General features: G+C 43.0%; 1 protein-coding gene and 6 non-coding genes across 8 annotated transcripts; 2 read left to right on the forward strand and 5 right to left on the reverse strand.

The window, feature by feature from the left end:
* The first annotated feature begins 19,415 nt into the window (after positions 1–19,415).
* trnas-aga (transfer RNA serine (anticodon AGA)) lies at positions 19,416–19,497 on the forward strand. The gene has a single exon. It is a non-coding gene; the product is annotated as a tRNA-Ser (tRNA).
* A 1,069-nt stretch (positions 19,498–20,566) lies between these two features.
* On the reverse strand, positions 20,567–20,648 carry trnas-cga (transfer RNA serine (anticodon CGA)). Its single transcript has one exon. It is a non-coding gene; the product is annotated as a tRNA-Ser (tRNA).
* Positions 20,649–22,066: 1,418 nt separating this feature from the next.
* trnas-aga (transfer RNA serine (anticodon AGA)) lies at positions 22,067–22,148 on the reverse strand. The gene has a single exon. It is a non-coding gene; the product is annotated as a tRNA-Ser (tRNA).
* Positions 22,149–22,402: 254 nt separating this feature from the next.
* trnas-aga (transfer RNA serine (anticodon AGA)) lies at positions 22,403–22,484 on the reverse strand. The gene has a single exon. It is a non-coding gene; the product is annotated as a tRNA-Ser (tRNA).
* Positions 22,485–25,355: 2,871 nt separating this feature from the next.
* Positions 25,356–25,427, forward strand: trnag-ucc (transfer RNA glycine (anticodon UCC)). Its single transcript has one exon. It is a non-coding gene; the product is annotated as a tRNA-Gly (tRNA).
* A 535-nt stretch (positions 25,428–25,962) lies between these two features.
* On the reverse strand, positions 25,963–26,034 carry trnag-ucc (transfer RNA glycine (anticodon UCC)). Its single transcript has one exon. It is a non-coding gene; the product is annotated as a tRNA-Gly (tRNA).
* A 5,091-nt stretch (positions 26,035–31,125) lies between these two features.
* Positions 31,126–57,843, reverse strand: jcada (junctional cadherin 5 associated a). 2 transcript variants are annotated; one of them, XM_069667422.1, is made up of 5 exons: positions 57,766–57,843; positions 42,619–43,166; positions 38,583–39,536; positions 34,148–37,845; positions 31,126–33,384 (listed from the first exon to the last, which is right to left on the reverse strand). In XM_069667422.1, the coding sequence occupies exons 2-5, from the start codon at positions 42,993–42,995 to the stop codon at positions 33,350–33,352; spliced, it is 5,064 nt and encodes a 1,687-aa protein (XP_069523523.1). In that variant the 5' UTR covers positions 42,996–43,166; positions 57,766–57,843; the 3' UTR covers positions 31,126–33,349. The 2 variants fall into 2 exon arrangements, with proteins under 2 accessions (XP_069523523.1, XP_069523524.1); XM_069667423.1 differs by lacking the exon at positions 57,766–57,843 and adding an exon at positions 57,469–57,579.
* Positions 57,844–72,089: the final 14,246 nt, after the last annotated feature.

Below are 72,089 nucleotides of genomic sequence, written 5' to 3' on the forward strand. Positions count from 1 at the left end.
AACAGTCTCTGCAGCCTATACTGTAATAAGCTCTTTGTCTCTTCCGGGTCTGAAGGTCAAATCTGAGTCACTTAAAAATACTTGTGTTTTTCTAAAGTAACAAGCCCACCTCTGTGCAAACTCTATTTAGCTCCGTCCTATACTTACCCTGTCCTTTACGGCGTCAGTTCTTGAGCAATAGCCTAACCTCAGCGCTTTAAAATATCTTTGCCTCCACCTTGCTGAATCAGCAGTCAACAGAAATGTGTCCATGATGTCTTTCAAACAAAGAGACTTTATCTTCAAATAGCAGCCCACTCTTTGGGGTTAAACCATGTTTCCCCAGAGCCTATGAAAGTTGTTTCCTCTTAGCTTAAATACAATCTATTACCAAGCCAAACATCCTCCTCAGATCACCCGTTCAGGCCTCTGGTGCCCCTTGGTTGAAAGCAAACAGGAAGCGAGGGGACTTGGGGATGGGATGGTCCCCTTGTCTCTGGCGTGATGTTTTGCTTGGACTCCTGTTCAGTCCTGGATTTCTTTAAGCTAAAAAAAAAGGTGCATTCACGACCCTCAGAACACCAACTGAAGATCAGCGGAACTGAGGCATCCAAAAATACACATATCCTCTGCTCTGTATTCACGACACAATGGTGTGGTCTTCAGGATGTTAGTCAGCTGAGCTCCTTGTTCCGTGTTTTCAGTCCCTCTTCCCCCTCCTCTCTGTTTCCTCACAAGGGGCAGCTTGACTTGTTTCTGTGTATCCCCAGGACTCATTAATCCAGCCCCTCTTTCTGTCTGCTTCCTCTGTGAGATGCATAAACCAGCCTTTATGAAACAAACCTCTGCTGTGTTATTGGAATTGACAGTGCTTGAATAATGTTATACCCAAAGCAGTGGTTTCCGCCTGTAGCCATGCAGATCAAACACAACATTAATTCTGTATTCCCCCAAATGTTCCGGCATTCTTGGCCGATTTCTTTTTTATCTGAATGAGGACCACTGTGTCGGCCACTGACCCGCACCAACACGACTGTCATGATTGGCTGTGTTGGAGTTGTGCAGGCACGATAGACGTTGTAACGGTTCCTTTGCCCAGGATGTGTCAGACAGGCATACCGACGACCAAAGCAAACCCCTCGAGATGTTGAGCTCGAGGCTTGTTAACACATGGGCCAGTGATGGTCTACGGTGCATAAAAAACAGGGCATCTGATGCAAATCATTTTTCCATTATGCAGTCACAAAAAGTTGGAGAAACTAGTAGGAATTACACGGGAACTTAACAACTAACTGACAGATGTGTTTTTTTTAAGCATGGTAGCAGCACCGTCCAACACTTTGATCCAGACTGAAGATCCCAACTACTGCATGTATTGCCATTAAATCTGGTACTGATGTTCAAAGGTTTCTTATCTGATTTCCAGATAAAATTGAATAGCCAAATTGGAAACCCAACTGGGGGCCAGCTACTTTTATATTGGCTTAGTTTCCATGGAGCCCATACATTGATTAGCCCCGATGGATTGAAGGGCCCACTGGTGGGCTCCATACAGGACCCATATGGGTAGAATGTTCCCCACTTTGGACCCATTCAGTACCCATGTTTGTAATAATAAGCCCATTTCTAACCATATATATCCATCCGAGTCGGCCATGTTGTCCCCATCCCCAACACTCTTAAAAGCCCACTCTTAGTGCTTATTAGTCATACTGTTATACCAGTTAGAGACATGGACACGTTAATATTCAATTATCCTTCCCTCTTTATATATTTGAACCACAAATTTTAAGTCAGCAATTTTTGCACTGCCCGCTGTGTGTTTATTTTTACTATAACCTATGAATTAAAGTTGTTTTAAAATCAGTTATTGTTGGTGTACCTGTGTCAGACATTTGAAAGTTAAATCATGTTTGATTGGTTGATGATTGTATGTTATTTAATATTGTTTTATGTTTTAAGGTCTATGATATAAATATAGCTCTGAAAGTGTGCAGGCTAATTTAAGCATCCCAAACTAGAATCAATCACTAACACAGAAATATTTTTGGATTTGGTGGAGACAGAATGAATGACAGGAAGAGGAGCTCTCTGGTTTTGCTTAGGAAAGCACACACCATAAATCTATGCACAGGCATCGTGCACAGCCTCACATACAGACTCCAGTTGTTTGCGTGTATAAATGAGACAAGCAGCTCTGTGTGTTCACACATGTGTGCATGTAAGTCTCCAAAGAGTGTGAATGGAAGACAGTCTTCTCTGTTAGAGCATCATGACCCCCCTCGCGCCTAAAGAAAAGGCAGAGTGCAGCATTGTCAGCCGAGGTCAGAACCCGCCCGGCACAAAAAGACAGAGTGGTGAATGTGCCATAGTGTTAGCTGAAGCGCTGCAAAGACTGTGTATGAGAGAGCCTGAAGGAGGAGGGACACGCTGGTGAGGCGAGAGGGAAGAGGAGCTGGAAGTCAGGGGGAATATCTGTGGTTTCACTGAGCTGCAAGCCAAACCTTACTCCGGATACCAACCCGCCCAGGATGCCGTGTTCCCTCTCTCTCTCTCTTTTTCAGGACAAACAGACCTATGGAAAAACCGGAGTGTATTAATTAAAAACGTCCGCATGCAGGTGGGCGGGAGGTCAGCCAAAGTTCCTTCAAATTTGAAAAACATGGATTAGAGGCTTCCTTGCTAATGAACTTCATGTTGTGTGGTTCGGACTACAAGTATTATGAATAATAAAGGAAGTGGGTTCAAAGAAGCGAGGAGGAACTTCATAAATCTGTAACAATAATGATTTCACTCCATCCCACTGCCGTCACTGAGCTCCAACATTTCTTCTAATGTTTGCCCGGCTGCTAACAGAAAATGACAACACAGATCCAGCATCATAAACATGAAAGAAGAGACTCTGAATTAGCTCATAAATTTTAATTGCTTCATATGTTTATAATTTCCTCTCAGTAAGTTAATATTCAGCAGCACCAACAAAAGGCAAAATAACACACTTTTTTCTCCTCACAGTTTTTAGAGGAGGAGGGATGAGGCCATTTTCAGTTTTGATTATTGAAAAGCCCGAGCGCTCTCCATGCTGTGCAGCTCAGACGTGTAATTAAAGAGATCAGAGGAGTTGTGGTTTCCCAGAGGCCGGGCCACGGGACAGGGACAGCCCTGCACGGGACGGGACGAGCAGGAGGACAGAGATGCAGGCAAAACTTGGACTTCACTTTAGAGACTTGAATAAGTCTTCTCCTTACACCTGGACACAGGCTTTTGCCAAAATATGCGAATGTGAGCCGGAGATATTTAAAGGTTATGGTTCTTACTTAGTTGAACTCGTTGTGGCTCTTAAATCAAAGCAGCTGAAAATGGATGGAATTAAAATTCTTCTTGGGTCTTTTTATGAGCTGATTATCCAAGCTTTGATCTGATGATGCTGACTGGAAATCCACTTAAAGGATTGATCAGCCTCCTGCGGCAGAGTCTACAGTCACATTTTTACTATCAATATTTTTAGTTTGTATCGAGTACCAGTTGTGGGTTAATTACCTTAAAGCTATCATATCGGAAAATGACTTTGGTAGAACTGGAAGTCAGTTATTGTAATATTACTTTAGTCTTAAAGTGTCTGATATTTACTCAACTTTAGTATCAAACGTCTCTGCCTTCGTCATGCATCCGACTTCATCGGTGAGTGGTATACTATCATGAAGTCGCTACATCTGACATGCCTGGACTTAAAGACCTACAAGACATATCAGGGACAACAGAAGCAGTCATCTCCATGGCTGGGCCTGCCTGCTTTTAAACTGCAGTGTGCCAATCCCGTTAAGGGACGGGGTGATGGTATGCATATCATTATGTGTAACCTATGGCAACCACTTCGCCGATGCGCGAGCCAGCTGTAGCTGTCATCTTAAATTTTTGCAAACTCACTTCTGACTACTAACGTTAATGTTACTACTACTAATTACTACATTTCAAGCTAGCTAAGTTTCAACAAGTTGCCACTAAACGATGTCAGAGACGTGTTTTGTTTTGGCGACGGAGGCGGCGGTTGGAAACAATCACCATTGTGTTACCTCATTTGGCGACAGATAGTGACTTTACAGACATTTATTTGTGTGTCCATAAGTTTGAATGTTAGCTGTTAAATATAAAATGATAAAATTAAATTTTGTCAAGTTTCTGTCTAACTATCAAGTATGAATGCAGCACAAATGAATCTTGATTGGATGACTCAAAAAGCTCCCCGGTATGTGATTGTCATGATTGGAAAACTCCTCGCCATGGCAACACGCAACATCAAAGCCCCCAAAGAGAAGCCTCGTCAGTCGTACTCGTTACTACTCAATACGGTCTCAGAGCAGACCATCATCATGGCTGCGTCTGTGCCAAGATAACACAGATATAATTCACTGTCATACTTTTTGAACAGGTTATATAAATTGGCCAATAATATCATTATTAGACGAGCTGCTAACACCTTGTGTTTTCTCTTTATAAAGACCGGATACTACAGGTAAGAGTGCTGGATCTTGGGTGGGAAAAAAGTGACTTGACTTGGGACTTGCCTTGCCTTAACTAAGGACTCGACTTGACTTGAGTTGCCCAAGAAAAAATGACTCGAGACTTGCTTGGGACTTAAGCAAAGATAACTTGGTCACAACACTGGAGATTATTACTTTAAGTTCAAAGTAGAGCGCTTGGAAGCTCAATGTACATTATAATGAGGAAATAACATGATAACAAAAGAAAGGTATACTGTTTTATCTATGGTCATTAACAGTTTTTAAAAAAGTTATGAAAGCTTCATGAGAAGTTATAATTGCTGACAATTCACTCTATATATAGTTATTAACATATAAAGTGAAGGGTTACCTGGTGGGGATGTTACAAAAACGAGGCACCTTCTCCCCCAGGTTGTATACTTTTCAGCAAGTATAAAAGCATAGAATCAAGAATTTGCTGTTATTGAATTATGTGAACTACTAATCTTTTATATTGCACTAACCAGTGGCAGTAGACCTCCCCTGACGCTGGTAGCAGCTCTTAATGGGGTGTTGAGTTGTGTGAAGTGAGAATAGAGCCAGCAGAGGTAGCACCTCGGATCAGAGCCCTCCTACTGTTCGCTCCAGCTCTTTGGGGATGAATTAGAACATATTTTTACTGCACAGAGTTCAGAAAATCACACATTTCCAGCGTGCTTATAGTAAGCCCCTCGGCCCCGACAGGCAGTATTAATTTATAACAGCAGGGTGGTGGAAAAGCATCAGCCGTGTTTATACGTTTCAGCTAAAGGAATAACATAAATCCTTAAGTAAACCTGATAGTAAACAGTCTGTCACAGTAATGGCCCCGGGAACAAATGAGGACCTCATGGTGGGGCCTCAAGCAAAAGCCCCCACACACCGACCCCCCACCCATCTTCTATCCTACGTCTTTCCATTTAAAAGCAAACCCCAGTGTCCCAGAGAGGAAAAAGCTGCTAGGAACTTCCTGTCTGAGCTCTAAACTCTCAGGGAGTGGAATATGAAATTGGGGGGCACTACAGACCCTCCCCAACCCCCACCCGGCCTGTCTCCACAGTGGGGGTGAGCGAGCAGAGGCCTGACACCGAGGCAGGCAAGGCAAGGATCTGTGCGCGAGATAAGACAGGCAACAGGAAGGAGACAACCCAGAACCCCGCACTCCTCGACGTGACAGAGCCACTATTCATTTTTCAGAGCGGAAGAAAGAAAAACAACATCAACAATATCAGATGCAGCATAGGAAAGAGGATGGGGGGGGGGTAAGAGTTGGCTGGTGGGCCACTTGACTTCATTAAGAAACGATGGCTGTCTCTTCCCATGGAATTCCTGGTGTGCTGAATGTTGTTTTTGAGGAGAAAGAGACAGAAAATAACTAATCTGACTTTAAAATCAAGCTTTTTTTTTATTTCCCTAGCTTTGAAGTTGACCTTTAATAATCGCACAAAAAGTCACAGCATACACAGCGTTCATTGACTTGTATTTCAGCATTTTGTGCAAGTTTCCACAAACAAACAAGAGCCAGTGCCTCCGGGCCGCAGCCGATTCCACTGGATAAAGAAGCGCATTGGCGCCACTGCAGCCCAAGCACTTGTTGTTGTCACTACGCACATAAATCACTCCATTCTCTTCATCTCCACACAGAAGCTGCGAACAATAGCAGGTAAACAGAGATGACGGTGGAAGAAGAGTCTGTTAGCTCAGCACTGTCCTCTCCCACACACATTCCTAACAGCTTGTGTGTCGAGTTAAGGTGCAGATAAATGGCCGCTGCACCATATGTCAGCGCAAAGCAAACAACAGACAGAGCAACGATTAGGATCACACACATGCAAATGTAAACAGTCGCTACGTATGTGCGTACGAGCACACACAAAGCCATATGGACACAGGCTGCAAGAAAAGCCAGGAGAGGCACGGAGGACTGACATAAATCCACCTGCTTTTTACTAACATGATCTTGTACTCTTTACACTTGTCATAGTGTCTTTTACAAGCTAGTCAACATGTTTGTTCTCCCTACAAAGCCGATAAAAGAGTCCCTTTGCCAGGCAAACAGACACTAGCAAAGGAGAATCTGAGTTGGCCGGCAGGACAACGCAAAGGTTACAACAGAGAGTTGTGAGAGACAACACGTCCACAGTATGCCCCCCCGCTTCGATGTTAGTTGTACTCAGCTTGGAAACACAGCAGCAACAATCAAGCGTCGACTCAAGTCATCGGGAAATGCGTAGAAAATGTCTGCAGCGCTTCCTGAGAGGTAATTATTTCAGGTCGATGTGATAATCAAAATTCAATTTCCAATATTCACTCTCCTTTTAGCTCCACCAACTCCTGAGGCAAGACAAGCTCATTAGCTTAATGCTCCACTGTAGCTGCCCCCAATTCAGGGTCTGCATCCAAGGACGTATCTGAAGGCCGATTGCATCCCAGGCTCATCGAAGGCTCTCCCAATTCAAAGGCTCCTTCAGATGCGGCCGACAAATGCATCCTCCTTTTCCTGGGCCACGAAGGATCCATCAGGTGCATCCTTCGTAGCCTAACTTATGCTGAGATTCATTGTGCGCTAATTAAAACAAGATGGCGGACTCTAAAACGGCCGGGTAATACTTTAAATGTAAACGTTTTTGGTTTGAACTCAATCAAAGCAAATCAAATGTTAAAAATAACAAAAGGGGCCTTGAAACAAATTATCTTTAAAATAATCAGTTAAATTATGTAATGTTAGTTAGCCTGCTAGCTACCTGTTGCTAGGCGTCAGGAGCCACATTTGGTGATGCAAGGGTAAGGGCGGAAACAGCTGGTGATGCAAACAGGAAATCCTCCGTAGACCAGACCATCTGATTTAAGTTCAGCCTTAGTGTCTCCACAGGCTAACAACGGCTCATCCTTCGCAGGCCGCTTCATTCAAAGGACGTGGCCCCCAAATTGAGATACAGCTCATAATTTCACAAGCTAGTCTAGCTAACTGCCTGTTAGCTGTATGGTGCTGGTTAGGGAGCATTCAGTATATTTAAGAAAACCTTCTCTCTGAGAACAGCAGACTGGTGATGAGAGCAAAGACCAAAACAGTCAATGTGAGAAAACCAGAGCAGAGCTAAAAGTGAAGGTGGGACCCAGGTCACATGACTTGACTCAGGTCAGATTTGGAACCTAAATTTAAGTACTTGTGAATTGTTTGATTTACACTGATATAGATTGGTATTCATGACTTGAAATTTAACAGCGGACTTGAAAGAACTTGACATTTTAAAAATAGACCATTTGCATGTTGCTAAGTACATAAGTTATATGTTGTTTTGGAAACATGATTGAGTCATTTCTGGTGCAGTGCGTGCAAACCTGGCAACCCATTCGTAACTCACAGAGCAGTGGAGGTAAACACATGAGGGCACGAGCCAACAAATGATACAATTTCAATTCAAGGATTTTGATGATGGTTGAATAAGAGGCAGAGCAGCATTATACAATGTTTGTAGTTCAAAAATCAACCACCTAACATCCAACTTTTTGGCTGACCGCCGGGGCAGCCCTACACATGGGTCTGTAAGTGACTGACTGGCTGAGTGAGTGACTGTACTTTCAGAGGCCATAGAGAGAGAGAGTTGCAACATCCCAATGGCAGGTCAGGCAGCATATTGAACCTCCACTGACGCGACTCTCTGTCTATACGTCTCTGGATATTTTGTTCGGGGAGTAGGCGGGCTGCTCCTCCGCTGCTCGTCCTCTGTCCTCACCAACGTCTGCAGCGCGCACTTGCTTTCAAACACGTTGTCATCGGCCTCATAAGGACAGTCCTTGTAACACATTGACCATAAAAATGCACATTGACCTGATGCGGTCAGCCACTAGGTTTTGACCTAGCCTTGTTTGCATGAGACTTGAAGGTTAAGACATAGTGTGTGAACCAACTGCAGAGTTAGTCTGTAGTTCTCTGTCATGTGCATATAAAAATATGCACACGAGTGTCCTTATACTTTAGCTGCCAACCAAAGTTTGAGTTGGCTAAACAACTTTCTCGACTTCCTTCCACATTACATCACGATAGCTGCAGCTAGTAAGCTGTACAGCTGGATTACAGTAAATCTGCTTTGAAAATGGGAAATGAAATTAAAAAGACAGATAGAAAGCAGGCTTAAAAGCACACCCAGTGAAATGCCCACAAGCTACAACCTTTGAAGTCGCACTTGGCCTGCGTGGATCGTCAGGGTGGTGGCCTTTGGCTCAGAGAAGCAGCAGTTTGTCCGGCCCTCACAGAGCGAACAGAGGAGAGCAGGAGGGAGGATAAAGAGACAGATAGACATGGTTAGGAAGAGGAGAAGGAGGAGGAGGAGGTGGATTGGATTGACAGCAGCGGGTTGCCCTGAGAACAATGTAGACTCCATAAGTGTTTGGTTCCCTGCTTCATGTGAGCGCTTGATGTCTGAAAAGAATACAAAGGCACCGCCGTGCTGTGAGGTCAAAGGTCAGGGATGGTCTGAATGTCCATTTATCTCAGACAAGAAGAAGGTGAGGGTGAAAAACTCACAGCTTATGGTCAAGACATGTTTCATGTCAGAGATCAGATGCTAGGCACACCAGCTGTTGCAAACTTAAAAGCAGTTCACTTACTGGTGAAAAAATATGCATTACTAACATGCATAACTAATTACTAAGAGAGATTCGAACATTTAAAATAATTTCCAGAACTGTTGTGCCGCTGGTTTAGCTCAGTTGGTAAAGCACCCCATACACAGAGGCCATAGACCTTGACGCACTGATCACAGGTTCGACTCCCGGTCTGCTGATCATTTGGTGCATGTCTTCCCACCCTCTCTCCAACCCACATTTCCTGTCTCTCCTCAGCTGTCCTATCTAATAAAGGCAAAATCCAAAAAGGCCTTGAATACTGTGTTATGTTTAACTTTTATGTTGCAAATGGAGGTGCCATGATGCAAGAAACATTTCAGACTTGGTCTGACAATAAAGTATTGCCTGTCTGTCTGCGTGTCTGCCTACCTACCTGCCTATCATGACAAACAACTTTCTCAACCATCAAACAGGAAGCAGCAAACCAGCCAGCTATATTATATTAACTATATTGATGCTTTTGGTAATTTGTTGTGCTCCTTGGTATTTATATCAAGGCATTACATTTGCTGTTCCAATCTTCCCTGCATGTTGGGGCAGATGTAACATTTGACTTCTAGTGTTTCAATCAATACTGTGACTCTAACATTGTTTGTAAAAAACATTCGATCACTGAGATACAAGTTACTTTAATATAAACTGCAGACACTCCAAGAGGTTTGAAAGCGATGACCTCCGAACCAAAAGTGTTACAATGGCCCCTGGTCTCCCCTACTTATGAGTTTAAGATTAGCTGTTGCAACTAAATCCAGGTATTGAAATAATCATCTTGCTAAGTCAATAAGTCCAGTTCAGCTGTTTACTTACCAACAGTTATGCAAGTGACCAAGTTTAACTTTGTATTTTGCACAGCCGGTTTGGGTTGGCGTCATATTTCCTCATTTCAAATTCTGTTTGAGAGACGTGAGGGATTATTTTCAGCAGATTTTGAATGAAAACATTTTCACCTCCAGAGTCATACAGGTACACATGTTTGCTTGTTTTCCTTATTGCAGGTGTAGGATGTTACCAGCACCAGTGCAAGCTGATAAATCAGAGAAAAAGCAGCCCAGGTGTGTGAGGCTAGGAGCTGTTTAATGAGCTGTAACGTGTACAGTGTGTTTAGACTCCATATTCAATCCTCCCTAATACTCCTTCTCTATTTCCCAGAGTCTGTCTGCCACGGAGGATAAATCTCTCTGGAGCCACAGAATACGCTTCCTTGTTGTTAATTGAGATTTAGTGCTTGTATTAACATCCACTTGGCAGTGTTTGAAAGCTTAGATGTGTGCCAAGTCCTCTGGAATAAAGATTAAAGTTAAGGAGACAGTAAAATAACTACGGCATGTCCCGTTAAACCGAACATATATCCCTCCTCCTTCACGCAGTTCTCTCGTTTCACCTGTATTTACACAGACAAAGCTTGCACTCCGCTTCATATAGAGGAGAATAAATAGTGCGGAGGCTGGCTGGCTGGCTCTGTAGATTTTCATGGGAGTGGAAAATCAGTGGGGGGGTTGGGAATTGTGAGGTTTGAATTTCAGACAGGGACACAGAGGAAGTCATAAAGCTAAGTATCTTTAATATGAGACAGAGGATGATTAAAGCTAAATAAACATTGTTAGCCGACGCAGGGAAGCTAAAGTATGACTGGATGTTTGGCCAAGTAATCACATCCGTTGGTTTTCCCACATATACAGTGGATGGTAAATCTGTTGTCATCAGTAGTGTGGCTTTGCTTTTGGGGATTACTCGTGGTTGCGTTTACAACAAAACAATCTTACATTCAAAGTTTTGTTTAGGCAGTTTTATCTTTTACTTTTTTAGGGGGCCACATGAGGGCATGAGAACGAGCTGATAACGCAACACTGACATATTATCACCTCATAGAGCTGTTTCTGTTGGCCACTTTTGCAAACTAATATTAGATAAGCTGAAATCTTAAACAGGTCAAATAGATAAAAGAAAAAAGCAGCAATGTTTGTGCATAAACAAATGCTTTATGTTTTATATTTATATTTTAGTATGCAAAAACTACAGAGCCCCAAGTCCAAAAAAGTGATAATTTTCTTATTAGCTTGTGCGCACAAGATAATTATCTTTGTGTAGCAGTTGTGTCTCTCTCTTGCGTTGGCATAAACATTCACTTTTGGCTCCATGTTTATTCTGAGAACAACAGAAACATATTAGGTCTCTCACAGCCACCTTTGTAGTCGTATTAAGCTCCAAAAACACGAACGTATTTAGCTTACTGTGGGTGTGAGCACCACAGAGATTAACAATGAAGCTACAATTTAGCTAGCAAAGCATAATATAGAGACAAAATTACTCTACAGCAAATCAATATCATCACAAAAGTGTTTGATATTGAATTCAGAGATTCTCTCAAATATAAAACGTGGATAAATAGCAGTTTAACACAGAAAACAAACTTATTTTACAGTATTTTAGCAGAGCTCTTTACATATCAACACGTCATGGGGCGCATCCCTCATGTCTGCAGGGGCCCCAACAGAGGGCGCTCCTCTTCCAGTCCCAGTGCAACGCTAATAAGAACATATTATAAACAGAATTCACGCAATTAAATTAGCAACTTACTGTCAGATGATGGCACTGTAGATGTGGAATCATTAACATGAGAGTGTGCGCACAAGATTAGAACGGTCACCTTTTGGGACTTCAGGGGCTCCGTAAAAAACAGATTCAGGATCTTTTTTGTCATGTGCACAAATTTCATAGAAGCAGTCATTAAAGATAAAAAATAAAACTAAATATACATATATAAAGATTCACGAAAGTAAAAGGAGAACTTAAGACATAAGTCGCTGAGAGAAAATTTATATATAATAGAATACAGATATAATACAGATAGAAATGGCCTAATGCAAAGGCAGATCTGCAGAAATTGGATACATTTCATGAGCTGTAATGTGGACGGGTTATGTTGTTTGCACAATGCTAAAAGTTAACAACAGGAAGTACTCCTTAAAGAGAACATACTATTCTTACAAAAACACGTGTTAATTGTCGTGAAAATCTGGTGCATTCATGTCAATGTCACCAGGTTAGGTGGGAGCAATCTCGGATCCCATCGGCTGTAGTCTGAGACGATATAGCCTCTGGGGACACCGGAGAACGTGCCGGGCGGTAAGCGATTATCGTCTTCCCGTCAAGACTTCCTTTTCCGCGTTTTGCATTGCTACAGAAAGAGAAACCATTCTCTTGTGTTTTACTTGTTATTAACGGGTCTTACCTTTGCTGGAATTTCAACATCATGATGGAGATTTGTAAGAAGTAAAAATTCAAGCTTTGTCAGGTCTGTCCTCAAATGGAGAGGAAAGTTTGAAAATGTTTGTTTGTTGAATGGAGGTCGGATCGATCTGATGCATTCGAGGAAGTCGGGAAATCTGAACGCTGAACGGCTTTCTTGACGCAGCGTCAAGGGAATTAATCTGAAGTTAAATTTTAGATCGAGAACAGATTGTTAGCTGTTAGCATGCAGACGTCTGTTTATAGAGATGAATAACAAGCTAAATCATCGCCATATGACGCTGATGGGAGTCATTGAGGTGCATTATGATCAAACCTGCTTTTGCTCTCCACACGGACTGTTTTTCCTGCATACGCCTCAGCCTGCTGATACGTGATTGGTCAGTATTACTCGGACTAACATAAAAACCACAGTAGAGATGGGGGGGAAAGACAGGAGAGAGGTAATAGGAACAGAGGAAAAACAAACAAACAAACTAAAAAAAGAAATACAAAAGTCTGGGAGGTAGCTTTTTTCATTAGAGTGCTACAGTGTGTTTTATATTCTACCACTAGAGGGAGCCAAAGTTAGACTGATTCTACGTATGTATGCTTTAAGTTAAAAAAAATAACATTGATTTCCCTACTGAAGATACTTTGTCCAGCAGTTTTGTATGTTCTTTGGTTGTTACACTGATCCACCAGTCTTAAGCAACCAATCATTTATTGCAATGAATCTCTTCCAGCTGTTTTATAGCTGCTGCTCTTTTAGGTGATCTGACAGAAGACTTATTTTTTGTGTAAGACTCTGTGACAACACCAGTGAGCTTTTTCCAGAGACAGGATGTTGAAAGAACCTCTAAACTCCGCCAGCTATGAGCCTCGTGTCAGGAATCGAGCCACAGGGCCCCAACAGTAGCCAGCCATGATAGCGATCCTGCTTCGTCTTATGTTGTGATATCCATCTCAGAAGGGGTTCCTATTGGGGAAGAGTTTACTGTATTCCTAGATCCACCTTCATCACAGAGCAGTGACCAGGTCATAATGTGAGACAGATGGAATCCTGGAGGCTCGATGAGAGGCAAGAACCTGCGAGCCAAGACCACAATATAATCGCTCCAGCATCGCTTACTGTCAGCCGGCTGCACATGGGGTCTGTGTGGTGAATGTGGGGAAAGGTATACCTGCCATCAACGTGCAAACTCAAACCTATGCTAAATGTACCTGACATTGTGTTTATGAAAGGTTTTTAGGTAGTCCTGATAAAATGACACATAAGATTAAATGTGATTTCTTTGGTTAGGATGATTTTCAAAGCACAAGTTAAAAATTGTTGTGAATCAAAGACCTCCAGGGTGATGCATTCTCCTGTTCGGTGCTGCAACCCACAAAGAATTCATTTTCTGATGTTTATTGGCTTTAAAAGGATCCAGATTATTGGCTTGCCAGGATGACAGTCACCCTGTTGTCCCGGCTCTCAGTAAAGAGTCTGTACACCGCGGTTATTGCCAATGACAACATACAATCTTCTACATGGTGGCATGTCGAATGGAAAGTCAGGAAAAACCACAAACTGATTCTTCAAAGAGGTTTTGTGTCAGCGCTGTTCATTTGTCTCCGAGTGTGACGCGGAAAAATCCTCCAGTGACAGAAGTTTCTCCGGTTTGTTTTCTTTTATTCAGATGTTTGTTTCGATGTTTCTGAGAGCGACATGGCGCTGAAATGGTGTTTGAAAGGCTGCTTTCTCCTGGGTGTAAAGTTCTGAACACAGAGGCCATTCCAGGGCAGCACCAGGGTTGCTTCGTGTGAAATCAAGCAGCATTTCTGTGGTAACACCATGAAATCTAGGTTGTTTCACTTCCCCTCTTGTATTCCTTCGCATCATTCAGAGTGCAGACTTGGCAAGAACATCGGCTTATGCTCCCGGGCTGTAATCTGGAATTGGATTTCATTTTCTGCAGATGTATAACACAGAGCAAGTCTTTCTGTGTGTGATTGAGGCTGGAACACACATGCTTTATTAGGAGCAACTTTGGTTCCGCTTAGTTGAAATTAACCAGTCCAACAGTTCTCATGGGATGGAGCCGCATGCAGCGCCTCGACCTCCCCACCGGGCATCGATCGCTGCCGGCACAGGCCCCAGAGAGCTCCAAGAAGTGAAACTCACCTCAGAGAATGTGTGTCAAGTCCTTCTTAGCCTTTCCTGCTGTGCTGCAGGTCCAAGTCCCTGCCCAGTGGAGTGTCGCACAAACACGCAAACAGCAGGAGGCGATGTTGGCCAAGTCAAACAACGTGGATGCAAAGATGCAAAAACACCAGGATGCTACACATGCTTCATGCCAGATGCAGACGATGGGTCATGTTGCTGCTTAAGGCGTCATTTAAAGACAATCGTGTGGAAATGACTCGTGTTTATATGCATCCTTCACTTTGTTTAGTTGCTGCAGCACATTCTCACATCCAATCGCCAAATCTGGCAGCTTGGTCAGTGTCATTTCTGGATGCTGTCCATTAGCCTAACTTTAATTTATTTACTATTTAACGACAGTTTTTGGCCTTTGTCTTTATTGATGGACTGAATTGAAAATAAGGGAAGAGAGAGCGGGGAAGACTTGCAGCAAAGGGCAGAGAATCGGAGTCGAACGGGGGGCCGCTGCCTTGAGTACATTGTCTTTGTACATGGGCTGGGTATTTAATAGTTTGAAACTAACTCGTTCACTGACTCACCCCTCCAACCCGCTACCAGCCACTGCAAACTGTGAGTTTGAGGCGAGACCACCGTATAAGCCTCGCCCTGTGAGGAAAACAACCACTTTGCCGTTTGTTTCAACTCAGTACTCGCTCCTACAGTCCGCCGCCCGCAGCTAGCTCCCTTCGCTTAGCTGAAGAACTGACTCAAGTTACACGAATCACTCACTGAAACACTCACTTAGTACTCGCTCTCCCAACACAGCAGGGCGCAAAAAGCACTTTTTTCGCACACAATCATGGGAAACGAGCATCACAAACCGCAGGAAATGACTCGCTTTAATATCAGAAATTGATCATTTAGTTCCAAAAACAGGTCCAGAAGAGCTGCACGATTAAATTTAATCTCCATTAATGTTAGCAGAGTGCTAAACCGGAAGTTAGCACGATCGGGTGACGGAAGTCTCTCCTGCGCATGCTCTATGGGCGCCTGGGCCGGTCGGGGATTCAAGCTGACTCAAGTGAATCGAAAACCCAACTCTATTAAGAGACGGACTCATACAAACTCGAGTTAGTAAAAAGAGTCTAACCTCCCATCTCTAACGTTTAACCACTGAGCACCACATCTAATTCTCTTGATGTACTGTGGAAGTCAGGCGACATAGTATGAAGAGCAAAAGGTCTGCTTTGATGGCAGTCAGGGATGATTTTTGAGTCAACCAGGAGACAGGGGTTCAATTCTGAGTGGAACAAAAACTTTAGTGACATAACATAAAGCTAGTTTGTTAGTAGTTACTAATTCAAACCCAAAACATCTCTCTTCCTGAAACCTAACCAGCTAGTTTTAGAGCCTAAACCAAACTGAGATGTTCTTTAAACGTTGCACGCATGTCGATATTGTTGAATTTTCAGCCTCATTAAACATGAAATGATTGTCAGCTAACTTTATTTTGAAAGTCTAATCAAACATTTATTTTTATTAGCGCTCACTTGACAGCTTGACCTGCAGAAACAAAGCTGATGCCTGACGTCTTCTCACATTTTGGGCTTCGGTCCACTGACCAAGCTGTCATATGTGACGGGTTGTGAGTGAGAACCTGTTGTACTTGCATAAGCTTTCATGCCCACACACTCTTCTCTAATGAAGTGCATACAAACACTTCATAGTCAAAGAGCCAACCAACTTTAGTGCAAGAAAATAAACAGAGTGAAGTAAGCAAATAAACACTGATAATGTCAACACAGGCGTCTATTAAATTAAGCAATACGCAGGGACACGACCCATTTACACCGAATCCTCATCTGCAGCAGGATCAGTGCAGCGGCTCGTTTCATGGAAGGAAAATGGTGTCTTCGTGGCAGAGCGTCGTGTAAACGGCTGCTGAAATGTCAGAGGCTGAATGTGCTGCTCTCATCCGCCCCGGAGCTTCTTGCCGCTGCGCCCCAACGGGCCCGCTGCAGCGAGGCACAGATGCAGCTTTGTGGGCTTGGCAGAGGAGAGCGGGCCCTGCTCCGAATCCATATTTGTATGTGATGATGGAGCAACTCAGGCTGCAGCCAGAGCAGCCTCTTATGGCCTTCAGACTTTTAGGTTGTGTATCTTCTTAATAATTTGGATTTTAATGCAGTTTGGTAATCTTTAACTTTAAACAAGGAAGAGAGACCACATCAACTGCACGCGCGTTTGTTTAAAAATCATCAATAATCTTGGTTGGCACGTGCGTCATCACTCAAACACGTGCGCTACAGGTCATCCACATTGTGCACTGACATAAACACACACACACACACACACACACACACGCACACACAGATAAGACAGCACACTGCACTTACTCGGCATCGTCACATGGTCCCTCTGAGGTTTGAAGCAGAGTTTTCACCTGCTGGCTCTACAACCATCACAAAGAGCTCATTGTGACCGCTCGGATTCCACTGTTAGTCCGGGGTGAGATTATGAGGCTTTGCAACACACACACACACACACACACACACACACACACACACACACACATATGCATTATGTGTGTGGTTTTCCTCTTGCAAGCTTCACACCAACATTCACACAGATGAGCATACAGCGATAAATACGGAGGGACTCACACATGTATCATCGTCAGCTCAGTCAGACTGCCACATGAGCAGGTTGTGCCAATCTGTCTTTACATTAGCCAAAATACACACAAACATTCACACTCAGAAACACACACACAGCACCAGAGAGAGGATGTGATATCTGGTGTCTTTGTTGAGGGCGTTCTGATTACACACTGTTTTGTAAGGTGCTTTAAATGTGTCAAAATGCTTCAGTGTGCAGGAAATTAATAACACACCGAAACTTTTTTTACCAGGAGCACCGTACTCTGATAGTGTCATACAGTCCGTGTGTATCACAGGCCTATAGCACCATCTGCTGGAGAAAGGAAGGTGACTTATGAGAGGCATTGGTGCTTCACACTGTGGTTTTGTAATTGTTTGGACAAAACGTTTCAGAATAAAGGACTAATTATGATATTTTTAACACATGGCCCTATTTTCATGTATTTTTTGTTTTTAATATTTTGGGGTCTTAAAGTTATCTTGGTACGGTAAGCAGGATCCCTGCACAGTGAGACCTTTACAGTCAGACCAATTTTTAAATCAGATGCAGCCTTTACATCACTCACTTTAAAGCCGCCAAACTCTGTTGACAAAACTAGTCATTTTTAGCTTTGTTACTTTGTGACTTTGGTGTCTTAAATAGTTTTTGTGTAACACAAAAGCACCAATCTTTGCAGCGATAGACCTGCTCCTCCTGTTGTGTTCTAGGAGGTAAAATGACTGTTTTTGTTAATGGAGTCTGGTGCTTTCGATGTAACGGCTGTTTCTGGTTGCAAAACAGCATCTTAGTCTTTAGCAAAGGGGAATATCTCTGCAGGAATCTTTTTCTCAATCTTCTGGAGAGTCACTGTCTGTGGCAAGAAGGAGCTATATGAGGTTATTTTAAAGTATTTCAGCATGAGCATCAAATTAACCACAGCTGTTTGTTATAACTGAACTTTCTTGGATCCCTTAGGTGTCTTTTGGTTGTAATCCAGCCTTTGTTGCAGTGTTATTTCATTTAGCAGACGCTGTTGTCCAAAGCGACGTACATCTGAGAGTTAATACAACATGAGCAACAATCAAGACAGGAGGGAACGAAATCAGTAAGAGTCAACTTACAGCTTCTAGTGCCAACAGGCAGCGCACAGGGCGTATTTGTTTTTGTTAATCATCATCAGCAACATCAGCAAGGTCAATACAGTTCATCATCATCATCATGAATATCCTAATCAACATCAACAACATCCTTGATGTCATCATCATCAATAGCATCAACATCATTAAGGTCAGAGGTGTTCATAAAGAGCTGGGTCTTTAGCTTCTTCTTAAAGGTGAAAGGGACTCTGAGGACCGAATGGAGTTTGGTAGCTCGTTCCACCACCGGGGGACGACTGAGGAGAAGAGTCTAGTTAGAGACTTAGGGCCCTGTTGTGATGGGAGTACCAGGCGCCTTTCATTGGCAGAGCGTAGTGGGCGGGGGGGAGTGTAGACCTGGATGAGGGCGTTTGGGTTGATTGAAGACCAGTCGCACTGCTGTGTCCTGGATCATGTGCAGAGGTTTGAATGTGAATGCAGGACAAACTTTTCTCGCTTTTAAGCTCCTGTGAGGAGTTTTTCTCTGGTTATGAAACAGACTGAAATTAATTCCGATTACTCTATATGACCTACAAGAGCAAACCAGACCACCAGCGACAAGATTATTTCTAAGTTATTTTTAATGCCTGAAGCATCTTTTGGGCGAAGGTGTCAGACAAAATGATAAACTGCACGCTGCCTTTGTTTACATTTTCCAGGGCAAACATATAAGTGAGTGATGCAAGTAACGGCAGGATGAGTTTTTCGTGTTAGAAACCACCTCTTAAGCATGTACAGGACAAAATCAGCAAAGAGATAAGAGGTACGGCTTTGTCCACAGGGGGCGCCAAAATCAACACAAACCAAAAGCTCCTCACAGCAACTTTAAACATTTTATTCACAAAAATGTTTTATTTAACACTGAAGGGTTTAAGCAGAGAAGTTTGTCACACACACAAAAAAAATACAGTAGCCAGGTGTATAACATGTTAACTGTTTGCAGGTGAGCCAGTACGCGTGTTTTAATAACCATACTCAGAAGACTGTGGGATTTCTGGGAAGCCTCCTGTGTTTCTCTTACATCATATAGGACCGAACTCTGACCTGTTGCAGGTGTGTGGTGTTCACACAGCTCTGTTTACATGTGGCACTTGTGTCAGGCTGTCACACGCTCCTGGTGACAGGTTGTCTGACAGTTACACACTCTCACATGTGGTTGTCGTGGCCGAGTGGTTAAGGCGATGGACTAGAAATCCATTGGGGTCTCCCCGCGCAGGTTCGAATCCTGCCGACAACGCACTAGTGTTTTCACTGCTGACACTGTGTGTGAATCATTAAGTGTAACTGAGTGTGTGAGAAGGAAGTCGAGGACACTGCGGGGAATGTGTTTGAGGTTTCCCTGGTTAGTGACACAGTAGGGGAGGCTGACAATCTGTGAGTTCCACTTTGCTCCTGGGACAGAGACTGAATCTGATCTCTCATTTTCAATGAAACCTTTTGAACCAATTTCTACTTGTATTATATTCCCAAAGATTAAAAAAGCAACACATTGTCATTTAGATGGCTATCATGCTTATTATTATTGTTTTTTTTTTTGTAACCATCCATCCATTTTTAGCTTAGCTTATCCTGTTTAGGGTCACGGGGGGCTGGAGCCTCTTCCAGCTGTCATTGGGCGAGAAGCGGGGTACACCTTGGACTGATCGACAGTCAGTCACAGGGCTGAAAAGTCATGTTACTCATAATGACGTTTTGCTGTTGTATGGAGTTTCCCTGCATACAATCAGTACCTTCAGAAACGCTAGCGGTCAGTACTACTCAGACTGAAAAAGGAAACCAGAACATTTCAGACTCAGGAAAAAATCACAAGCGGCGCCCAGTTAGTGACGCGTTTTCCATCACCCAGCAGTGGTTGGTCTGCCAGAGAGGGTAGGTGGAGCTAAGCGGCTGCTTTTCCGCTCTCCGCCAGTGTTGCGAGTAAACAGTAATCTACTATGGCTGAACAAACAAAGGAAAGATGGATGATTACAGGTACAGCTTCGAAAATTCAAAGAAAAAGAAACATACTCGACCCTCAGATGAAGCAAACAGTCTAAAAAGGAAAGCGACCGTCAGTGAGGAAAATCAAGAGTTACAACCGGAGCCGACCGAGGACGTCACACATGCAACACTGTTTTGAGTGTGCTCCCACAATTATCGATTATTGCCACAGGTTCCAGAGAGAACGAATGTGCAATCTTCGAAACAACCACTTTAAGGAGACAAAGGCACTAAACTCGCTGATCTATCTTTTACAAAGAGGAGTTGAGATTTATCAATCATGAGATTCACTGCTCCTGCAAAGCACATGGCTTAAATCAGCCTGACGTTGCTGGCAGGATTCGAACCTGCGCGGGGAGACCCCAATGGATTTCGAGTCCATCGCCTTAACCACTCGGCCACAACAACTCTATGTATCTAAATGTTACACATTAAGTCGTAAAGCTATCAGTCACTTCCAGGATCACTGTACAGTAAGTACAACACAGTATCTTCATGAATGAAGAACATGGCTCAATGTTGAACATATTATGTAAATACAATCCAACCTCAAAATATTCAATAAGAAAACTCCTGAGTGAAAGTTGCAGCTCTTAACCTGCAGCTGAAAAACAAAGCACCAGGACGTGAGGCCTCCCTGCTGAGGGATGCAAACTTATTGGACACTCCCAATGGCAACTGTCCCAGTCACTGCAACTCATGCAGTTAAACTTTATACTGGTATTTAGGCACTGGTGACAGCTACTGGAAATATAAGTACCAAAATACAGTCTTGGTATGGCAGTTGACAACTGACTGTACAGTAATCAATACACTCTCCTGACAGGCATGGAGATGACAGAGATTGAACTCAGGGCCTCAAACATGTGAAGCACCCGCCCTACCACTGAGCCACATCCCTGCAGACAAATGCACAATGGACACATGCAATGAATGATGATAACTATACGAATAATTGCACATAGTATCAACAGTAATAGGTCGTATCTTCATTGAGTGCAACTGACCAGCATTTTTAGTGCGTATTCTGTGATGTTTCAGGAAGACATACCTCCCAATCCCATAAGTGCCCTGTTTGGATTTAACGCTGAAACTCGGATCCCTGAGGGCAAAGCTTATGTCATCGTAGCATTTACCTCTGTGATAGCCTCATTCTTATCTCCTGGAGGGAACAAGCACCTCCTAGCTTTACGAGACGGATTAGAGGCTCTTTGCAAAACTTTAGAGTACTATGAGAGCTTACAAATCACACTTAATAAGGAAGACTGGAGTTGCAGTGTCAGCGTGAAGCAGCGGAGCCCCCCTCCCCTTTTATTCTTTATATGTATATAGATATATGTTTTGTTTTAAGTTAACCTCAGTTGTACTGTGTTTGTTCAAGTTTTCATTATCAATGTGCGCTGCAAACAAATGTACTTTGAGCATAATTGAAAATCAATAAACCATTCAGCATATTGATCAGAGAGAAGGTGGTACTGTGGTAAGTCTAGTCTAAGGTCTATCCATCCTAAATGATCCAATCACAAGGCCAGTGAATTGTGTTTTAGAGGGCAGAATGGTTACATAGTCTATGTGAGCTTAATCACTATGTGTTGCTTTGTAATCTTTGGGAATATAATACAAGCAGGAGTAAATGCAGAAAATGGATCAAAACGATTCATTGAATTCTCCACAGAACTACTTGTAAACAGATACCACCTTTCTCCCAGGAACTCACAGATTGTCATCATCTCCTACTTAGTCACTAACCAGGGAAAGTTCAAACACATTCCCCACAGTGTCCACAACTTACTTCACACACACTGTCAGCAGTGAAAATACTAGTGCGTTGTCGGCAGGATTCGAACCTGCGCGGGGAGACCCCAATGGATTTCTAGTCCATCGCCTTAACCACTCGGCCACGACAACTACAAATGTGAGTTGGTAACTGTCAGACAAGTGTGTCACAGCCTGAGACAAACAAAGGTTTCATTGAAAATGAGAGATCAGATTCAGTCTCTGTCCCAGGAGCAAAGTGGAACTCACAGACTGTCAGCCTGCCCTACTGTGTCACTGACCAGGGAAACCTCAAACACATTCCCCGCAGTGTCCACGACTTCCTTCTCACACACTCAGTTACACTTAATGATTCACACACAGTGTCAGCAGTGAAAACACTAGTGCGTTGTCGGCAGGATTTGAACCTGCGCGGGGAAACCCCAATGGATTTCTAGTCCATCGCCTTAACCACTCGGCCACGACAACCACATGTGAGAGTGTGTAACTGTCAGACAACCTGTCACCAGGAGCGTGTGATAGCCTGAGATAAACTGCCACATGTAAACAGAGCTGTGTGAACACCACACACCTGCAACAGGTCAAAGTTCAGTCCTATATGATGTAAGAGAAACACAGGAGGCTTCCCAGAAATCCCACAGTTTTATTAGTATGGTTTATTTTTTCTGTTAATTAAATACAAGGCTTAATAAGAGGGTGAACCTGTGAATGATTTGTCCAGAAATGTCTCACTTTGAGAGGCAAACATGGGTAGACTTTTATATTTTGTGCTGAAGTAAGTAATCATTACATGTATGTAATAATGTCTTATATTGTTATGTGGCTATGCCAAACATTAGTATGTTGAATAACTTAGGTGGTATATGAATACACATGCTAATTATAGCTCAAACATGGCTACATTTGACTGAATTATAAAATCTGTTAGTTGTCCCCAAGAGACGTTTGCTGAGCTGAACAGGGACTCCATCACTACTGCCAAGAATCTTCTCACTATTGTTCATTAAAAATACTTCAGAATACAACACAGAATAAATATTAGCTCACTCCCAAACAGGATTTGACTTTTCAAACCTAAAATAATCTGTTCAGGAGGGTTTATTCATTCGTGTTACATATCTATATATAGATGGACGATGGTCTCCATCTGCTCTCATTGTACGAAATTGAAGCCAAAATAGCCCCCGTGACCAGCGCTGCCATCTTGTAATGGTGACGTCATTTGGAGCCAGAGATGCGCAGTAGAGATTGGCTGGTGGAGCTACCGTAGCCACTTCCGCTAACCAAAACACACACTTAACTTACTGAAAATAACAGCAAAGATCCCGCACGCCGGCATGTTTAACAGCAGAAACATCATGATGCAGATTAGTAAGAAGTAAAAATTCAAGCGTTGTCAGGTCTGTCCTCATGAGGAGAAGAAAACTTTTAAAATGCTCGTTTGTTGAACGGAGGTCCGATCGATCTGATGCATTCGAGGAAGTCAGGAAGTCAGGAAATCTGAAGGCTGAACGGCTTTCGTGACACAGCGTCAAGTGAATTCATCTCGTTTTAAATTTTAGATCTAGAGCAGATTGTTAGCTGGCCTTGCTGCAGATGTCTGTTTACAGAGATTAATAAGAAGCTAAAGCATCATCAGATCACACTGATGGGAGCCAGGTTGGCATTACAGCAGTTTACGTTCTGCCTGCTTTTGCTCTCCTCACAGACTGTTTTTCTTGCATACACCGCAGCCTGCTGATACGTGATTGGTCAATATTACTCGGACAACAAGTGGAGTACAAACGGAAACTGGAACACTCACTATCCCGGAAATCCATAGTTCATACTCAAATCATATAGTTCATCCATACTTCATAGTAAGTATGGTCTGTGTTTTCACACCGTGATTATCCTTCATACTTGTGTTTAAGCTGCTGTTTGTCTTTAATAAAACTCATGTAATCACTGTGTGTGTTTGTATGATGCTCTGCACGTAAAGAAAACTGATGACATCCTACACATTTGAACCACAGCCTTTTTGTTCTGTTCTGTCAAACCAACAATAATGAGGAGCACAGACTACAAGTATAAAAGGTAAATTAAACAACTCAGTGTCACACGTGACGTTACATAATAGAGGTCAGGTTAAGTAGAGGATGGTTTCTATCAGGGCTTCAGTGTTTAATTAATAATACTCTCTTCTTGACAGATTCATTAAACCTTAAATAAACAAAGAGCTTAAGAAATATAAATGACCGTGTATTATTACATCATTCAGTTTGATGTGCTCATCAAAGTGTGATTCACTTCTCTAAACCAAATACAGAGTTAAAGAAGTGAACATTTGAACCTTTCTGCTAAATCATTATATAGTTTCGACTTCTGATCCTACAACTACAGAAAATAAGACATCAGACGTCACAAAGAAAGGTCCAGGAGTTATGAAATATGATGTATTTAGGAGGAAATGCAACTGTGATCTCACAGAAATACTCACAGGATTCAAATGTTATCAGGTGCTTGACTTTTATCTCACGTTTTAGAAAGACTGAGTGACACAAAGAGCGAGAGAAAGGCCAAGTACCTGACCATGTGTATTGGGAAGGTGTCAGATTAGCGATCCTACTGATAGGATGCTCAGCTCAGCATTTCTGCTGTGTTTTAATGCTGAGTCTAAGTCTGTCCTTGTGCATGCAGCGAGCATTTCACTGCCTCTTAGATCACACACCTTCGTGAGGCAGGATTCTACTTCATGTCATCGACAAAAGCTACTTTTTTTTAATAGAAAATATGTCTATAAATAGGCATGCATATTTTAATTGGCCTTATTAGGCATTAGAGGTAGTAGTAGATAACGCCTGAAGTTTTTCTCGATTGCTTTGTCACAAAGTTCTTAACAGTAAATGCATGTCCCAATGCGGCAAAACTACATAGTTAACCGTCAAAAAGCTGACACACACAATCCCTTTAATTTGTGTGTCAAAAGTCTCACTATACTGCTAGTGTGACTGTGAAAACAAACTTTTCTGATCACAAAAACATACAATAAACAATTGTTCGAATGATAGAAAATGTGCTTAAACATCTGCAAAAAGTAGCAACGAATTAAAAAGGCTCTAAATATTGTTTTGACACATCCAAAAATGGAGGCACAGCAGCTGCCAAAGAAAAACCGTAATGAACTCTCCCAGTCTTCTTCCAGACACGCTTTTCAGGACGGATGTTGTCTCTACCTCTTTTCTCCTGCTGATGTACCTCCCCTCCTCCTCCTCTGCTCCTCCTTCCCTCTCCTCTTTCTCCCGCAGAATTCCTGACAGTAGACATGACTTTATATATGGATACAGAAGCACCTATCGGGCGATGGTGGTATAGTGGTGAGCATAGCTGCCTTCCAAGCAGTTGACCCGGGTTCGATTCCCGGCCATCGCAAACCTTTTCCCCCCTCAGCAGTACACAGATTAAATGTAGTTTGCGTGGTGTCTTCGGAGCTACGCCGAAAAAGCCTGAAATCATCCAGTACAAATCCTCCCATTACCGGAGACATTTTATTTATCAACCTGTGAAATGTGATGAGTTTAGGTTGTGTGCCATCTCTCTCTGAACAGCAGCAGGGAAGACAGACGCAAAATGTGACTTTTCTCCAGCTTGTTCAAGTTTAATAGAGGTATTGAGCGTGTAGAGTACATTTTTAACTCAAAAGTGTTGCGCTGTTCTGAAAGGGTCAAACTCATTACTCCTGCAGTGTTTCAGATTTGAGAGCTTTGCCTAAAAAGTGTACGTGCACAAGGACATCAGTGTATGTATATCAAAGAGGAGGAGGGGCGGCAGTCCGCGATGATGTGACGAGTATTACTGAAGCCACGTACACATCAGTGTCTGCAGATTGTTCCGCCATGACTAAGCCGGTGGCTCTGAACACTGCCACGTGTATGTACTTATATGTACATTTATAAAGTTAAAGCTTTGCGATGGCCGGGAATCGAACCCGGGTCAACTGCTTGGAAGGCAGCTATGCTCACCACTATACCACCATCGCATCTCTGTTGCCGCGCAAGCCGTATCCAAACAGGATTTTACTATACAATAAACTGAATCTGTTATATAAGGGAAATACGAGTTAAAACATCCCCATATGTCAGATATGTTATTGTTTTCTTGTCAGTTCTCAAAATACACGGTGCTCTTTCATCTATTATATTGTTTTACACTTTTAACAGAAATCCACTCTTTCCTGCAGAGGACGCTCTTACTCCTCTTCTAACAGAGAGAGTGTTTCTGTGAGCTGTGAAGACTTCCTGCAGTGTGTTCAGATCTGAAACCAGACTCAACGAAACCCACCAACAGTCACACACGTGATGCCTTCACTTAGGGACAGTTTAGGCTTGAGCAGGTTAACACTTCAGGTTTCACTCTTGTTATGACTGAGCCACAGTGAAGAAGACACAAAGAAGTGTCTGTAGCTGCAGTATGCAGTGTGTGTGTCTGATATGCTGGGTTCTATGGACTCTGTATCTGAATATTTCTATAGATAATAGCAAATGATAAAAATCTAAGTCATCATATTGCAGATACTGTAACAAGGAAAGTTTTTCTAAGGGTATTAAAATAAGTTGATTTATCTATCTATCAAATTAAAACAAATTAAATATATGTTGTTGTTTATTTCGTGTTCAGTCACCTTAAAGGACATATTAACCACACAGAGCAGGTTATCATACTGAGGCTCTGGAACCTTCTTTGCACCCTTCAGTGTCCCATAGGACAGACTTGCCCTCTTAGTAAACACAGCTGTGAAGACTCTGCCGCTGGTTCTCATGTTACATGAGTGAAAGTACCTGCTTTATTATTTTAAAAGCAATTTTCCTTCTCCACTCCTGTGTTCTAAATGTTGTCAAATTATACATCAATAATACGCAAGTCATCACCTGTATTTATATATTCCTTTTGACTTTTAAATTATTTTTCCACAATTACTATACTGATGATTTGGCTCATTTTTAAAGACTGAGTGTGCATCAGCAAACATTATACAAATTCATAATCTCTCATTGCTATTTATCCCTTGCATTTTAATCCATTAAGATAAAGTTGTCTTAAAGCTATAGAGTGACACAAAACATTTATTTTCTACTAAATCATTTCCCCCCAGTTTTAATGAACAGGTTATTTCAGTACTTTTGCTTCTCTCTTTAGAATGGACAGGCCTGGTGTTGGTGCTTCTGCAGGCTTCTCTGCGACAATATGTCTTTTAGCCAAAAGAGGGCAGCATGCTCATTTTATATATCTGCTTCTAGGCAAGTTGAGTATCATTGCCATTATTCCAATGTTGAGACAAATTAGTGAATTAAGAATAAAACTCCTGAAGCTTAGTTTAATAACCATTTATAATACAGCCTGATTACAGCTCAATACATTAAGATTATACTATTATTAGTTACTTTTTATATTTATACAACAGTTAGTTCCGACCAAGTAATCTGATTGGACAAGAACCATTCCATGAGTGGCGATATAGAGAACAACATCACTGGAACTTTTCACTGTGTATCACTTAGCCTCAGCCAGGTGTTCTGAATACTGTTCATTAACGTCACAGCAGACCGTGTGTGTCTACATTGATCAAGCTGGTACCTCTGAATCACACAGCAGACTCTTATTTCACTGGTTGGTGATAAATCAAAACAGATAAAATGTACGTGATAAAAAGAGCTGATCTGTGGAAACCTGTGGATACGGAGAGCAGGAGAATGTTTGGGTTGCTTGGCAACAAAAGTTACTAGTTCAGTTGGTGGAACAAAAAATAATCTGTTGTTGATTGTTACTGTTGACTACTATTTGCCGCTTGTATAACTGTTATATAAAAGCAATATCTGCGGCCTCGTACCTACAACCGAATGACAGCCATGATGATATTCAGTACAACATCACTCCCTCTCATGTGATATTGCTTAAATTTATGTTACAGAAGAAATGTATACGAATCACAAATCAATCTAATTACTATGAACCAGCCAATGATTTATTTAATTTACAGGCTCTAAAATGTTATGATTCAGTTGAATTAAAAACTGCACAGATAATTTACAAAGCACAAAATAACCTGCACCTCTGTAAAAAAAAAAGAAAAAAAACTTTTTAACAAGCTAACATGCTAACAAACTCCAAAATTGATTTTTCAGGCTCCAATTAATGAAAATGAGGTAGAATCATGCTGCCACACAACAGTTTTTTAAAGGGGTATATTTAAAACAACAACAACAACAACAACAACAACAACAACAACAGGGGCATTTTCAAGTATAAAGGCATCCCAAGAGGGCACACTGTTTTACATGTAGGAGTGTGTGGAAGCCAACTAATTTTCCAACATATATCATTTATCAACTGGAAGGGCAGGGCACTTCATCACATTCAGGGCATTTTTGTATCTACTACAGGGGCATACATGAGGCCACTTTCACTTCGTTTTTCAAACATGGGGGCACCAGAAAGGGCGATTGCCCCCCTCTTGACTACGCCAGTGTTGAGACACATAAGTAATAATGATAAAAACAACACATTTTACTTATAGCACCATTACTGGCACTCAAGGTCGCCTTACATCATATAAGATCAAAAAATACAATTAAGAATTGAGCACTAGTTATAAAGCATTAGTGCACTCAATAATTAAATATGCAATAAACAAGAAAGCATAGCTCAGCAATGAGCTAAGATCGATATTTGGATGTAGTGAGGTGCATTTGAGGCTGTTAAAGTGACTAAGCGTATTTGCAAACACATTCATGTTGACTTCTCTGTAAAATATATCTGCAGAACTAAATCGTGCCTCAATGCAACCTGAGAGCTAAATCAAAGGTCGAGCGTCAGCATCAAGGCCTTCAAAGCCATGATTCATATTCTGATGCAGTCTATGTGCTGGACTGCAGCCAGGAGCTACACAAAATCCTGTCATCCGCCTTTTCAAGGTCCAATGACCGGAATCCTAATTTCCTTTAAAACCCCGTTATATGGATTAATTTATGCCACGATTTGATGTAGGCCATGATACTATTGCAATTCTTTTTACTCATGTAGGTCATGTTGGGTAGAGTGGATTTTGTAACTTAATGATATTAAAATGCTGCACGGACAGGAAGCAGTGCTTGTTTCTTTCTGCGGATACCAATAGAAGTGTATGGTTTTATGCTCTGCTCAGGGTGTGTGTTGACTGATGGGATACTGAGGCAGAGTGTACATAGCATTAGTTTGGGCTGTAGGGCTGAATTTTGGATATTTATTTTGGTATGATATTATGTCCAAGTACTGAAAACTGTAACCAAAAATCCTGTTCAGTCTCATCCTGTTTTTTTTACTTCTTTGAACACGTCTGCAGATTTAAGTCACACCCCTTCGGTGTGTCCGAAACCGCGTACTATCATACTAATCATACTAATTGTGACGTAAAATTGAGTATGTCATGCATTCCCATCTCATAGCATGCAATTTTGTGTATGCGAGAAATGCCCGGATGTATACTAGATCGGCCCGGATATTTGAGTATGAGACGGGAGCGCACTGGTTGTACTCAACGGCCCCAAAATGCATTGCGGCTATTCAGCTTCTACTATGGCGGAGATGGACCAGAGATCAGACCGGACAAACGATTAAGTCACGTGATACGGAGAAGACGGCTCTGAGTATGATGCCAGCGGCATCCTAATAGTCAGGTTAGTATGCAGTACATACTGTTGAAGTATGTAGTAGGCAGTACGTTAGTATGCGGTTCGGATACGGTACCTGTCTCAGGTGATGTTCTACTTCCTGCCTTTATGTGTTCCCCTGCTTGTTTGATCATGTGCCCCGCCCTTACTGCTTTCACCTGCCCCTTGATTGTCTCACCTGTGTCTGATTAGTCCTTGTCTTCCCATGTCTCTGTGCCAGAGAAACGTTAGTCAATCCTTTCAAGTCACTTGTGGACTTGGTGCGGATTTCTCCTCGTGGCTGCTTGTGTTTTCTCCCTTTTGTTGGATTGACGTGAACTTTATACAGTAAGCTTTTGTTTTTGCCTTGTTTTGTTATGAATAAGTGTCCTTAGTCAGAGTCTGGGTCCTTTCTCTTTTGGTTAAAACTCTGAACATGCCAGCTGCAGTGATGTACAGGTTGGCTCCACGTTGCAGTGACTTCATCGTTGGTTGTGGTTACAAGTGCCACAACGTCATTGACCATAGGAAGAGGAGGGAATAGCTTCTACGTTTCAAAAGTGAAGACAATGTACCTTATTTGATTGTTTTGAAAGTTTACCAAAAAATGACTCCAGCTCTCATGTGATTAATTACTTTACCAAACAAGTTAATGGTGTCAATACAAGATGATGTTCATTACTTTACGGCAGAGCTTCCTTGTAACAGATAAGCCACGACCACAGCGACCTATAAACCAGGATAGAGGCACAGCAATGAGTATCCGCTGTCTCGGTCAAACATGATCACTACTGGCTTAAAAAAAACAAGATGTCAAAGGGCAAAATGTCAAGGTCAATGGTCGTCAAAGCCACATGAAAAGGTTGAATGTCCTAATGAAGCAGGACAAGGTGTTGTGGAGAATGGAATAAGACCACAGAGGGAGGGAGCGATGCCTGCGAGCTTTTCAGGCAGGCAACTCGAGCTGCACTGATTTCACACCTGACATGCGTCATTTTCCACAACCCCCTGAAAAACACTTCCTCCTAATCTGGTGGTCTATTTAAGCTACAAGATTTCTGGTCTCTATCTCTGCTCTGTCATTGTCACCACTGTCCTGCACCAGAACGGCACTCATACTTTCAGCCCCACCACCACCCCAGCATCCACCTGCAGGCTCCCGCTAAGAGGTTAAGGTATCACCTCATCCCTCCTCAAATTTCTGCACGTACAATAAATCTGCGTGGAGTGACGAGGTCGGAGCCGAGACACCAAACACAGGCTCGATCAAACGTGAGCTGTCTGACTGAAATGTTGACATTAAAATGATAATCTACAAACAAGTGGGCGATATCAAGGTGGCTGTATTTACTTCTGATATAGAGTCAATTAACAAAGTTCACTATGAATGAATGCAACAAAATCAGAGGCAAAATGTTTCATGCAAAGACTTTATTTATGAACACTCTGCAGCACTGTACATTAGCACAAATTTGTCTCCATTTCTGATCATTCTTAATGATCAAATATAGACAAATATTGTGCCTTCACAAACAGTTCCCTTTTCACAATAATCTAAAAATACCTTTTTAAATATGTAGCATAACTTTTTGAAAATAAAATATACATTATATGAAATATAACAGTTGTTTATTGGATAGACTATATAGTACCAAATGCAATTATATGCAAATACACCTTCTCTCAGTGACTTCTTACGCATTTCATGCACAAAAGAAAGAAGAAAAAAAGATGCCGCGCATACAAAAGAAGCTGTACATACTTCTGTATGAAAATAGAAAATATCAAAGCAAGATGTGCACCAATAGTCTATATTATGTTACAAAGAACTTGCAGTACAAAAAGACCTACGAGAATGACCAGATAACACCATAATTACCTGGAACACAGAGGTACGGGTACTGGGCTGGTAACAGGACAAAGACACAAACCTTGCACTGATGAACTCCAGTCAGAGACACTTCCATGCAGGTCTACCACCAGATCCAACAGGTTCAACATCTAATACAGCTGGATCAGAGAGTGACAGGGTCCAACAAGCAAAACAGAAGTTGCAGTTTTAGCTTTGAATTTTGGTGTTAAACCCAGTAAATGTAAATGTCCAATGCATAGCGTAAAGTTTGGTTTGGTATGTTTTTTTTTAACTTGTATTGCTACCCTATAAGTGACGTGAGTGTAAACCAATTGCCAGTTATGCCCACAACTTATAAAGCACTGATATGTCAACATTTAACTACCGAACATGTTTGGATACTGTGATTGGTATCCGCACAGAAATGTTCTTTACAGTATCAACACTAAGCTTTATTATTATTGCCAGAAAACCGCTAAATGTTTCTGTTTTCATAAAGTAGGATGAAATACTGATGTCCAGTTTAAACTAGTATTCGTAAACCTAAACCGACAATACTGGATGTGTTCGACACAAATGCAGTTCTCCACAGAAACAGTGTGTACAAGGCACACTGCGATCAATATAGCTACATCTATCACTTCCTGCAAAAAAGCACTTCAGAAATCACACATAAACTAAGATGTGACCAAAGAAAAAAAACTCCACGGTTAAATATAGACTTCTGTTAATGCCACAAAATATAGATTTTCTTCTTCAACAGTATGAGGATTAACAAAAATAACACTTACATCAGACGTTTCTGATACATGTTGTGATTGCTGATGCTGAGACTGACGGCACCGGAGAACAGGGAGGGTGCGAACATGAATCCTCCGAGTGTAATCTCTGAGTATTTGAAGAGATTATTAGGGTGCTCACTGGTAACATAAAGCCAGTAATCTCAGCAGTGCAAATCCAACGCTTGTACCAAAAGGTAGAGCTTTAAAGCAGACGTTTAAATGCGATGAGCTCCGTGAAATGGAGACTTACTACTCAAATCATGTCACAAACATCCCACATACGACGACTATATTGCTCTTGAGTGAAACTACGGACCACAGTGTTTCTCATTGCAATCCAGGCTCTCTGAGTACATTCTCTATCACACAAGTATAAGAATAAAGAGCACAGGGTTTCATTATTAGTAATACACCCAAAGACTAAACTTCCAAAAATCTAGTCTTTTCTTAACAGATAAGAAAATATACATTTCTTCAGCAATTAAATGTCTTAAATTGATTTTTTATATTCTTAATAAAATCTTATAACTCTTTCTTATTTACATTTGGTGTAGGTTAATACTGATTGTAATGCAATACTGTTGCCTTCATGTATATTTTGTGTGTTACATTACTTTTGTTTGTGAAGCAGAAGCACTTTTACATTCATATTTCAACACCCAAGCTCAAGAAGGAGCCAAAGTGCAGACGGGAATAATGACATGCATTTTTCCAAAAGCAAAATAGAACGACTTTGAAAGGAGGAAGTCAGCTTGCTTGAGCAAATAAACTTTCCGAGAGGTGGAGAGAAAATGGAAAGACAAGAATGTCAAGGTTGAAAAGGCCTGGAGAATTGGCACCGACGGGTGCCTTTATTTGGCTATAACAATGCTCTCGCAGCACCAGGACAGTCAGTTCTGTGTGAAATAATGTGTAACAATATTGGAGAGGTCACAGCTGACTAAGCCATGAGGTGAGATGAATGCCTTTGTTGTTGGGAAAAGCTGTTAGCTTGAGAAAGACAGATTTCCACAGTGGTGAAGGCGGTGGCAGAGGTCACACTCGCTCCACTCGACTGGGGTCGTAGGAGTCTGATGAGAAAAGAGAGAAAAAAGATGAGCAACCAGAAACAAGTCGGCACTACATTATTTGTCCTTGAAAAGATGAAAACTTAAAGCACTATGTTGTAAGTTGTTGACAACTATAAAGGGCAATGTTTGATGAGAATTTGCATTGTGCATCTGCACAAGAATGGTCCCAGGAAATTAATTTAAAGATCTGATTGATGATAATTATTTAAGTGTCGTTTTTACAATCTGTTCATGCACAGGCAGGCAACCCCCCGAACACTCTCAGCACTGAATGCACATAAGACTGATATCAATTTGAGCCACACTAAGAAATAATGTTTCAAAAAGTGGTCAACAATCTAGGGCTGCTGTCTTCAGGTTGTATGCAGAGCAATGCAGAAGTAACAGCATGGAAGGCTGTGAACTTTACAAAACAAGTCTCAGAAACGATGGTGACCTGACTAGAAAAACGTAGTAAAGTATTTGGCTGGATGTGTTTTGCAAAAACTGAAAAGGGTTTGTATCATAGGTAAGACATGAGACCCATGAAGGCTGATATAGAATTGGTTATGCCGCTGAATTGTCCAAAAAAGGACAAGAGACCAAGCTTCAAATAAAGCAACTGACAAAATTCTGATATGGGTACAACCCTACAGCTTTCCCTTTAACAATATGATAATAAACAGTACAGCCTTTAATATTAATACCAATGTATTAAACTCTGATGCTGCTTCAAAGACAAACAAGCATTTAAATGTTCATTTCTTAATTCCTTTAAACGCACCTGAGACAGAGAGCATCTCCTCCTCCTCCAAATTCGAGGGGCCACAGGTCCCAGTGCTGAAGCTGAGTGGCAGCGTTATTTCTCTCTTGGGAACACTGCGAGGTTTAGGAAGCAGAGGAGGCTTCTGGAGCCTGGTACGTTGCTTTGGTTTGGGCAACTTTTTTCCCTCAGCACCTTGGGTTGCCTTAGCTTTACTGACCTCTGCTGCATTCTGTCCATCTTTCACCTGCTCCACAGGCTTTCCTTGGTCATCCTCCACAATTTTTAGCTCCACCTCTTCTTCTGGCTCTTCTGTTTTTAGTTCAACATCTACTTCTTTACTCTCTTCAATTTCAGTTTTTAGTTCAACATCAACTTCTTTACTCTCTTCAATTTCTGATTTTAATTCAACGTCAACTTCTTTACTCTTTTCAGTTTCTGTTTTTAATTCACCATCCACTTCTTCTGTTTTTAGTGCAATCTCATTATTTAGCTCTTCAGTCTCTCCTTCCTGTTTTTGCTCTTCCTCACATATTCCTTCATTGGCTTCTTCTTTAGTTATACAATCTTCCTCAGGTCTACCAGACTCACGTGTTCCATGTGCATTTTCACTTTCACTAGGGTTTTCCTCTACCTTATCTCGTTCTTCCTCCTGTTCCTTATCCTCTTCCTCATTTCGTTGCTGCACAACTTCCTCCTGTGTCTCTTTCTGAACTTCACTCTCCTCTTTGTCAGCATCCCTCTCCTCAGAATCTGAACCTTTGAGGCTGAGGCGTCTTATTCGAGACACTGAGTCAAGCTCTTTTAGACGGGCTGTTCTTTCAGGGGTTGACCTTCCCAGGGACGTACTAGATGACGCGGCAGAAGAGTTGAGCTTATCTTGCAGGGATTCGATTAGTTTGCATGTTCCGCCTCGCCCCTTCTTCTCAACAATGCACATGCTAAGTGCTAGCTTCTCATCAGGGGAAACTGGCAGGGACAGGGGAAGCTTATTGGGTGGGAACTCAGGCAGGTCCAGTACTATCAGGGACTGACTTTCAGTATCCTCATTGACTGGTACATCACTGTGGTTTCTGCTGTGCTTTTGTCTGTCTCCTTCTACGTAGTCCAGATCTGATTCGCTCTCTTTGACCTCCTCTGTCTCTGCTCCCTGGGCAATCCAGGACTCCTCACTGACTTGCTCAAACTCTTCTATCACCTGCTGTGTCTCTTCTCCTTCACTTTGTAGTCTTACTGCTCCACTGGTATCCTCATTGTCCATGTCTTCCTCTGACTGTTTGTCAGCCACACCCAGGGCCTCCACTGGAACACATATACCCAGGATTCTGGCAGCCCTCTGCTCAATGGACTCATTTTCAGGGATACCTTTTGCACATTTGACTTCATACAGGTTGCTGAGGTCCTCGGCAGGTAAAGAATTGGCTTTCTCCTGAATCAGTAAGGTCTCCAGATGCTTGTCTGCTATGGTTGACTCGTTCTTATAGGTCAGAGGCTCTGAGATGGCGTATCTCTCATCACAATCATGGTTCTCAAACACAAAAGAAACTTCTCTCATCAGTCTGCTGATATGTGGAGAACGCTCTTTCTTAGGTGATCTGCTGTTTTCACTCCTACTTCTGCAGATTCTTAAATTCACCTCACCCCTGAATGGAGAAACATTGTCTGATTTGGCCTTGCCCTCAGTTTCTACCTCACCTTGAAGCTCCTTATTTGAATTGTGCTCAGGGCTACCACTATATTTAACAAATGCTGTCCTGCTCTCCCACGAGAGATGCGCTGACTGACTTAACTCATTGTGATCCAGTGGAGAAGGGACTGAGAGAGAACGCTTTATTGGCTCCCCTGGGCCACCAGGAGTCTCTGTGTAAACAGTTAACCCCACATCCCTCAGCAAGGACTCTTGAGGAACAGGGATGTCCTGTCTATAGAGATGATTGGACTCATTTTGTGGCTTTAGTGTAGGTTGGAAGCAACTTTCTTGGAGCCCTGGATTGGGGATTTTGGACAGCTCATTTGTTGGTGGTATGTTGTTTGCCTGTGGCCTGGAGAAAGCATTCTTCATGTCCATGGAGTCTAAATCTGTGGTGGAAGCCAAGGACTTTGATCTGACTTTTATACTGTGTGGTTTTTCTGTGTGCATTGGTGGAAGACTGATTGCTTCCCTGCCTGGTTCTGGACCAACAGTGAAAAGTGCTCCAGATTTACAACGGTCTAATCTCTTATTCACCCCATCTAGATCATCAATGCAATGCCCCCCATTGGGTCTCTTGCTGATCGTGTCTTCCATCTCCTTATTAATGGTTTCCAGTTCACCGATGGCATCACAGGGTCGACGGTTCACTGGCTTTAAGAGAAACTGACCAAAAGTCACTTGCTCTGCACTGTCTGGACTTGAGTTGCTCTTCCTGGGAGATGATGTCTGCTGATCCCCCTGATCCTGGGCCTTTGATGGGGAAGAGGGTTCTTGTGGTGAGGGTTGATGTGATGGCGGTTGTGTTGGGCTGAGACGAGAGAAGGCGCTGTTGCTAGAGAGATGAAGGTTTTTCTGGCCTGCCATTGGGTATCCATAAGACGAGCTACTTTCTGTCCCCATACTACTGTCCATGGTTGTGTCTGAGATGGACCTAACAGGCTCTTGTACGCCAGGAGGACTCTGGGGTTCTGGACTTTTCACCACTGACAAAGGTGAGCCAGTCTGGGTTTCCTGATTACGGTACTGGTTTCCAGGCCAGGACCCAGAGTAGCACAACTCTTTGTCTTCCCTGGCTTGAAGTGCCCAGGCATCTATTATCTCCTTCCTTAAAGGAGCCCTTTTGTAGTTCCTCATTGAGGCTGTGCTGCTGGTGTGAAAGTGAGAGTAGTGGGGTTTGATGGGCATCTCATTCACCGACTTGCTCCTAACATTCGGACTCTCTCTGAGGCCTACAGCAAAAGTGTTTGTGTTGGTGACAGTCAGGTTTGGTATCGTCTCATTGTTGTTCTGATCTGCTGCTGAGTCTTTGTGAAGAATAGTCGGTGTGTGAACAGGGACAGACACAAGGCAGAAGATGGTCTCACTCACTCTTCTCTTGGTGTTCCTGTTGCTCTCTGGCACTGAATCCGGGACAATTTTCTTCACTTGGGTGATCGTTTCTGCAAAGACCTGATCTGAGCTTGACCCCAGGTGAGAAGAGCTCCGAGTTAATGGGGCCTGGAAAGCTGAAGAGGGAGATGGAGGAGGACGTTGGTTTTTGGGATATCTGTTGTTGCAGTTTTGGTCAGTTGCTGGGAAGTTATCTACAGTTTCTTTGTGCAAATTACTGTGCCACCTGTTATTGTCATTGTCGAAGTCGCTAGAAGACGTCTTGTTAGCATCATCGGCCAGTTTGGCAGCGATGAAAGGCCCCAATGGCGGGGGCAAAAAGGCACTGTCGTCGGATGCAGGTTCCGACACGGTGACGCTGGGAAGCTCATTGCGGATGTGGCGGATCTTGTCAGCGTCCGTCAGGGAGTTGCCACCCAGGGCTGAGGAAATATGGCGGATGCGGGGGTCATCAAACGGGATGTATTGGATCCCTCCACCGGGGTGCTCCTGGGAACTATACACAGGGTAGAGCTGCTTCTGGCCAGAAATGATCCTCTCTCTCTGGGGATCAGGCCAGGAACCAGCTGGATGTCTGGTGAACCAGTGAGATCCATCTGGAGCCACATGTATCTGCTGGTACACATCCCCTCTGTACCTAAGAATGAAAATTAAATAGATGCACTTTATCAAGCATTAAAAACAACAAGATAAAAAAGATAAAAGAGAGAGTGGCTTGCAATAGAGTAGCCCATAACTATACGGCACTGGTCGGATTCATTTTTAAATAAAACATAGAAGAAAAAGAAGAGAACTATCTTGGAGAAACTGAAGCCTCTTTTTTGTGAAACCCATACTGAAGTATCTCTCACAATCTAGCTGGGGCTTAACAAGTAAAAAAACGAGTGTGCAGTGTCAAGCTGTGCTTTGGCACACTTCTTTAAGGTGAATATAATCTGATATGAGTGTGTGAGTGTGTGTGTGTGATGAAAGTGTGACGTGGCATACAGTACGAAGGCGCTGTACCATCTCTGGTCAGCAAAATATAATCTCAATGGTCATGTAAATTAATACTGTCCTTAAATCATGTCATACATATTCCTTTAAATGTCTTCTATGTTTGGATAGTTTTTTTGCAACTCTAAAATATAATATTATAAAGAGCACTGTCCTGACCTGCTTTAAATAAAAAGTGGCACTACATAAACAACACAGACTTGACCTGACTCCTTCTGTTACCTATAATTTCTTATATGAAAGAAATTTAAAACCAAGGTTTTGCCCTGGCACTCTCTTGTGACAGCAAAACCTCTCTTACAGTGTTGATTTAGAGGCATTTAGAGGTGAAAAATGCCTTGAATAATTGAATTTAAGACAAAGAACAAAAGACTTTACCTGTAGTCAACGGTAATTTCACCATATCCCCGGCGCCCCCCTCCCATTAAAGGAGCTCTTTTATATGATGGGGGAGGGATGTATCCAGGAGGTCCAGAGTCTTGTGCAAAATAGTCCATTTGGGGGTCACCTGTTCTTGATATGGGAAGAGGCGTTCTGTCCCTGCCATGGGAAATCACAGATTCTCTCCCAGACAACACCTCACAGCTTCCCCTGATCTGCTGGTGCATCTCATAGGAGGGAGGTCTGGGGGGTCGGGTGAAGCGGGGCTTTGGTGTCATTGAGAGTTGGTTGGCGCTAGCCGGCCTGCCATTTTCCGGCCAGCGGGGTGCCCTATAAAGGTCGTGGTGTGACAGTGGGTGGCCATTGACCCGCCTGTACAGCTCCTGACCCGATGAGGCTATGTCCACGTATTGCAGGCTCTCAGGCTGCAGCATCCTGGGCAGGGACTGGGATTTGGCTTTGGTCCTTGGGTGGACTACCATGCCCTCTGGTGTCCTGGCATGAAGCCGCTGCTGCTCCTGTGCCCAGCGCTCACCCTCACTTTGTGACAGCTGGCGGGCAAAGCTTACAGCTGGACGCCACTCATCTGTCCCAAGGCTCTGGCACTTCCTCTCGGTTACCATCCTCCACTGATGGAGAGCCGCTTCTCTCTCTCTAGTACGAGCCTGGGCCTGGGCTTGAGCCTGGACCTGGGCTTGAGCCTGCGCCTGAGCCTGGGCCTGGGCTGCCCAGCGCTGCCTCTCCTGAGCTAACCTTTGACGGTCCTCTGCAGACAACTCTTGGCCTCTTGCTTGTTGAGACCCCTCCGGCCTGCTGTAACCCCCCTGCCCTCCTCCATGAGGCTCTCTGAAGTCTGCATAGTCAAGCAGCACAGTGAAGTCCTGGCCTCTCCTCCTCCAGTAGGCCACATCCTTGGACTGCGACTGAGGACCTCTGGTGCCATCACAGAACCTGTGAAGGGAGACACAAGTAACGGTGTCAAGTGTGCTTCAATGGAAGCTCCTGTTGGGTAGCTGAATGGTCTCTAATAAAGCCTCCCCCTACACATTTCCAACAGTAGAATTGGATTTTATAGCTCTTCCAACCTGACAACCTCAAAAGCGAGCCCAGTTTGCACAGCAACTGGTCAGGCGTGGAGTGGTAAGCAGGGTCTTTCTATGGCTCGCTTTTTTTGTTACGTCTTGGCCCTTTCTCTTTTTGTATTCAACACAAACTACATAGAAGGAATTCATATCCTTGCATGAAAGCCAGCGCAGAAGTGATGACGACAGGTATAGCCTATGAATATGTGCTGTACAAGGTAGCTCATTTGGAGCATGACACTACCTTAGGAGCAATTGGTTTAGAGCTGATTTTAGGGCTGGGTGATATGGAGTAAAACTAAAATCTATTCTTTGTTCATATAATATCAGATTTACAATTTTAATAGATTTTACATTGCAAGCAACGTCTGCTTTTTGATAGGGATAGGCATTTCAAGCAAAAATAGCAATCGATATTCACTGGGAACTGTTCAACCATTATTCGAAGACCCCCCAGTTTCAAATCTCACAGCGCCACACCAGCCTTACCTGGCACTAATGTTTCTTCTTCTTTTGTTAATCAATGGCGGTTAGCAAACAGCTTTCAGATGCGCTACAGCCGGTGGTGCCGCATTACAACCAGGCGCAGGTAAAAACAATGGAAACATTTTTAAGATGAGATAGTCGCATTAACTTTTCAATTTCCTATAAATGAATGACCATTCGAATATTCAAGAATCATGACCCATCCCTTCATTTTGATTGGTGTTTTGGGGGTTGCACTTGTCACAGTTGTGCTTCTGCTTTGGGTTGTCAAAGACCTTATTGACACTTTACAGTGTGCTCTGGTTTGCTCAAGTTGTACGCTGCAAAACCAAACCACTTTCAGGCGACCAAGGAACTGCTGACTTTGATTAGCGATAGCTCAGGCATTTACATGTGTCTGTCACATTATTCTAAACTATGGGAGCTCAGGAAAACAGTGGCTGTTCAGGACTGTAATTACAACAGATAAATTGGAAACCATTAGATAAAATCCATCCATCGCTCTTGCTGAGTTAAAGATGAGACAATGCAATAGATGCAAAGTTATGAGCACTGTGAAACATTGAACACCCTGAAATACAATACTAGTAGTTGTTAAATGTCAACAAAGAGGTCCTGTGTAAAGGACAGGAGGAATAACCATTAACAATCTACAACGAGGACAGATTCAAAAAGAAAATAAAGCATCTCCCACTAGATGGAGACAGATGACCATGGGAAGCATTGTGGTGTCTGGTAATTGTGATTTTCTATGGGGCATAATGAACACATTACACAATGACACTCTGGGTCTGTTAGTCCCGGATGTCCTCCAAGAGAGATGTACAATTTGGAGGTCGATTCACTGACAATCTTTCTTTAGCACCGTACTGAAGCTCCTAATCTGAGAAAATGAGCAGCATTTCACTAAACCAGTGTAAGGGAAGCTCCTGCTATATTTCTGAGAGGATGTTTGATGGCGGTCCTGATGGGATACAACAAGATGCAATGGGCCTCCGCATGCAGCCTGATCATTTCAGGCTATTTGTGGAGTGAGTGACTGAGTGACAATGCAAACAAGACGCAAGCACATGTGAACACCCCCTCAAGGCCGAGGCCACTGAGCGTCCTTGACATTTCCATCCATGATCATCAGTGACCAGAGACATTTGCTGGGGGAAGCAGGGGGATAGCCAAGCCAATCTACTAAATTTAAGGGCATCCCAAGTAAGATGAGTTGCCATCATTAGTCTAATTGGGTCTAAGTAGCACTGCCTAATGGGAGTGCCAAGATAGGCCCGTTCCTTATCTAAACTAAAGCTGCCAGGCAAAACGGATTTGGATGAGAGGAAAAAAAGAAGGATGAACAAACAACAGACTGAAATCACAAAACATATGTCTTAGCGATTCCCACATTCCCAGCAGAATGCTCTGATAACACTGGCAGAGTTGCGACATGGAAATGCGGATTACTCATCTCAAAGAATAAAAAACCAAAAGTGAAAAAAACACCAACACAACCGCTGACATTACTCAAGGTCATTTGACTATTTTCAGATGCTCCGTCACTGGCTGGTGGCAAAAAGGGATTAGGGGGAGAAAAGAAAGTAAGCCAAACAAAATGTAAGGAAAATCAATCAGACAAGCTTGCCTAATTGTGTGGACATGGGAACAGCTGTATTGACTTTGTCTCTGTTACAGCACACTAACCCCAGAACTGGTGCAAATAGGCAAACCAAACAATCCTGTTTTCAGGATAAAACAGATTGGCTGCAGCCTGGCCATATCGCTGGAAATATCAAACGCTCTAACAGTCCCTACCCGAGAGGGTTTCAATTACATAACTCCAGACCAGGCTATATATAGCCTAGCCTCCATATACATATTTAAATAAACCCTATATGAATCCTGTATTATTGATGGGGTTTACACGCATCATCGAGGTAGGTATAACACTTGTGAAACAGTGAAAGCACTTTATGCATAATGGTAATGTTTTGAGGATAGAATGGGGAAGGGGGTATACTGAAAAACCTGGCAACCAGTGAGTGCGAGACTGGGCATGCTCAAATGGGTGCACATAGGTTTGCCCAAAAGCTGTTTTGATTACAACTCCAAGGTCCCATGTGGCAGATTAAGACTCCAGCACACATTATCCCTCCTCCCCTGCCCGAGACTTGATTGGGAAGAGGAGGAGAGAGGGGAATAGAGATGAAATGAGAGGAAGTTACACACAAGGGGGAAGAGAGAAGCAAGAGAGAGATGGCGGGAGAGTGGCTGTGTTAGGCAGTTCCATTTAAATGCAATGCAAAATCCCCGTGCAATAATCCCCGTTATTTAATTTCATTAAAGCACCACAATAATTAATGATGCTGTCATTTTATCAGAAATGGATGAGAACATGATCGGGATGGGTTCAGTGAGGGTCAAAGAGGTTTAGGGATGCATAAGGTTAAACAGCACAGACACAGCACAGACCGTCTTACCCGCTGTCTGAGGTCAGCGACTCTCCCAACGAGTGTGTGTCAATTTGGCTCCGGTTCTCGCCCTCCCGCCTGGACTGGCTCCTGTCCCTGGGTTCGTTGTTGTTGTTGGGACAGCCGCCGACGCCGTATGCTTGAGGCTGCCTGGGTCCCCCACCATTCCCATAGGGCATCCCGGGCCCTCTTTCATATCCATTCACAGTCCTGGGGCCGGGCATGTTCTCCAGGATTTCATGGTGTTTGCTGTAGGACGGCGGGGAGGACGAGGGAGCCTGGCGGGACGAGGATGCGGGGGCTGGGGTAGGAGTGGAGGAGGGGGTGGTGGTATGCTTGGGCAGCTTGTATCCATGAGAGATGAGGAGGTCCTCCACGCTGTACATGGTCGCATTTGTTTATGCTGGTGTGTTTTTTCTTTTTTCTTTCTCTGCCTGTTTTTTTTTTTCTTTTTTGTATGAGAGAGAGAGGAAGGTAGGTCGTTGTCACGGCGTCTCTGCTTCTTCCCGACGTGCAGCGGCAGGATCACCGGTACAGCTGCGCAGCTGAGGCCATCACTGGGAGAAAAAAGAAAGAGAGGGACGACATGAGGAGACAGGAAGAGAGACAGAGAAAAGAAGGTGGCGGTAAAACCATTATCCCCGCGACCCGTGTCCCATTTTTGTCAAGGGTCTCAACCCATTTGGACAGTTAGGAGGACGACACAAAAAAAGACCCCCCGAACCCAAATTCTGAGCCGCCACAACAAAACCAAGATCCCCCTCCTTCCCAGCAGCCTGTCCCTCCCTCCTCTCTTCCCTTATCATCCTAGCAACAACCCTCTTTCCATCTCTCTGGGAGATCACGGGCACCAAACCCGTCCAGAACGAAGGCGGACGGGGGGTAAACAGACACCCTTAAAGAAGATTGATCATCAATTTGCGATGAGTTTCCGAAGGCTCCTGATGCTGCAGAGAAATGTCATTGTTTACAGTGTGCTCCCTGCAGACTTCCATACAGTGGCTGAAAGGTAGCTGTTAACAGCCAACCCCTGCTCATGTTTTGCATGAATGAGGCAACAGGGGGATTGTGTTGCTCTCTGCTCACCTCCGCCTCCTCTCTCTCTCTCTCTCTCTCTCTCTCTCGACATCTTTTCTTCGTCTCAAAAGTATTTTCTTGTTCTCGTCTAAAGGGATGATGACATTTTTTTTCAGCTATGTGACCTAAAAAATGTAAGGCTTAGATAAGGGTTTGCATACTCCAGATCTACATCCTTCATGAACTGATCAGTATATCACATATAGACTATTAGACTAATGATTCACTGTGCTCCATGCCCTCTTTAACGGTGAGTGAATATGTGGAGAAATGATTGGCTGAATAAAAGAAAAACATTTGGTTAAGTAAAGAAATACATTCAGTTATGTTTTAGAAATAATCCACATCGTTCCAGCAGACACAGAGCACTGCAGGAGCAACATCATGGCAGCCTGTAAACTTTCCAAACTCTGCCATAAAATGACCCCTCAGTGTTTACACACGGCGTTTACCGAGTTTCCTACCAAAATAAGTGTTTCTCTTATGCACTTCAGACATGACATGTCAAAGCCAAGCTGCTACTAACATAAGCTTAGCATGTTTCAAGGTGCTCAGGAAGGAGCCAAACCATCCGCAGAGGTCTCCTCTTCTCCAAAACAAATGCACCCGGTAATTAAAACTGGTAAAAACACTGTTTAACACAGTTTCACATTAAAAATTCAGTGTCTCTCTGACGCTCTTCTGCAGGGCTTCAGGGGCCGAGAGCCAAGCTGCCGCTTACTCTGGCTCACAAGCTGTCAAAAATTCTTCGTCTAGTAAAATTATATAGTTGTGATATAAACCAGGGTGACGTCAGCGTGGTAGTTCAGCACATAAATGTTTTGTCTGGCGCACAGCAAGTACTTGGGTCTGAAAGTCATAATCTTGAAGATTTTCATGTAAATAAACGTCCCAATCTATCACCGAATGAGGTAACACAATGGTGATTGAGCCTATGGCCCACTGATGAAAGCCTTTGCATTTGCAGTATATAGTATTATTATGGACTGGGTGTGAAGCAGTACCCGGTTAGTGACGCATTTTCCATCAGCCAGCAGTGGTTGGTCTGCCAGAGAGGGTAGGCGGAGCTAAGCGGCTGCTTTTCCGCTCTCTGCAAGTGTTGCGAGTAAACAGTAATCTACTATGGCTGAACAAACAAAGAAAAGATGGATGACTACAGATACAACTTCAAAAACAAAAAAGAAACAAACTCGACGCTCAGATGAAGCAAACAGTCTGAAAAGGAAAGCGACCGTCAGCCAGGAAAATCAAGAGTTACAACCGGTGCCAACCGTGGACGTCACACATGCAACACTGTCTGGATATCTGGGAAGTGTGCTCCTGCAATTACCGTTCATCGCCACAGGTGCCGCCAAAGAGAACAAAACTGAGAACTTCGAGATAAACATGATACTCACGTAGACTTATGTAGGAGTTTGGTGTTGCACTGAGCTTTAAAAAAAAATGATTCAACTGAGAACATTCTGCGTCGGGTACAGCCCCTAAAAATCTGTGGTGCCCCACAAATGTAAGTTTTGGTTGTTTCCTCAGTCCTCTATGGGAGTCAATTGAATATAATTGGTGCTGTGACTGTTTTTGGGACAAAACCAGCAAACAAGCTGCCAAACAAAGTTCCTTTTATTATTTTATGCAACGACAATAAAGTGCCTGCTATCCCATCCAATGAATAAGAAAAACTATTTTTGCACATGCAAGAGTTATAACTTATATACACACGTCAGTATTATCGTATTCTGTCACATCAATATTGAACAGTTTATCTGACAGTTTTATTGCAGATTTTTCTTCAGAACATGCAGGCCTACAGTGGGCAGCGCAGGAATGATTAACCAGAGGACACTGCAATAACACTAAGTGAACCCTAATAATATGGAACATTGTTAATGTAAAGCAGAAGCAATGTTCTGCTCTCTGCCTAAAAAACGACTACACAGAATCAAGGGACTGATGAGGAATTGAATTGATGATACCCAGGGTGCATCTCCTCGTGATGTAATGCCCTTGATGAAATCATGCTTGCTGCCTTGTCAACAGGACAGATGCTGCCGCAGCCCACTCATTCAATACTCTCCGCTGGAACAGACTGCCAACAACCTGGCTGTCCTTAATAAGAAATGGCATTCAGGAACAGCAGTGTGAGACTCGTTGCCAGAATCAAATGCTGTTCAGACAGTTTAAAAGCCAATCACACTATGATTGTTTAATGGCAGAGCCAAATTGCTTGTTTTCTGTTTCAGAAAAACAGACGGCTGACACAGCCTCGACGGAATGTATTCAGCAGCAAACAGATTAGCATTTGTTTTGCTTCTTAGCATTTGTTTAGCCATGATAGTCCCATAGAGATGGAAAAAATCCATCTATGAAAGGATAGTGACTCAGAGGGCAGCATCATACCCCTCTTTCTCTCCTCCTGCTCCCTCCCTCCTTCCTTGTACCTGAACCCTAGGATAGCCTACTAGGTGATTATGAGGATCCAAGACCGTGAAACGGCGCTCTCTTTGTACGTCTGGCTCTCTAATACGATTATCTTTTTCATTTAAAACCTTAAACCTGTTAGTTTTGGGGGATTGACTCTTGGCGCTTACCCAGTTAATACTTTTGTTGAGTTTAACTCTTTCCATTTGTATTAATAATCTTCTCAAGGAGAGGCTGGTTCTGAGTGTGGTCGGGACGCAAAGAAAGGCTTTGGATTGCTTCATTTGCTTACAGATGAGCATGCAGACCTGAGACATATACAATTTTTCATTGACTGTTATTACACGAACTGTAGTTGAACTGGTGCTGGGCAGCAGGCCAGTGAGACAGTTTCTCTGAAATGCTGTAAATGTCAGCAAAATGGAATCTAAGATGCTCGGATTTGTGGCCATTTGTCACTAGAGATTACAGACCCAAGCTGCCGAACGTGCTGAACACGACGATTTCTCAAAAATGTAAACCTGTTCCTCCTACACTAAAAGAGCACATCCAGTTTGGGATTACTCATATTAAAGTAATAATCTCGAAGATTTTCATTTAAATAAATGTCTGTTAAGTCACTATCTATCACCGACTGAGGTAACACAATGGTGATTGAGCCAATGGCCCACTGATGAAAGCCTTGGCAGTATTACAGACTGGGTGTCTGGTGTGACAGTGTGACGGTGTGACGGAAAAAATCACGAGCGTCGCCCAGTTAGTGATGTGTTTTCCATCAGCCAGCAGTGGTTGGTCTGCCAGAGAGGGTAGGCGGAGCTAAGCGGCTGCTTTTCCGCTCTCTGCAAGTGTTGCGAGTAAACAGTAATCTACTATGGCTGAACAAACAAAGAAAAGATGGATGACTACAGATACAACTTCAACAAGAAGTGAAAATCCAAAGAAGAAGAAACAAACTCGACGCTCAGATGAAGGCAAACAGCCTTGTGTGTTCTCATATGTCCTCGTGCACACTGTCTTGGTTACGGAGCATCTTTGAACGTCACTTTATACTATGACACGTTAATAATTAACTCTCACTGAAACAAGCTAATACAACAACCGTGTGGCGTGTGGTAATGATGGCGGAGAATTCAAATCCCAGCCCGACCGGAGAGATAGAGATTCTCACGCCCAGCATAACAGACAGGTATAGGTATGTTTATGTTTAATTAATATAGGCCACCAGTCGCAGCACAGCACGCTCTGAGCGCTGAACCGTTCTACCTAACCTATCGTTTATTTTGCACCATGTAGGAAGCCTATGTTGTTCTTTTAAAAGGCACGTTTATGTTTAAATAAATATCATTTTGAACGCAAGTTTGTCTCTGGTTATATTGGTGTGCCTTTTTGTTAACATATTGTGCAAAAATAGATATTCTAATAGTTCGAACCTATGTGTTTTTTAGAAGCAATTTTGACAGCACTGTTTCTAATATTGTTTCTAACACATTTTCTATCTGGATTACGCACGTTTTTGCCCTCATATGACTAAACAAAGGCACTTAAAGGCTGCTTTATAAAACATAAAACATTATTAAAGAATGATTATAAACATTATAATTAACATTGTAATAAATCATATTTAAATTCTGGTGCGGCCCAGTGTGTGCTCAGCTGTGATGCTCTGCTACATGTGCAGCAGACTGACAGGACAGCAAACTATGGAGTCTGAGCGTGCTTTGATGCACAAACTACATTATTACCAAGCATCGTTTCCTTTCATATTTGCTCTGTAAAAAACAATATTGGCTCAAATCAGAAAAATATACAGTTAAAGATATATCGGTGATGGGCCTATATTGGCTCAATAATAGCAGTAAATTGATATATCTGTCAGGTTGTTTATGGAGCATACACATTTTTATTGACTGTTATTTCCTGAACTGTAACTGAACTTGTGCTGGGCAGAGAGCCAGTGACTGCGTTCAATAATGCTGTAAGTGTCAGCACATGTAAAGATCTAGGATGGTGATAGTGTTCATTTGTCACAGCAGATTTTGAACCCAAACTCATGAACAAGATTCTTTCTCATAAATCTAAACTTCTTTCTTCTGTATTTCACTGACAGCAGGTCTCCCTGCAGCGCTGTATCAGACTTATGATCAGAGTCAGAAGGGTATCACTCCCCTTTCCTTCCTGCAGATGAAGCCTATCCCTCCAAACAGGCAAATGCTTAATTAAATGAGCCTTAGGTCAGAGGATAAGTGCATTAATATGATAATTCACTTTTGTTATGATATATGCACATTAACCTGTCTTAACTGCAAACCCATATGCTGTCTAATCTCACTAAACCCTTAATCTGAGGCAATTGCTCCTGGTGTCATCGCTAAATGAGGATTATCTCCATCATCAGCAAAAGTGAGGATTTCCTCCTGTAAAGTGACCGGCCTCATTCAGTCCCCCACCCCCACCATGCCCCCCTCCCTTTTCCTATGACAAGCTCTGTTTAAATACCGCTAATGCTGTTATGCAATAGAATTACCCATTTTATATCAAATAAAACCTCGGATTCAGGCCCCGGTTTCCAACAATGGTCGGCTTTCATCTGCCTAAACACAAACAACATTGTGTTTCACTACAATGCCTCCTTGTGTGAAAAAGAGTGGCGTTACAGGCCCTTGAATTTGGGAGCCGGAGAATAAAAGTGACGATCACTCACAGAGAGAAAATAATGATATAGTTTATGGATAACGTGCTGCAATGTAAGCTAAAAATAAGCAGAACCACATGAGGGCTGCCATTTCTCTGCAGACGACACTCACACCAGCCTCCACGTTTTCTCTAATCGTCCGCTACTGTAACATCATTTACATTTACTACCCAGTGACACACGCAAGTCGCCACTTCTGAGGTCATGTGAACTCCAAGCCAAGGCATGTTTATTAAAAACAGAAACAAGCGGTTTTTTTTAGCTGTGCGAGAGAGGGCCTGTGCCCTTCTTACTGGTGGCTACACCCGAGGCAGGCTGCAGGGGCATGACGGCTTGCAGGTTGACAGTTTGGTGTCAGCTCCTTATTCATGGCCCAACTGAGATGAGGGCATGGTGGAGAGGTGGGGAGGAAGGGAAGCAGAGGGACAGCACGGGTGGCAGACAATGCAGGACAGAGACCTAGATGAGGCCTCAGGGAGGACAAAACTGCAGAGTGAGAGGGTGTTTGTAAATAGTCCAGATTGCATGCACAGGTTTACAGACTATCTAAAGAGTGAGTTCATGAAAGTCTGTTAAAAATAGCTACGGTAGAAAATGCAAAACAGAAACATTTGTGCACTGTGGTCAAAGCAAATTGAGCAACAGTGAGAAGACACAGAGATGTGTTAAAATAGCACATCGCTCTGAAAAGTAAAGAACTACAGACAAAAACAAATCTGGATTTAACAGGCTTCAGCATAAATACACCACAACAAAAGAAATCCAGAGCCTGGAACCAAAAAGACGATTAGCCTGCTTCCCAAAATATTCCACAAGAGCCGCACCTCTCCACCACATTGTTCCCAGTCTCCTTGGATCTATAACAACTGACCCGAGTGGGTGTGTACTTGGCTAGTCTCTGGCCTGCATCTGTTCGGACTGTGCACGCACAGGGGTTTCTCGGGGATGACAGCCCATCACATTCAGCAAGCAACAACCGTGCGTGGATTGTTTATCTATGTGACATTACTACGTCCAGCGGAGGGGCCGTCTCTCTTCCTGAGGAAATGCGTCGTCATGTAGACGGAGAAGGGCCGATGGTGTCGCAAATGTTTCCAATCAGGCTCTCTGCGGGCTCCTGTTTGTCCTGGGGAAACGAGTCGGAGGCCTGTTTTTAGGCTGAGATCAGAGGAATAAACAGCAAAAACAACCTCAGGCTATATTTTACCAACACTGACCTCTGGAAAGCACAATGTTCTCCAATGCAGGTAGACTGTAACTCAGCAGCATAAAGTGTGGGCCTGTTATCTGGGGAGCTATCTGCCCTCTGGACGCTCGCCATCCATCAGAAATCTCCCACTGGGCTCAGGAGCCATGAAACTACAGTTTAGGGCAATTATGACTAAACGACGCCTCCTAAACATAGACGACTCAAATCATCAGTCAAGAAGACACTGAGTGTACAGTTGCTGACAGTCTGAAATGTTTTGATTTTAATATGCTGTGTCACCGTACAAACTTTATTTATAATGTACACAGATTAATGCAGGAGCCTGTTTAGCCTTCAGTGTTTTCATCCAGAGCAGAATCAGCTGTTTTTCAGCAGAAGCAGGACCACCAGAGGGGGCTGCAAGCTGACCTGCCACTAGCTTGTTTGCAGGTTCAGAATTCTTGTGTTAATCTTCATGAGTTTTATCAGGAGCCAAATTATCTGCAGAGGTCTCCACCTCTCCAAAACAAATATGCCCAGTGTGTAAAACTGTTAAACACATTGAATATGGGGCATAAAAAGACCCTAAAAGTGATGCCAAACCCTCTCTATTGCTTAGGTCATGAAGCCCGCCTCCTCCATGTTAACAGATGGGACATGAGTCAAACCATAAAATCAAAATATACGTCAAATAAATTTTTCTCAAACATGGTTTCTGTCATTATAGTTAGTTCTTATCATGCTGATTTATGTCCAAGTGTTCATTTTTCTGACAAGTTTATTTATAATTAGTTATTTGATGATGTAAAAAGGGGGTGTGACCTCATGATTGACAGCTCTGTTGACGAATACGGCTCCTGCAGCCGATCTGTTCCGGATTAGCAGAGTAGAGGAGACGTAGCTAAAGTTTCCATATCTGTGAATGTTAGCTTCAGACCAACACAGTCATTTAATTAAGTGTGTGTTTTGGTTAGCAGAAGTGGCTACAGCGGTGCCACCCGCCGATCTCTACTGCGCAGCTCTGGCTCCAAATGACGTCACCATCACAAGATGGCAGCGCCTATCACAGGGGCGATTTTGGCTTCATTTTCGTACAATGAGAGCAGATGGAGACGCGTTGTCCATACAGTCATTGGTTTAGCTCAGTTGGTAGAGCAGGCACCCCATATACAGAGGCTACAGCCCTCGACGCACTGAATGCAGGCTCGACTCCCGGTGCATGTCATCCCCCACTTTCTACTCCCCACATTTCCTGTCACTCTTCAGCTGTCACATAAATAATAATAAAAATAAAAAAAGACTAAATTTAGCAGTTTCACTTTAAATCATTGTCTCTCGGACGCTCTTTTGCGAGGCTTGGGGGGCTGCAAGCCAAGCTGCAGCTAGTGCCCAGTCACTAATGTCTAGCCAGCAGCCGGCTCTCATGCAGGTAAAACATGAGGCTCATGTAGGCTGATCTCTGGGTTTGTTTTGGAGCTGAACTGGAAAAAAACATGGAACAAATAGTCAAAGGTTTGTATCTCAAAGCCAAACAGATTCCACTGACAAAAGTCTGATTTGGTACAGCCCTAATACTGCCACAGCTAAATATTATGGTTTAAAATCCAGTTTGTAAACTATCAAGTGAACATCCATGTGCTTTCTCCAGCATCCACGCCCTCCTGGTAGAGAGAGTACAGGCAGGGCCAGTGCATTGTGAGTCAATTAGCTCATGTGGAAAGGTTTAACCATAAAAACACCCACTTACAATATTTTGTGGAGTATATCCCATGGCAACAGTTGTTTTGCCTTTGTGAATGGCAGCTCACAGACAATAGCATGTGGGCCGCTAAGATATTCCCGCTGCATTGCCTCAGTCCAAAACTTATTACAGTCAGACTCCATTGGCAGCGAAATCAAAGGCAGGATGGGGTGCGGGTGGAGGGTGGTGGGGCTGGGGGGGTGTTTTTATTCCACCATATTCCAACACATCACAGCCTGAAACAGAACGGTCTGGTTCTGATTCATTTCAGGCTCTCAGAAAGTAGTCCAGCCAAACGTTTGTCTTACGCAGAATCAGTGTTTCCTCCAAAGGTTCAATAACAACTGGCTTACGCACAAGATCAGTGTGGCTGATAGCTCATTAATGTGGAAGGCGAAGCTGTGCAGCAACCAATAAGACACTGATGACGTGAGGCTAATTACATCAATGGATTCATTTTCCATTGTATGGCAGGCTTAGCTCAGTTCAGCTCTAATGTAGCGATTTGACGTCATGAGATTTCCTTCATCTGAAAGCTTCAAACGCTGAAATGTGGAGGAAGATTCGGGGCATTTGCTCTGAAACAAACACAGCTCATGCCAACATTTGACGATTATCATTTCATAAGAGAGCGAAAAAATCACATAAAGGAGAGGTTATTAGGCACGCTAATCCACCAAGGCTCTGTTCTGAAACACAGTAGGCTTCACCTGCACTGAACTATTTCCAGCCCATGCTGTGTTTCTGAGCATGCCAAACTGGCTTCATGGTAATTAGTGTCTGTCAAGGTCTGGGGCTTGCTAGAGATGACAGTGGCATGGTTTATCAGCCAGAAACACAGTGATCAAAGGGTTAGCACGCTCTGGCTTGCTGCTAATCAGATGGACTCTGCATGCCTCTTGCACAGTGTTATAAAAGGAAAGGTACAATCTGACATGAACATATTATACCAGACAAGATGCAAGAGACTGTGCCTCATTAAGACAGCTTCAGCACATTAAAAGCATGACTATTATATATATATACCTATATATTAGAGCGCGACCAATATGGGATTTTTTAGGCCGATACAGGTACCAGAAACTGCCTGACTACCGATATAGTGGCCGATAAAGTCATGAAATGAATAAGAAAAACACCATTCAGAAGAGTTCCCAGCTGGTGCATATGCCAGGTGCCCAGCTCAATACAAGCGGTGAAGGCAGCTTACCACCGCCACATGGATGATACAAACAAAGACAAGTCGAGATAGATGATGAGACAGAGATTTGATTAGGCAGGCAGGCTTACATAAAATAGGCTTACATGTAATAAAATCAGATTGTGAACAAAACTGTCCCTGATGGCAATTGTTTGTCAACTAGGAAAGCTACCACGGCTTTTGCCCCGAAGGCCGGCATTGTTGTTTGTTTTGTCAGCTGACAATCAAGTGTTTGCTGCGGCTGGCTGACAGATGACACTCCATTTTACAGATTTTAACAGCCCTCACTTTTACGTGTTAAACGTTCCAGCGCCACACTGAAATGGAGCAGACCCAGTGTAAATTTGGTGCGGACTGCGGGGTCAGCTAGCATGATGGCTGAGGAAGGGGAGAAGAGCGAGGGGAAATGTGGTTGACGAAGACATTGTGGAGAAAATACAGCACACACAGGTACTAAAAACATAACAAAAGTTAAAGGTATATATATGCCACTTAAATATCTTAATTCATATCGGCATCACAATATTAAACAATGTTATCGTCGATTGGACTCGTGTCATGTAGGCTTATTGTGAAGCATTTAACATGCAGATCGTCGTCTGCTCGGCTGTGATGCTCTGTTGCATGTGCAGCAGAAAGTGCTTGGAGTATTGTTTAGACAGGCCCTTATCGGCCAGATATCGGCCAACTGTTACATTGCAAACACTCATATAGCAATATATTACACAACTGAAAGGAAGCAGAAGACTGGTAATGAACAAACAGGTTGGATGAAACTGCGTTGTTATGCTGCATGATCTGATGAACTGACATGAACGGTCAGGGTTATCTCAAGGGCTAAACCACAGCACTGGCATAAATCTGACACATAGAAATAACAAAGCAGGCAGCTCAACCATCTGCCAAACACATGAACATCCAGCGGCTACATCATAACAGCATGTAAGCTAAACGCGTATTCTATTTCTGCCCTCAGATTCTCTGTCCTGCTTTCTCGCTCTGAGAGGCACACTGGCAGATGTCGGTAGCCTTTACACATTTCTGGCTGGCTTCATCCACCAGCCTGCTTCCTCCTGCCTGCGTCACCTCGGCTCTGACATCACATATGACATCAGGCAGGACCTCCGAGGGGATCCCTGTAGCCGGGCAAACATCAGATGACTTTCAAAGGCTACGGCTACAGCTACCCGATAGCAAAAAAACTAATTTTCTTGATGCACTTGGCCTAGAAATTAAACCGAAGAGAGACGGAGAGCGGACAGACGGGGGAGAGAGAGGGGAAGACAATCTGTCGAACCTGTTAAAACAACCAGATCACACACATTACTGGAAAGGGAAAGTCTTGCCCCGGGATAACCAGACTGCCTGCAACATCAGGAAGTTATCCAAGCCCACACTTATCGCTGGACCACTCCTGTAAGTTGAACTGGTATGACTCATTTCACAGCCGTGGAGGGCCCCTTCCAGTTTCGCTGACCAACCCTTTCCTCCGCTGCTGGAAGGAATTAATGAGCTGCTTCCCTTCCTTCTTAATACGCTCGCCATCCCAGCACACCCCCACCCCCCCTCAGGGCATCTAGCAGGGTCTTGTGTTCACACACCATCCCGGTCTCAAGGATGTGTGAAAGACCTACCACAAAAAACACTCCCACGCACACACAGTTAAGATCTTTCTTACCCTTTCCTGTGAAACACACATACGCTGATGCTCTTGATGCTATATTTTGCAGTATTTGGTCTTTTTTACTCATCAGCTGTTGTCATCTACAAACGCAGCCTGCACACAGTCTAGAAAATGCGTCTTTACTGACATTTACTGACAGCTTGTGATGCAAGCTCACTGAGCTGTGAAAGGTCTTTGCAGGAAAGAGCGGATCCCTTCTGGGCAACAGTACTTCCATAAATACTGGGAATGTAATTCACAAGATCCATCATGATCGGATATGATACACGATGTTTGCTGATTACACGAAGACTGTCACGATATGATTGTGATTAAATTCAATTCAGAGGCCTGCGGTCAAGAGGAGACGTATTATGTGGCCATTTAGAAAAAACTCAGTTACATCAACTTACAAAAATTAAAACTACAATATAACTAAGTAATTTCACAACTGAGCTCTCACAGACATTTATATGAAAAGAATCTAAGCTTTTAGATTAAAAGGATAAAAAGAACTCCCTTCCTTCACTACAAAGTGCCACATATCTCATGTTAAAGTGCAAAACTTAACGCTAGCATGAGGGTCAAAGCTGTGTTTGTTTTTAGCTGCCAGGCGAGGTTTGTAGTGTTTTCTGAGTGCTTTTTAACTCTTAACAGCCTTTTCTGCATGTGGCATGTGGTTTGTACGTTGATGCTGGCCAACACTTCAAAAATATATTTACAATGCTAAATCCATCCCGAGAGGGGGGTGAGTTTAAGAGCTAGTGACGCGAAGCAGTGGTTGGTCTGCCAGAGAGGGTAGGCGGAGCTGAGCGGCTGCTTTTCCGCTCTCTGCAAGTGTTGTGAGTAAACAGTAATCTACTATGGCTGAACAAACTAAGAAAAGATGGATGACTACAGATACAACTTCAAAAATAAGTGAAGATCCAAAGAAAAGAAACAAATTCAACGGTCAGATGAAGCAAACAGTCTAAAAAGGAAAGCGACCGTCGGTGAGGAAAAGAGTTACAACCGGAGCCAACCGTGGACGTCACACATGCAGCACTGTCTGGAAATCTGGGAAGTGTGCTTCCGCAATTATTGTTTATCACTAAAAGTGCCGCCAAAGAGAACAACACTGAGATCTTTAACTAGCATTTCTTGACTTTCTCCAGAGCAACTAGGATTGACAGAGTGACACGAACATGCCACAGGAATTTCAAAATAAAGCGCTATCTTTAGGATGATGATATGGATCTTCACTTTGTACCAATGTTATGGAATCGTTGCTCATTGAAACCATGTTAAATCCCTAAAAATACCCTATAATATCCTATAAACAACACCGGCTAACATAAAATGGACTACAGCCAGACTTATATATGGGTCGGCTGATGTGGGCCTGTCACATATTAAGCTGTATCAGCATATATTCCAGCTCAAAAATGTTCCATATCAGCCACTGTATCGGTAACATTTCCACTCAAAAATCAGACCACAGACCAGCCCAAAGAAGAGTGAGGATATCAAATCTGCAGGGATGACATGAGAAAACTCCACCAACATCAGCACTTGAGATCGTGGCACTCCATCTACTCGCAGCAGCTAAATGGTAACATAATGTTGAACTTGAACAGCTCAGGTGCAATCTTGGCTTTGTCAATGTGGCCTCTAGTGGCCCCTAAGTGACAGTAACAATTTATGTGCCAGACCTTCTAAAATAAAAGCCATTAAGCAACACTGTGACATAATTAGAGGTGCTAGTAAAGAGCAGAGCAGCAGCAGTGCTTCATCCGTCCAGACTTGTAGCCTATTAAATATTACTATGCTGTAAAAACCTTTTAAGTTCAGTGTTCATTATTAAAACGTAAATCTGAGGCGCATAACCCTATTTACCAATTTCAGCACACTGAGAGCAGGAGCTGCTGCTTTGACAGAGTAGTCATGCAAGCTTGTGAGGCAGTGCGTGCAGGGGGAGGCTGCATGGGGGAAGGAGAAGAGAGGTCAAGCAGCAGCCATCATCATGCAAACAGCAGGTGTGACAAAGTGACAACATGCAAACATCAAAGCAAGCTCAACTTGGCATTATACCATTTGCCAACGGCTGTTTGCAGCTCATTTCCATAGCCATTTGGTGTTCCTGAGCACACGAGCAGAACCGAGAGCTACACAGATCTGGACCCGAGTGCGGTCACCATGTCGTTATGAAATGATTGACAGGCTTGGCATGAAGCTAGCCCCCGCTGGTTCCTTGCGATGCAGGTTGCTGCCGTAGCATTCTAGCCTGGCCCCGACGCGCGCAGACCACAGATGCGGATGCCAAAGTCCCCTGCAACATCTGTCTTTTTAGGTTCGTTACAGTACGGAGTGGATTAATACTTATTTTAACAAGATTGAAGACTTTACAGGGATAAGTAGAGGTCCTTAGTTAAATTCGGCGGAGGGATGACCTACTACATAGACAGTATTTCAATGATAGCTCTGTTTTATAACTCCATATGTGTTATAGATATCTCCTGCTATAGTACATTGTAGATGGAGGAAATTTAAGGCAAAACAATTCCACAAGTTAAATTGGTTTTATAAGTAAATGCTGTTTGAAGGTACAAAGAGTGCCAACCGAATACAAGCCATGCCCAAAGTATTCCGCTTGAGTCCTTATTAATGCTCTTCTGATATAAAGATCGACCCCTAAGCCTAAACATATTAAACTGCGTAATTTGCACAGAGTTTGGCCTCTGTTCCACAGCACAGACAGCGGAGCTAACGCTAGCCTGGCTAGCTCCATCAGCAATCTTTTAACCTTCAGCTGAGAGGAGCGCGTCCGCAAACAGTGGCAGGCTCCCCCGCTCACGCTTCAAGTTAAAAAATAAAGACCTCCGTCCTCCCGGCACCCCTTCACCTTCTAAGTCCGCGTCCTCGAAGTGCCACAGTCCTGTCCTCAATCCTCTAATCCCGGCGGAGGAGGCAGGGACAGCCGGGCAAGAGGCAGCTGGCTCGGCTTGGCTGCAAGTTGAGGGAGCGCTGGAAATGTTGAACGCAGAGCAGATGCGACTCTCAACCTCTGTCTGCTCCTCATAGAAACAGCTGCTCGCCTCCTCCGCCAAACGCTTGTGTCGTTGAATTTAAAAAAAGGGACTAAACTCCGAGTAATGCAGGCGTTAAAGAGATGTGTCGCCGAACCTGAAGCCAATCTTACCTGTGAAATGCGTCGTTGCGTTGCCGCCTAGTCCCCAGCGCTCATCCCCGCCGCTGCTCTGGACGGACTGAGCTGGAAACTGCTGAGGGAACAGCCCCTCTACAGCACAGCAGCGAGGAGACATCCCTCTGCTCCAGCGGGGAGGCAGCTGGATGCTGCTCACTGATAAGGTCACTTAGCATTTCAAGACAATCTAATCAAACGCATGCATACAGTCTATCTATACAAACCTTTTTCAAATCTATCTATCTATCTGCCTGTCTGTCTGTCTTTCTATCCATCTATCTATCTATCTATCTAAATAACTAAAAATCTGTCTGTCTATTAGATAATTGACTGTATTTAATTGATTATTGATTGATCAGTCTATAAAGGTTGATTAGGCTACCTACAAAAAAAAGCTGTAAACAGACCTCCATCAGATTCAGCCTTTAAGAATTAACATCATGTTCTTGCAGAGTTTCAGCAGTTACTCGATTAACCTTCATCCTATCAATATATTTAACAAAAAAAACTATTGTAAGACACAAGCATCATAGCAGACTTTGTTAACTTACATGTATTTCTTCTCAAAACATTATAAGTTACATAACTAATGTAATCTAGAGGGGGGAATGATTATTATTAATGTAGAACAGATACATAAAATTGTATAAAAACACTGTGTTTGCTTGATTTGTGTCCGCGTCCTTGAAAAATGACTGACAGAGTGACTCTATCCCCAGTGTGACACTTCCAATCAGGATCCATTTAAATATGAACAATATGTAGTAGACTGTAGGCAGAACTAGCTTTTAACTGGGGTCCCCAGGGCCCAAAAACATTGGTGTAAAAAGCACTTGTTAAAAACACAAACAGAAACCCAACAATGACTGACAAAGTGTAACGACAGAATGAGGCACCAGTGCGATATATACCTCTGGGGTCTGCATGTAATCTAGTTTATGTCATTTCAGTTAATGGATGAGTCAATCACCGGATCATAAATATGCATACAATTTGACGATTATTAATGATTTTGACAAATCAATCGGCTTTGGCTCCAAGACATGATTGTGCCTCCCGGTCTGCTGATGATAAATAGTACTTACAATTAATAGTTTTATAGAAAAAATAGTCAGAGTAAATTAATTGTTTTCCAGTTGCAGCTCTAAACAATGAAAGGGAAACTCTATACATTCATCTCCTGAGCGTTCTTTGACATTAACGCTAATGTTGGTCAAACTTTAGTCCACTTTTTTTGTTTTTCATCCTCCTGTAAGGTTTGCCAAAACCTACTTTACAGACGCCTGGCTCCGGGCCTTCAGAGCTGAAGGTTGTCCACCCTCTCCACCTCTTAAAAAGAACAGAGGACCCTGAAACCTCCATAATATTGACACAGATGTTGCATATAACTAAATTCCCCTGAAACTAAAGCGAGGCTGGTAGGTTTCAGCGGCCTTTGCTTGTATATTTCCCCCAGTGGAAATCATTTGTTGAGTATCTGACCATTGTGATACATCTATAAGGACCACTCTGTCTGTCCACTTTACCCAATCACGGCTGATAATGTGTCCCCTTGGCAATAGCTGCAACAATAATGAACATGTTTACATTAGGTGAGCTATCTTTGAATTACCTACTCGATCATTATCTCCTTTCCGGTAAAGCTAGCTATTGTTCCACTTGTTGACTTTACATATCCTGTGGCCAGTAGTACATGGAGAAAAACATCCATAACGACTTAATAGTGCAGTGTGTAAAACGGAAAGCAGCATTTAGCAGAGGCTATGATTTTGGACTGCATGACTTCCTGAGGCAAGAAGAAAGAAGGTAAAAGGAACCTGACAAGAACAATGGGAGTGATATAAGATATTATAACTGTTGTGTTACAGTAGTTTGGAAAAGCCCTATCATTTAATCTGGCCTGTGACTTAACTGGCATCTGCTCAGTATCACTGAAGGTCAACACTCCTGCTGCTCCCAGTGTTCATAGAGAGCACGCTGCCTGCACTGCACTGCACCCAACGATCTGCCCGTGTCTGTTTCCAATTGTGCCGTACATATGCAGCTCATATGCAATGCACTGAATGTGGTGCAAAGACGCTGATGTCACCGCTCTGTTTGCCAGTTGTGGTTTTGAGTTTGAGCGTTTGTGAGCTTGGTGAGCAGCTCTGCCCACTGTGGGCTGCTGTAAAATTCCCCAGAACCCAAGCCTAACATCTTGACTCCGTAGGTGTGGATATCTCCCTGCTCCTCGAGTCAGAGAGCGATGCATACCTGGGAGAAAACTCTGACATGAATTCATGAATCTTAAGAGTGCGACTATGCAGGGTGGTAGCTGCATTTCTAACAGAGCAGCAAATTAAAAAAGCTGAATCAGGGCAACTTCTTACTGCATGAAAATTAAACTGAAATGTGAAGACATCTTCAACACAAACTGCATTTGAAAATCCTCCTCAAGCTCCTCTGCATTTGTTTATATATCACCCTTTTTGTGATCGGTACAGATTCAAAGGATTTTTTTTATTATATCTGGGGCCTAAATTACTTTTGGAATAGCACCAGTAGATTGCTTCAGCCGGCTGCATTGGCTGCAACATAATCTTTCAGAGCAAATCAGCATGGGAGTTACTGGTCTAACACTTTCACCAGTTAGTTTATTTGTGTTATTGTGTTGCGTTGTGCAGACTAACCATTTAAAAGACCAGAGTTACACAATAACGCAAACAAACCAAGCGCTTGACGCAGAGGTAAAATTACTGTTTTTGTCAATGGAGTCTGGTGGCTTTGAAGACAGTGATGTAACGGCTGTTTGTAGATAAAAATAGCATCTTCCTTAAGGGAAAAAAAGCTTATATATGTATGGATCCTTTCTGTAAAGCTGTTAAAGATTCATAACAATCTGAGCCTATCAGGAGCAAAAACAAGCACTTTTAGTGGATTTCACAGCTAGAAATAAGATCTAGTAATTTAGATCCAATAATATGTACAACCCCCCCCAAAAAAGAAACATCTCCAGTCATGTTTTAAGACATATAAAATGCTCTGCTTGAAATAATAAATTGTGTCTGATATGTGTTTCCTGCAAAATACATTTAATTACCTCCAAAGGCATCTCCTCCTTCTCCCATATTAAAAATTCCAGACTCTGCATAGGCCCCGCCCACTACGCACATTTCCAACCGCCCCCTTCATCGTCAAAACAAAACACATCTCTGCCATCGTTTAGTGGCAACTTGTTGAAACTTAGCTAGCTTTAATTGTAGTGACGTTAACGTTAGTAGTCAGTAGTGAGTTTGCAAAAATTACAACGGTTACAGCTGGCTCGCGCATCGCCGAAATGGTTGCCATAGGTTACACATAATTATATGCATAGCGTCACCTCGTCCATTAACGGGATTGGCTCCTTAGGTTTGTGACGTCTCAAACCTGCCAGTCTGAAAACGTGTTGTTCAGCCTGTCCTTGGTACACTGCAGTTTAAAAGCAGACAGGCCCAGCCATGGAGATGACTGCTGATGTTGTCCCTGATATGTCTTGTGGCACATGAAGAACACCACATGGAGATGTTTACAAGTTAAAAAGTTTCTCTGGAGGGGGTCTTTAAATAAACCAAAATTCCCTGTTTAAACCTACAGCCACGAGACAATTAACGTACCTTAACAGAAGACTGGAAACGGGGGCAGACAGCCTGGTTCGGTCTGAAGGACCAGCAAAGAAAAGGTCCAGCACGTAACCTTCAGGAAAACCACAAGTTTTCATTTTGATACCTAACCAGATACAACAGGTTAATCAGTGAGCTTTACAATCTTCTCATCTAACTCCTGGCAAGACAGTGGATAATGATTTTTCCAACATTGTCAAACTACACTGATCATTACGTCATAAAAAAGGAATTTCAGAATGTAAACTCCAAATCCAGGTAGCCAAAAGGGCATGAACTCAGTGTCACCACCGCTCGGTCTGAGGAGACTGACTATCATTATGTCTAATCGGTGTATATGGTGAATTGTGTAAGCTGCCTCCACTGAGGTTAGGCTCACATCAAAGGAAGCAGTGGAAAGAGGCTTGCTACAGTAGCTTGAAATAGATCAGCAGGTAATGGGCTTTGGAAGGCTGTAATAGTAGCAATCCTAATGTCGCAAGCGTGGCCACCTTTTAAAGCTTGGCATGGTCCGGACAGATTACCATTAGGGGGCTATGGTGCCACCTGGCAAACACGATCCTTTCTGTGATCGGCCTAATTTACGGCCGCTGGTCATGCAGGCGCTGGCTCGCAGCATTCACTTTTAGTTCCCTCCTGACAAATACTCTCCTGACAAATAGATTTAACCTTTATTCTTCATAATAAAAAAAAGATTTTTTTTTTTGCCGGGCCGTTTGAAACATGAAGGGGATTGTGAAACTGCTCCAGATGGATTTTGTTTAACATCACCTCAGTGGCTCGCTCTCAAAGAGAAGGCCAAGGAATGATTTTATATTGCTTCTGGTCTATCTAGTCTGATTTCAAAAGTTGGATGCTCTTTCATACAGAAAGAATGTGCTAAACTTGGCTCGGCTATTATAACTGCACATTTGTGGGCCTTGTGGAGCAAAATGGTCCATTTCCCATCAGAATCCATCTGCAGACCTATAATTAGGATTATTTTAGGAACGCCAGAGTACCCAGTGGTCACTGCCTCCTCTGAATCTATCTCACAGAGCCACATGAACCCAAACAATTGCACCACAGTGCAGCGTAAACACTAAACTAATTTTGTGCTACATTCCTCTATCTGTCACCACTGCCTCGAATGCAGCAGCAGGAGACCATTGTCAACATTTAGGTTATTGTTGCAGCGACGATGAACATGTGCTCCTTGTTTACAGCTCAGTAACACTGCTGTCTGTCTGTAACTCAATGTCTGAATACCATTTGAAAACAAAACGTGCTTCTCACCACATCACATGCTGCGAAATGATTACTTTTCAAATACACTGAGAAGGAGTAAGGACATTACATCATATCCCAACACTGGTTATCTAATCTACTCAGTTTCTTCCTCCGGAAAGCTTTTATTTTTCTAGGATGTGATCCCACAGCAACTGGTCAGAAACTAGCTGAAACAGCAGAGACAAACTGGGAGGAAAAACAATTTTATTCAAAGCATTGAAAAGCACAGAAGCTCTGAATCTTCCCAAATATGATTTTAAGGTCTCTTCCCACATTAAGCAAGTGTGATCAAACCAACTCTACACCAACAAGGCAAATCCCCAAACAGCTGAGTTTTGATGAAGTAAAGTGCCTACCGTAACTCAGGACAGATGTGGAGAGGGCCTGACTGTATGGGGTCTGAGCCTCCCTGGCGGTATCGCACCACCCACAGGCATCTGCTCAGGAGATCTGAGGGGCCGACCGGGGATTTCTTTGTGTTTTAGTCCGGCTGAGGATTGTGGTTATTGTTATAAGGTAGGAGATCTGTGGGGAAGAGGGCATGCAGGCCACTCTCAACACATGAGGATCATGTAAAGCCCCCTCACCTTTGAACCTATGGTGTGAACAGCTGCCCCGTGTTGACGCACAGATTCACTTTGATACACCTGGATCCAGATTCATAATGATAAATGTGTTCATTTTGTGAAGGGGAGTTACTTTTAGAAGATGCATGCTGTTCAACTACCTGGTTTTATTTTATGGTTGTCCAAAGGAAATATTCTCCCACCAGGGCTGGATTAACCCTCTGGGGGGCCAGGGGGCAAGAAATGAGCTGCAGGCCCCCACCCCCCTGTCCTCCTGAAGTGATGGCTAAAAAGTTTAATGTATGTTTTTTATTAAGGATATTATCAACTTAAAAATTGATGTTAGTTAATACTTACCAATCAATAACATGATCATGAAATTAATCTAGGCCCCGCCGGAAGTTGCCTCATTTTCCAATCAAGCCTTGTCACCCGAAGACAACTAGGCCTACATCACCAATTCCTTCTCATCCATGCTTTCCAGCAGTTATTTTGGGATTAAAGGCTGTATTTTGCTATTATATTGTCCTCATTTTCCCCAAAATGTGCTGCTTCGACTGCTTCTACTACTGAAGTTCCCAGAAGGCCCTAAATCAATCCTTTGAAGCAGTTAGCTGTGCTAACAACCAGGGGTACCTGGGGAGTATTTTCACAGTTGCCATGGTTACTGTGGGTGTGGCAATATACCACCCTATTAAGTTAATAAAACAGTATATTTCCTGTCCAATATGTCTGTAAAATCAGCTTATATATTTATAGAGTGGTATTATGACCATAACCAATTAAATAGCAGCTTCTTTAGTGTGACTGCAAGGCCTCTAACCTACATTTTGTGCTGTAGTAGATGGAAGTTATGGATAAATGTGAATAATACTTCAGTTTGCAATGACAAACATCACTCAATTTTGACAACTGCACTAAGAAAGATGGTGAGTTAAAAGTGTGTGCTACATTTTTGCATAATCAGTGCATTAAGCGTGGGAGGGACAAGCTAGCTAATTGTATGCTAACATTACTAGTGAGCATTAAGGCTGGGAAGCCAACATTCTGGTTTTAAATTCAACATAGCATTTGTTGTTTTTATGATTAGTAGCTGTTGTTTAAAAGTATGACAGCAGGTTAAAGTGTTAGTTAGGTAAATGCTAGTAATGGCTGAATAGGGCTACAAATGATGCTGAAGTTAGTACAAATGATGCTAGCAAAGCAAAAACATAGCCTACAATAAAAAGTGGAAACGCTTGGTAGGTCAAATCACTATGTTTAACTGTAAATACTGAAAAATGATGTTTAAGTTACAGCCGAAATTACTTAACATTTTTTCGTTTGTATGTCTATTGAAATCTCCCCAAAGTGCCTGTTGTTGTTAGCATGACATCACAGTGAATGTACTATTGAACATGTTTGGAACATAATGGAAGACGTCACTGAAGAGATACTTGAGCCCAGCTGTTGTAGGGGGTAAGTAAGACATACAACAGTTGGGAAAATACTCTATTCAAGATAAAAAAGAGTCATAAGAAGTGAATGTAACACAGTTGCATTACACTCCCGACTTGTTCTGCTTCTGTGAGTAGAGAAATTGTTATGTCAAGAATGCAACTGTATAACACAGACACTGATTTTAACATTTGGTAAAATGTTATTTGTCTTAAGACATTCTAATGAGCAGCATCCTGCTAAGGAAAAAAGTGACTGCCGTGCACTGAGGAAGCAGTTTGCATCCATACAGTCCAGGAAGTTAATTGCTTGTTTCAGTGGATCTCAGATATTTAGCCAAGGACTGCAAAACAGTGAGCCATCTGGCTGCGGACCTCATCGGTCTCCCCTCTTTGCTTTTCTAAGATTTCTTTTAATCTGGTTTAAGCTGCTTGTTCAACAGCACTGAAATAATTGGTGGGAGTGGAACCAATGAAGAAATGATACACCCATTCTCTCCATGCGCTAATTGGTAAATTAAATAAATCCGCCCTCCATTCTGCTGTTGCCAGCCTGAGATCTCCTTGAGAAGCCTCCAAGGTCACTAGACCGCACATGGAAAACAAGTCCCGCACTCATTTTACGTTAAGCTTTTTGCTGAGGCTCAGGGTGATCAACAGTTTGCCATATTCACACGGTGGCCATTTTTCCTCTGACGCCAAGCTCAGGACTTGGAAGCTCAAATGCTGTTTTGAATTTGAACTGATGTATTTCATGTTTGGAAACAAAATGGGACTATTTTTGTGCAATCTGATTGCTTTACAGTTGATGAGCAACTGAAAAAAAAAGTGAAAACATGGAGGGAACATTGGGCCGTATTTGGTTAAACCACCATATGACTTCTGACAACCTAGTCACAAAAGCTAGCATTAGCATTAAAAAACTTCCAAGCTAACTTAACTGTAAGCTAGCTAACATTACTGTTAGCTAGGACTAATGTAGTGCAGAGCCAGAGAGCCCACACAGAGAAATGGTTGCACGTCTGAGTTCCGCAGCCCCTGTTTTAGATGACAGAGTTGAGATGCTAAATAATGCTAACATTAGCTCGCTATCTTAAACAAATAATGTGCAGGGATAGCTACCTAGCTTCAACATAAATGTATGCGGTGATAAAGCAGAGTATTGTTACTATGGTGTAAAGTGTTCCTGCATGTGTCTGTAAAACAATGAAACCCTATCAAACGGAAATGTTAGCTAAAGGAGGTGGTTAACAGTAACTAATAAGGTATCAAATATTTTGTTGTACCTGTTGTTTTCAGATGCTTCTCAAAGAGAAATGAAAACAACTTGTCAGATTCCTTTTGTATAAATGATTTGCCAACCTGGAATAGAGCAGCACAACATTATAAAAGTATTCCTCCCACTCTGACAAAGACATCACCCACTGGGGGAATATGGTGATTGTGGTGTTTTTGCTCAAAGAAATGACAGGATGGACACATCAGATCAAACTCATGACCCACAGAGACCTGATGAAGCACAGGACACTACCCTGCTGCTCTCTGTGACACGTCACGTTGTTTGAAAGCTAAAGTATGTCTTCCATTATCTGAAGTAGATAGGATATAGATGTTTTGTGAAGGCAGGACATGAGGTGCCTAGGGGCGAGATATTTGACCTCTGTTTGGTATATGAGTCATGTAGATAAGTGCTTTCATGCAGACATCATGGCTAATTAGGTACATCCACTCTCTGCTCATGCCAGAGATGACATAAGTAAACTTCGCAGAGGGACGACACATGAGAAAGTCAGTGTGACTGATGGCTGTCATCTTATGAGCTTTAAGAGATGAAATATGGTGGAGGTAATAGCAGAGTCATGGTGATCTGATTCACATTAACCATCTGCAGCCAGGATACTGAATCCCACTGCACGAAACAGCTCTTCATAAATCATTATGTTTCATTCATTTCCCAACACATATCATTTGGGTGACAGATCTACTTGGAGAATGTGCACTCAGATGGATCACTGTTTTGTAAAATACTTGCCAGATTTGGTAGACAACTCAGTGAATCACTCTGGGTGTATTTTGCCATTCAAGTGTGCTGTTTGCTCCCCTCCTTGCTCCTCTTAGTATCACTCGGCTGTTATATGGCAAAACACACAATCCCAGTAACACACACACACACCCACACATGGTCAGACTAATACAGTCTGTCCCCGATTTCTCATGGGACCTGACTGGAGTGCAGCAGACACTCAGACAGCCCCGAGAGCCAGACATGGAAAAGTGAGGGAAGGAGGATGGGAGAGTGCCAGAGGGAAAAGTACAGGCTTATCGTGTAGACAGCCTGTGTTTCCAATCTGCAAAAAGTTTTTATAAGTTTGCAGTAATGTGTAATTACAGCACAGCTAGCCTAATTAGCAGTCTGACAATGCAAGAGAAAGTGCTTTATTCCAGGGCTAAGTGGTGGATGATGAAAAAGGTGACGGGCCTTGTTCGCCCGCAAACCACTCTTGCTTAACTTGCTGCATCTAGCCCGGCAGATAGATGTTTGTCACTCTGGATAATCCACTCTGTCAACAATTTTTTTATGAAACCATTATGTAACAAAGAATGAGTTTCTCTGAGTGTCTGGTACATTGGCTGTATTTGAAGCTCTACTAAAATGGCAGTATGCAGATTTGGCCTAAACGTAGTATGTAGTATGCAAACACAAACAAGAGCTGCATTATTGGGGAAATAATACAGAGTTCTGTCTGAAAACATCTCCAAACTGCAACTGCAGTCTACCTCACCACTGTATCCCATAATGCATAGTGCTGGAACTCTAACAAAAATAGGACTCACTAAAAAAACATTTAAACCAGATGGATGCGGATTTGCAGGATGTGGCAGTGCTCGCCTGGATACCAGTTGGGTATCTCAGTCGGGTTCCACAATATCAATCTCGGATCCCATCGGCTATAGTCTGACGACGATAAAGCCTCAACGGTGAACATGTCGGGACTGCCAACGGTTAGCAATAAATGACTTCCAGTCAAGACTTCCTTTTCCGCGTGCTGCATTGTTTACAGAAAAAGAAACTGTTTTTCTTGTACGTTAAGTCTTGCCTTCGCCGAAATTTCAACATCATGATGCAGATTTGTAAAAAGTAAAAATGCAAGCTTTGTCAGGTCTGTCCTCAAGAGGAGAAGAAAACCGGATCGGTTATCTCTGATGCGTTTGAGGAAGTCGGGAAATCTAAAAGCTGAACGGCTTTCGTTATACAATGTCAAGGGAATTTGTCTCAAGTTGAATTTTAGATCTAGAACGGATTATTATCTGAACTTGCTGCAGATAATAGGGCAGTTAATAAGAAGCTAAATCAGATGTCAGATCATGCTGATGGTAGCCGGGATGTCATTACAGCGGATAATGTTCCGCCTGCTTTTGCTCTCCACACGGACTGTTTTTCCTGCATACGCTGCAGCCTGCTGATACGTGATTGGTCAATATTACTCGGACAACAAGCGTGGTACAAATGGAAACCAGAACACTTGCCTTCCCTAAAATCCACGTCCCTGCCAGTGCCAACATAGAAATGTAGAATATGTAAATAGAGATTACACATATATAAACCCTGGTGCGACCCATTTTGGTCCCACTTCGACTTGTTGGTTGGGCATTAAGTTTTTCTTTCAAAGCGTGTGAACTATGTCATCATAACTGTTGGTTTCTCCCTTATCGGTAGACTCCACATAGACTCTCTTCTACTGTTATCTTTCCAACCTTTCAAGTATCATCTTCTGTGACTTCAGATCATCTACACTGTTACAGGCATGTCTGGACGAGCCAAAGACGGTCTTGAAGGAAATTAAATATAAAAACACAACAATTGTTTTTAATAATATATGGACATAAAGCTGGAACCACTTACTGAGCAAATTTGTTAAGTGGTACTAAGCAATGTTATTTTGCTTGCACATTGCTTTTTCACTTCAGCTCTCTGTTGGGTTGGAAGTAGAAATGTCAGCGACAAATAAACCTGGACACAGCAACCCCAAACTATTTGCAATCGCAGTTAACCAACCACTTAACTGCTGATAATGTGTGTGCTGGGAAGATTACGTAAGTCCTGCTCTGACCAGTACCAGGCACCCATCCCTACCCATCAACCCCCAGTTCACCCTCCTCCCTCTTACTGAGTCCATACACCCCAGCTGGGGGTTGACGATGAGCATGCCGGGCCACTGACATCGGATGAGATAACTCACAGCTGGAGCCACAAACAGGGTTTCCGCTCTGCTTTCGCTGGAGTCACGAAGGCGCTGGAGAGACGACAAATAAATGTGTTTGCTGTAAAGATATTCTCTCTGAGGAGAACTCTTCATATTGTCTGCTGCTCCAGTCCTCTTCTTATTCATTGTTCAGTGGGCGAGCGGAGCAGTGGTTCACTTAACAAGAGGCAAAGAGGGAACATTGAAACTGACCAAAACCACAGGATTGCAGAGCGTCTGTAAAGTCTTTCCTATCAAAACTAAAACGGAATTCCAAAATAGCTGAGGGTGATGATAACATGTTTATTGAACTGAAACCTGCAACCCTTTCTATACCGGCAGCTTTTTACAGATGTATGCAAAAGTTATGATTTACTCTCCAGTGCGTGCACAGAGTCTCCATTATCACTCACACGTTTTTAGGCAGCACACAAACACGGAACGACATCCATCCTTCCCAGGAGAGACATTAGCGTTATGATTCACTCAATGGGGGGGCAACAGGCGTGAGAGATGGATGAACGACAAAGGTTGATGGAAGGTACATACACACACACACGCAGACATGGTTGGGATTCCTCAGCAGGTTGCCTCCCTCTCTTGACATGTAGCTTGGGGATAAGGAACTCTCTTCCTCCGCCCTGAGGACTCACAGCGGCCACTGTTAGCTTTTCACGGAACCCTTACAGTGACTAATTATAGTGTCAGCCTATCTGCACCCATTCCTGCATCCAGCTGTTCCACATACTCCCTGGCCTTTGCCTGTAGCAAGGAAAACTTTACTCTTACAACATGCAGGAAACTACTACTTTCTTCCTCCTTTTTTATTTTAATGGATGGGTTCTGTAGGAGTGGAGTGGGAGCCGATGGCATGAGAAGCACTTCCGAAAATGTAACAGAACTCCCACTGCACTTAAAAAGGCTCACCTGTGTGTCCCGCTCCGAGGGATATTATTTGGAGTTCTTGGCAAATGTTGCCTTATCTGAAGCAGAAATTTGCGAGAAGCTGAGCCAAAGAGAGAAAAATAGAAATAAGCAGAAAGACGCAGGGGAGGTAGAGCATGGAGAAGGAGTAAGTGGGAGAGGTGTGTAGTGAGTGTATCAAAACAAAACCACCCGTCTTTTTCAAGCTCAATTGAACATTAAATCACTTTGGGGCGAGGGAAATATGACACATTGTTATTTTTGCTGAGCTCCAATGCAAGCGCTCATGAGAGGTAAAATCTGTGCGCAGGAGTCGAGCCAAGAGGACTAAAAGCGTTTGTTGTTTTTCAGCTTGTTGATCCTGAGTGGAATCTAACCTCTCTGTGCTGTTCTGCACAACGTTGGAGGTCTGCGGCAAGAAGTCACTCAAGGAGGAAGTTAAAGGCTCAATCCGCTGCTCTCAGGGGCCCGTCCCTGCCTCATTATTTCTGCTCCGGCGCTGCGAACTGTGGGACGGAGATGGAGAGGGTGTCAGGTTTGTCAGATTTATAATTCATGCGTCTGGTCGCCTGCTCATCTCCACTAGTTTGTGTACGTGTAAACAATGTGTTGAGGCACAGCAGGAAGATCAGGGACTGAGTCTAGATGTATTGTGCTGCGATGCCCCACCTGATTATGTCTGCTTCCAATCAAGACCTCCAACGACGAGGCTGCACTCACACAGCGCTTCAAGCTTCTGGAAAGGTGGCTTGAAAGACTAAAAATACAGATTTATCAAAGCTGAGTGTCTCGTAAAGCACCAGTGAAAATCTAAATGAAAATAAACATTCATAACCATAAGAAAATAAAAGCTCATTTTGGAGTCTGGGTAGGCCTCGCACGTTACATTTTGATTGACATTTGCCTGACGCCACAAAAAACAAAAGCACATGTAACAATCACTGCAGTGCAGGCCAATACAGTAGCCTATGTTAAGATCTCAAAAAGGAAACTGAAGGCCGGCTATCTACAAATATCTATTTCAGTTTATGGTGGGTTACAAATGTTTGCTTTCCAGACCACAGTTAGCAGTTAGCTTACACTAGCAACGTTAGCAGAGATGCCCTTATTTGTTGTCAAAGCTACTAAAGTTGTAATCTCGAAGATCCCAGTTTCGTTCTCTTTGGCGGCACCTATGGCAATAAAAGGTAATTGCTGGAGCACACTTCCCACATATCTAGACAGTGCTGCATGTGTGACATCCACGGTTGGCTCCGGTTGTAACTCTTGATTTTCCTCGCTGACGGTCGCTTTCCTTTTTAGACTGTTTGCTTCATCTGAGCGTCGAGTTTGTTTCTTTTTCTTTGGATTTTCACTTATTGTTGAAGTTGTATCTGTAGTCATCCATCTTTTCTTTGTTTGTTCAGCCATTGTAGATTACTGTTTACTCGCAACACTTGCAGAGAGCGGAAAAGCAGCCGCTTAGCTCCGCCTACCCTCTCTGGCAGACCAACCACTGCTGGCTGATGGAAAACGTGTCACTAACTGGGCGCCACTTGGGATTTTTTCCGCCAGTGCCGCCACAGACACCCGGTTTGTAATACTGCATAGGCAAAGGCTTTCATCAGTGGGCCATAGGCTCAGTCACCATTGTGTTACCTCATTCGGCGATAGATAGAGACTTCACAGACATTTATTCAAATGAAAATCTTCGACATAAGAAGAAGAAGAAGAAGAAGAAGAGATACTTAATCCCTGAGGGGAAATTCAATTTTTTCCCTCTGTCAATAATAATCTGTGAACAATGACTGGATCCTGTTATTACTAATATAATACACTTCAGAGCAAAACAAACTTGAATTCAAACCAAATAGCAGAAAAACATGACGATATTGTGAATTTGGATATAAACTGTTTACTATTATGTTCATACGACCCTAAATTACATAGTTAGAAGGCTATAGTGGCTTTGGGTTTCCAGTAGATTTAACAGGTTCCAATTATTTCCAGCAACTCATTAATTAACATTATCAGCAGTTGCCCAGTTCCCTGTGAGTCCATCAGCACAGACCGGAGGCCGCACACACACACAGTCGAAAACAGAGCATCAGCACTGAATCATTCTTCCAGAGTTTAGTCACAGCCATAAGACCAAGGCTGCTGAATACAGATGGAGCTGTAGTGAAACACTGCTGCCCCAACCTTAAGCTGAACTCCTCACTTTTTAAGCTTTTTAAGGTGTGTATACAACCTAATCTATGC

This window comes from Semicossyphus pulcher, unplaced genomic scaffold (assembly GCF_022749685.1).
Source record: "Semicossyphus pulcher isolate SPU_LCO1_2020_fin unplaced genomic scaffold, fSemPul1.0.p SCAF_18, whole genome shotgun sequence".
NCBI lineage: Eukaryota > Metazoa > Chordata > Actinopteri > Labriformes > Labridae > Semicossyphus > Semicossyphus pulcher.

Bases quoted from the DNA above. Each gene is read 5' to 3' on its own strand.
- jcada (XM_069667422.1), bottom strand. From the start codon at position 42,995: ATGTACAGCGTGGAGGACCTCCTCATCTCTCATGGATACAAGCTGCCC. The intron at 39,537-42,618 runs GTAAGACGGTCT...CTCCCTTCACAG, and splicing joins TCGCTGACCTCAGACAGCGG to GTTCTGTGATGGCACCAGAG. The intron at 37,846-38,582 runs GTAAAGTCTTTT...TTTCATTCTTAG, and splicing joins GAAATTACCGTTGACTACAG to GTACAGAGGGGATGTGTACC.